The following is a 62,713-nucleotide window of genomic DNA, read 5'->3' as shown; positions in this document are numbered from 1 at the left end:
CACGGTCAATCGCATCTACCAGAATCTCATCGATTACGATGAGGAACAGTAACGGTGATAGAATACATCCTTGCCTCACACCAGCTACGACCCGCATAGGGTCGGACAGAACCCATTGTGCAGAACTCTACATGAAAAGGCCTCGTACTGTGCTTCGATGAGGCCGATGATTTTCTCAGGAACCCCCTTGCGTCTCGGGGCGCCCCACATATTCTCGTGATTGAGACGGTCGAAAGCTTTTTCGTAGTCAATGAATACTAAGTAAAGGGACTCTTGGAATTCGTTGACCTGCTCCAGAATTACAGCTTTGAGCATCTCGGCTGATATGCGGTCGACCCCTGGGGCTTTATTCGATTTCATGCTTTGGATGGCTGTTTGAATCTCTAGCAGTGATGGAGCTTTGGTATTGACGCGTGTTATACGTCGGATCCTAGGCAGATCATGCCGAAGTGGTGATGGCCTGGCTGGCACTTGAAAGAGTTGTTCGAAGTGCTCGAACCAGCGTTTCAGTTGGTCAGTTGGGTCGGTCAATAACTGATCATTCGCGTCTTTCACAGGCATCGTTGCATTCATCTTCGCCCCGCTTAAGCGTCGTGAGGTATCGTAGAGGAGGCGAATGTCCCCGGTTGCGGCGGCTCTCTCTCCTTCGTCGGCCAGAGAGTCTGCCGACGCTCGCTTGTCCCGTCGACATGAGCGTTTTACTTCCTTCTCAAGAGCCGCATATCGTTGACGGGCTAAGACTTTGGCTCCTCTGGTTTTCGATCGCTCTATCGCGGCTTTGGCTTCTCTTCGCTCCTCTATCTTCCTCCAGGTCTCATCGGTGATCCATTGCTTTCTCTGGGTGCGCAGTTCGCCCAGATTATTCTTGCTGGTGGCGATGAAGGCATTCTTGATGGCGGTCCATTGGTCTTCCACGCTGCCACCTTCCGGAATATCTGCAGCACGCGTCTCCAGTTCTTCAACGAAGGACCGTTTCACCGTGGCATCTTCCAGTCGGCGTGTGTTGAATCGTCGTCCAACTCTTTCCTCCTGCTGACGAATCCGCGCAATGCGCAGGCGTATTTCGCCGATGAGGAGGTGATGATCAGACGCGATATCGGCACTACGTTTATTCCGTACATCAAGAAGGCTCCGTTTCCATTTTCGGCTGATGCAGATGTGGTCGATTTGATTTTCTGTAAAGCCGTCACGGGAGACCCACGTGACCTTGTGAACCGGTCGATGAGGGAAGAGCGATCCCCGATCACCATGTCGTTATTACCACAAAATTCTGCGAACAGCTCTCCGTTTTCGCTCATTTCTCCGAGACCATGGTGTCCCATAATGCGCTCATGGTTCGAGTTGTCGGATCCGATCTTCGCATTGAAGTCGCCCAAACAGATCTTGATATCACCCTTCGGAATTCTATCTACGACGGCATTGAGTTGACTGTAGAAGTTCTCTTTGTCTTGCAGATCGGCAGCATCGGTTGGCGCATAACATTGGATTATAGTAAGGTTTCGGACCCGTGTTCTAAATCTGGCAACGATTATCCTTTCACTTATAGGTTCCCACTTCATAAGCGCAGAGTGTGCCTGAGCGCTTAGTAGGAAGCCAACTCCGCGATGCCGGGGAGCGTGTTCACCTCGTAAACCAGAGTATAGCAGAACTTGTCCCGACGGCGTTCTGTGTTCTCCAAAGTTTGACCAACGGACTTCACTCAGTCCCAGGATCTCAAGCTTCATGCGGCGTGCCTCATTGGCAAGTTGTGCCAATTTACCCTGCTGGGCTAGGGTTAAAACGTTCCATGTTCCTATTCGTGTCCGTTGTTTCGCGCTAAGAGTCGTCGCCGTAAAATCAGTCCGTATTCTTTCATTATCTGATTCTCGAACTAATTGATGTTTCGGGAACAGTAGGTTGTTGGCCCAAGGTTCCCTATCCACCGGAATGGGGCTGCCATCTTAGGTATAGCTTCCGGGGAATAGCATTTTATACTCAGCCGCTGGATGCCAGAACAGACGCTGTTGGAGCCGCACCTCCTTGGTGGACAGACGCTCGATCAGTCGGGTCAAATTTGTTTAAAGTCCCACCCAACACCAGGACTAGGCTAGTGCGCTTTGAGCGGCACACGGTCGCTTTGATAGGGCCTGCTTGGGGACACATGCAGCTTTTTATAGAAGTTCAACAGAGCCCACTGTCGAACCCCACCACATCCTAGGCAGACCCCACAGTACGCACCCTCTCACTCTAGCTGATGTCAGAAGGACAACAGTGCCCAGGCTGCACTACCAGCTAAGTACGCAACCCTTAGCTGGCGGTCAATTGTCATCGGAAGACCCGTGGAAGGTTGAGTATTGGAACTTGTGAGGACCAGAGCTATGTTAGGCGCCCCTTCCCGGATGTCAACTCACCATTTAGCAGCCCTGATCAATTAGATCAATTAGCAGCCAAATGATTAATTAGATTAATTTGAATTATGTTGGAAGCAGGGGCGTCGCGTAACGTAATTGAGTACCTGTTCAACTTTTTTTTTATCTAATCTTTATTTCAACGTTGATAAGGGGCCCTCCTTAGCCGTGAGGTAAGATGCGCGGCTACAAAGCAAGACCATGCTGAGGGTGGCTGCCGGATGGGTTCGATTCCCGGTGCCGGTCTAGACAATTTTCGGATTGGAAATTGTCTCGACTTCTCTGGGCATAAAAGTATCATCGTGTTAGCCTCATGATATACGAATGCAAAAATGGTAACCTGGCTTAGAAACCTCGCAGTTAACAACTGTGGAAGTGCTTAATGAACACTAAGCTGCGAGGCGGCTCTGTCCCAGTGTGGGGATGTAATGCCAATAAGAAGAAGAAGAAGAAGAAGAAGAATTTCAACGTTGATGTTCGAGATCTTTTAAATCTTTTGAAAGCCGCCCGTTTAGTAGACTTTATGGATTTGAGTTCCCTCGTCATCCACGGTGCGCTAGGGGCAGCACGAGCAGTCTTCTTCGGTACATGTATGTCGATTACGTAAGATAACATGTGTAAAAACGTTTGCGCCGCAGCGTTGACGTCAACGGGGTCTAGAACTCGCTCCCAATCCAAATTAAAAAGTACGTCTGCAGTTCCACGATGATCAGCTTTCCGATAATTATATGAAACTACAGTGGGAATAATAACAAAATCGTGATCCGCATTGCTCTCAATCTGCGACGATCACCGGAGAATGGTGTAGCGCCAGTTTCACCAATGGTATAAGAGCAGCAGCGATGTATGGAGTCAAATCACGGTCGCTGACGAAGCCGATTGACCAAAGACCGATTGTTCTCGTTCCTGGTACCGTTAATCTGTTGCAGTGTAGCAATGCTGTAGCCATCGAGAAGCTTAATGGCTCCGACATGAAGAGAAGTGATCGCATAGTCAGAGTGAAAGAAGCCACTATGCGTTGGAATCCAAGCAATACCCGCTGGGTTAAAATCACCAAAGATCATAACATCGTCTTATGGGGCAGCCGATTCGGATACGGCTGTAACCGAACGACAGTGTGACTCGATTAGTTGAATGTCTCGAGTCCGATCCGGTGGAATGTAAACTGCGCAAAGTTTCAATTGTCGGTCTCCAAGCTCTATAGCTACCCAAATGCTATGAGGGTAGGCAACATTTTCCCAGAACATGAAAATAATCACTACTTATTTAAACGGTTTTCAGTCTTTCATCAAACGACAACTTAATTTTTTCAGTTGGACAAATTAGTTTTTTTCATCATTGGTAACATGGAACAATTATGCGCAGAACGACAGCGCACTATGCCCGATTTCCACAAATGATGCGCTTTCTTATTTCAAGAATAACATTTTTATCAGCCATCAGCAAGAATCCAAACGTCGACCACTTTGAAGCATCCCCCAATTCTCCTATCTCATTTTTCATATGAATAAAAAGGAGGGAAGTTTCTTTTTCATTTGATCAGGATCCAGGATCCGACCAGCTAATATTAAATAGGTACTTAATGGATTTCAAGGGCCGTCATACTAGTAAATCTCTTTGCAATAATTAGGTAATAACGTTCATAACCATTATTGTTCAAATGTACTTACATTTATTTTCCAATCTTACGTTTGATACTTTTCACCAGCAAACTGGTGGAGACATCTTTTTTAATTTTCTTTGCTTCACTCTCCATAACGTTATCCTCATTCTCCCCCTTTTCCACCGGAAGATCATTATGCTTCAAAGGTCTTTTCTTCAGCTTCTCCTGTATCAGTTTCTCCATGCCCTTGGTCTTCTTGAACGACGGATACGTTGGATCGATGTTAAACTCCGGTTTCTCGTACACGGCCTTGAACCGATCGTCGTCCACGTTCACTTCGAAGTCATCGACGGCCGCACTCTGCTGACGCTGTTCCTCAATTTGCTTCTTACTTTTCTTCAGAATACGCTTTCGTTTGGATTTCGACACAGACTTCAAATCAATTTCGTTGTCCTGAATCGTCTTCAGGTTGAAGTGGCTTCTGTCGTCCTCTGCATCGTCCAGCATCAGTTCCAATTCTGCGCGTTTCCGAGCTGATTCGGCTTCATCGTCCTCTTCCTGTTCTGCGGTTATTTTCGTTTTACTCTTTTTGCTGGGTTTCTTCAAATCAAATTCCTTCTCATCAAACGCACTAGCAAAGAAAGGATCATTCAAATCGACTCCGTACGGAGTATCATCTTCCGATTCGTCCTCATCTTCACTGTTCAACTCGCCGCGCTTCTTCTTCTTTTTCAACTCTTTCCGACGCTTTTTCTTCTCCTTGGCCTTTTCCAAAATTTTCTCGAATGGATTGACATTCTCTCTTTTAGTTTCTTCCTCATCGGAGTCCCCCTTCTCTTCTTCGCTTCCCTCACCATTCACCTTCCAACTAAACTCCATTCCAACCTTCTCATCCTTCTCCTTCATCTCCTGCTCTTTGATATCTCCCAACAGTGCTTTGTATTTGGCAATCATGTCTTGCTTCCTGGACTTTTTATTGTCGCCATTGTGCTGGTGTTCGTCGTCCTCTTCAGAGTCGCTTCCTGATTTTTCTTCTTCGCTTCCTTCGGACTCATCATCCTCGCTACTGCTGCAAGCGACATACTTCTTCAGATCGGTATCCTTCACATCGGCAAGTTTTCCCGCTCGAATCTTCTCGTTGAACTCTTTCCGCTCAACGTCGTTTTCGTCCCAGGTCAACTCCACCTTGGACTGATTCAGTGCCGATGTGGTGAATACGCGTGGTTCGTATTTTCCCACCTCCGGCAGTTCGGTGCACTTCTCTTTCGGTTCGTCATCGAATTCCATGTCGTCCGGAATGAATCGTAGATCCAACTTGTTGGCGGTGCTTTCGTACTCAACCCCATCGCATTCCTTGTACAATTTGTCTGCCGTTTCGACGCTATCGCACTCCACAACGGCGTAGTAGTACTTTAGACGATTCAGTTGGTACTCTCGGAGGCGTTCCAGTTGTTTCTCCTTTACCGCCTCTTCATCGAGGTCTTCTTCGTCCGATTCATCCGACCGCTGCGCCGTCAGTTCTTGGGGACCTTGTGCTTCTTCTTCGTGCAATCGCTCCTTGCCGAACTCGGATGGATATATCTGAAAATTATAATTGGACGTATTATTCAGCCAATGGAGAGGTGTCTCCTCTCATTAAATCCTTCGAACCATTACAAGCCATGAAAACAAGTTTATCGCACTTGTAGATAATTAAGTGCGAAAAAACAAAATTGGATAGGCAGTTCCTACCGAGAAGCTATGATAAAACGCCTAGTTCTTGCTCATTTTCCTTTGAGGATCATATTTCGATATGTGCAGATACACAGCATGTAAAATATTTAATTAGTAAAATTTTATGTTTTCTCTTTATTCACAATTCAAACAAATATCTTCAATATATTGATCTAGAGATTCACATTGTCCTACTATTGTCACACCAATTATCAAATAGTTAGCTTCAAGAATTGAGCTTTCAAAGCGTCCAGATTTAATTAATTTTACTTCTAATTAAAATATTTAAACTATATAAAAACTCATTAAACTTTAAAATTTGCATTTTTTTTTAAATGAGATAGGAAACTACTACCTATAAAAGAGCCATTCAAAACAATAAAAATACTCACAGTAATGCTCAAAATGGTCGATCCCCGTGGAAGAAAAGAACTCAGCATGACCATGATGTCCACCGCCCTCACGCGATCCCAATCGATGTTGCACAGCGCCAACCTGCGGGTCGATTCGTCAGTCCTTTCCGCATCGGCGTCCAGCTCACCCCACACGTGCTCGATGAATACCTCCTCTCCGTCGTCCTCTTCACCAGAATCATCATCCGAGGAACTATCCGATGCAATTGCTCCTTCTCCTCTGGCATAATCAACCTCCAGATCCTCCAATCTAGATTTCACCTTATCCGACATAGCTATTGCCTTCTCCTCATCGTCCAGTTCCAGCCCGTCCGAATCGGAATCAACCGCCTTCGGATCATCATGACCTTCCTGTTCTTCGCCCTCCGAGGACTCGGATCCCATTTCGTAGTACTTTCGGAGTTCATCGCTTTCGGTTTGCTTCACCTTCCGACCGTACTTGTCGACCGTGTGCTTCACGTTGAATTTTTCATCCTTAAACATCGACTGGAACCGCTTGTCGATCTTCACCTTTTTCTCCGACTTGGGAATTCCTTTGAAGCGTGGATCGTTAACCAAGTGAGCGAACCGGACATCGGTCCAAATTTTCGATGGTGCAGCATCCGAGGTGGCTGGTGTTTTTTTCGGCACATTGCTGGATACTTGTTTGTCCTTTTTGGGTTTTGCCATTTAGAGATATCGCGTGTTAAATTTTCTACACAAAATAAAAGTTTTGCACTACAAACACCTCTGCTAAACTAGCAGGAAAAATCGAGCAGGAAAAAAGCTCTTTCAGTGCGCCACCTGTGCCTGAACGCATGAACTATAAGCAGGAAAAAATATTTTTCCTGCTAACTTCACAATATTGAGCTTTTTGCCGGCTGATTTCACAGGTCGAGCTTTTTTCCTGCTGAGTTCGAATCCATACAGTTTCGCGTAGTGATGTTTTTAATTTTTATATATTTTTTTATATTTTTAATCAAAATGAATATTATGTACCTTAATAAGTGAAATAATGTCTGGAATGGTGAGTAGAGATAATTATTTATTATTAGCATTTCGAACCAAGTTTTCGGGTGGATAAAAGATAATAATTATAGTTCAATAAATAGCAGCAAATTTCGTCGGTTGGCAAATTCTGGTGTGTTCAAGATTAAACCACTGAGAAATTAAACAGTAATTATAGAAAATCCAAAATTAACATCATCGCACAGATAAAACGTATTAATTATTACTTACTACGATAGCCTTTCAATTGATGGTCTAAAATTGGCTAAATACCAAATACCTTATCGCTAGTCAAGTTGAAAACCGAAATGAGGGACTGTCGAAGTTGGATTTTAATTAGGAAGTTAGGTTTAACGTACGGATTGCGAGATAAATCCAACTTCGCTAGTCCCGTATTCCGGTTTTCAACTTAATCGAGTTTGTGCGATTTACGTCAAAGGTTACTACTTCTTTCCATTATGCTAACAAATAGGAAATCAAATTTCATCGAAGTTTTTTGGTAACGATTTATGAATTAATAGTTTAAATAGATTATTGAATAGATCATGCAAACCTTTCACAATATTTGTTTCAGTGAGGTCAAGGAAGTAAATTAGGTATTCAAAATTTATAAAAGTTTATATTACTTTTGATAATGCAATAATAAAATTAGATAGCACAGACTGTCTGTGGAGTATATAGCACTATGAGCTTAGATATTAAATATTCCTGTGGTAGGTAGTTAGTGTGATGCAATTACTGAAATTTTTAAGCAATTCCTTATGAGTACCTAGTTGCATAATATTAATGCAAATAAATAATTTATTTGGGAAACTGCATAAGCTTAATATTTTACAAGATTAGGAATTAACGCATGATGAAAAGGTAGTTGTTGATTTGATGCAGCTTTTCTTTTCATAATCGCGCAAACGATTTTTGCTTTGCTGAATGCTGTTTTCAGTGAAGGATAATGAAAAATTAAAACTTGATGAATGGTTGATTTAAGTTTTGTTTACCACAGATCTGATAGAGCATTTGTTAATCAAGCCAACGATTTTATCTTGCTCATTGATTTTTTGAGTAATTTTGAAGAATGCTGTTAAGAGGTGAGCCAGCCTAGGGCTGCAAACCTCTATAATAAAAATATAAAAAAAAAGAATGCTGTTTTCAATGAAGATTAATGAAGAATTAAAACTTGATGAATGGCTGCTGATCTGATGAAGCATTTGTTAACCAAGCCAACGATATTTTAAATAAATATATTTAAGCTAACGTTTTTTTCTTGCTCATTGATTTTTGAGTAATTTGAAGAACATTGTTTTTAGTGAAGATTAATGAAGAACTAAGACATGACGAGTGTTTATCATGCCTACGATATTTTCTTGCTCATTGATTTTTAAGTAATTTTGAAGAATACTGTTTTCAGTGAAGATTAATGAAAAAATAAAACTTGATGAATGGTTGTTGATCTGATGGAGCATTTGTTAATCAAGCCAACGATTTTCCTTGCTCATTGATTGTTTGAGAAATTTTGAAGAATGCTGTTTTCAGTGAAGATTAATGAAGAATTGAATCTTGATGAATGGTTGCTGATCAGATGAAACATTTGTTAACCAAGCCAACGATATTTCCTTGCTTATTGATTTTTTATGAAATGCTGTTTTCAGTGAAGATTAATGAAGAATTAAATGTTGATGAATGGTTGCTGATCTGATGGAGCATTTCTTAGTCAAGCCAACGTTTTTTTTATTTCTTGAGTAATTTCGAAGAACGCTGTTTTTTGTCAAGACGATTGAAGAACCACGGGGAACTAAAACTTGATGAGTGATTGCTGCAGCAGATCATAATCTAATGAAGCATTTGTTAATCATGCCAATATTTTTTTTCTTGCTACACTCAACCTTCTTTTACGGAACTTCTTTAGACGTCACTAAGTTTTACGGCTTGCTTTTTACGGCAGGTGACGTAAAAATAATTTTAAACACTATTGTCATCTAAAAGTGAACCTATAAGTAGTCACTCTTAGAAAGCCAATGAACTTAGTAGATGTTGTGCATCTTTAACCTATGCCTTGGAACAATTGTTCCATTCCAGATCATCCAAGAATTCCTTGATTTCTACACGCGTAACCAAGGCCTCAACCTTTTCCCACCCACGACTTTTTTCAAAGATTTCAATAGGAATGAATCATCTTTGAAAAAATAACTAGAACAAAAGTTATTTAGCATAGCTAAAATTAGTGGAAAACGAAAAAAAAGTTTCGAATTGTAATTTAATAGTTAATTGATTGTTTTCAATAGTTTAACAATTCATACTCAAAGTTGATTATATTTGCAGTCTAATGGAACCATAAAAATATACCAAATATCGCTTTTTGTTGTTGAAACAATTCGATGAAGGGTGGTTAGAGGGTGTAAAATTTGATGGTGCTCCGCAAACACCATGGGCGGGAGAGGGTTAAGTTCTACACGCGTAACTAAGGGTATGTTATCTCTTTCTTTAAATAGTTCACGTTTTAAAGGTCTACACGGTAGGTAGAGGTCTACACGCGTTGACAACGGGCTGATATCACTTTTAAAAATGGTTCATTTTCTTTCTAATCCTTATAATCAAAATATATACGCCTCTAGTAACCGTAGGTAATCCGTGTCAGGTAATCCAAGAACTCCCTGCAGTATAGGCCTTAAGATCTACATGTGTAACCAAACGGGTGATATTTCTTTTGCAAAAATGTCCATACCCAATTTGATATATTAAACCAAGTTGGATACGCCGTCAATAGCTCTTCCTTCCCAAGTAAGCCAATAATTTCCTAGAGTATAGGCCCTGCTGAGGTTTACACACTTATCCGATGGGCAAATAATCTTATATATAAAAATGAAATGGTCTGTGTTCGTATCCGCATAACTCGAAAACGGCTGGATGGATTTTCTTCATTTCTTCAGCAGAAACATTCGTTATAGTTTCCGACGGGTTTATATGATATTTCCTAATGCAAGTAAAGTTGTAAAGTTGAGTAAATCGTAAAAATTTAAGTAAAGTAAAGTTGAGCAAATCGTAAAAATTTAAAATTGTGATTCCTATGCGAACTTTGCATGGGCAGTTCGGAACGCACATTCTCGCCTACTAAGCAGGACAACGTCTGCCGGGTCAACTAGTTCTTAATAAAAATGATTCATAACCTTTTGATCCATATAATCGAATAGGATACGCCATCGACAACTATTGCATTCCAGATCAACCAAGAATTCCCTGGAATATAGGCCTTAAGATCAACACGTGTAATCAAAGTCCAGTTTTCTCTTTAACGTATGGTTTATGTCCTTTTTGACTTATTATGTTTAAATGATGTTTCGCTTGAAAATGGCGTATTCCGTGTTGATTTGTTGACGACAATATCTGAATTTGCCTAAAGGTAATTTTTACGATTAAAACCATATCCGTTGTTTTTTTTTTTTTTTTTTTTTACCAGTTCATTTATTTGGTAGGCTCAGTCGTGTGTGACACTTTGCGGAGCCGCAATTCTCAAGTATGATATTTTTACATGGTATATCATCTTATCTTAACAGTTAGTTGGGAGGGGACATAGACCATAATACTCGTGGCGACTCAAGGTTAAAAAACTTAATACAGGACGGACGGGGTAGGGATTTGGGTTTAGGTTATTTCAGCTGCTCATCCGGGCGTTTGACGTTGAACGTTGAAAACGATTTTGCGTGGCGTCGTGCTCGATTTTGGTTCGTCAGGGAGCATCTTCCGGATGGCCAGAGCTTCGGGGTACATGGTACAGAGAAACAGAATCGGACAAGAAAAAAACTGAGAAAGAGAAGAATATAGGCATTAAACTTTGATGTCAGCCAAGCAAAGGAAGGCATAGATGGCCTGCATATATATCACATCGCGATCTCCCAAAACACCTCTTATATCCCGGAAGGGTTGTTTACCTCGGGCCACAAGGGTATCCAATAGTTGCTCTCTGGAGGCGTCATTTTCCGAGCAATACCAAACTACGTGATCGATGTCATCGTAACCGGCTCCGCACCTACATAGGTTGCTATCGACCAGGTTTATTCTGTAGAGATGTGTGTTTAGTGAATAGTGATTGGACATAAGCCTCGACATCGTGCGGATGAAGCCTCGACTTAAGTCCTCACCTCTGAACCACGCTCGCGCAGAAACTTTAGGAACTATGGAAAATAGCCACCGTCCAAGTTCATTGTGTGACCAAATCATTTGCCAATTTTGAAGAGTACTCTGACGGACTAATGGGAAAAACTCGTTATTCGAGATTTGTCTATCATAAACTTCACCTTCCTGTGCGCCCACCTTTGCTAGCGAGTCCGCCTTCTCATTGCCATAGATTAGGCAATGGGATGGGACCCATACAAAGGTAATCTTGAATGATCTTTCGACCAAATCACGCATCTGCTCTCTTATAGTTGTAAGAAAGTAAGATGCGTGCTTAACAGGTTTCATCGACCGGAGTGCCTCGATAGAACTAAGACTATCCGAGAAGATGAAATAATGGTCTACGGGCTGATCGGAAATTATCCCCAAAGCGAAATTAATTGCTGCCAGCTCAGCAACATAAACCGAACACGGTTCTTGAAGTTTTCGGAAGGTGGTTGAATTTACGTTGAAAACACCGAAGCCAGTGGATCCGTTAATGCGAGAACCATCAGTGAAATATCTGTTATTGCAATTGACATGTTCATATTTTTCAGAAAAAATGGAAGGGATAGATATTTGTCGAAGATGATCTGGTATTCCTTGAATAGCATGTTTCATGGACAGATCGTATTCAATTGAGGAACTGTCGTTGACGAAGAGAACTCGAGGTGGATTATAACATGGAAGACAGAGATCTGTCGATATGTAGTTGAGATAGACTCGCAGGTATCTTGAACGATGAGCCAGTTCAAGCATATTATCGAAGTTTTCTAATACAAGTGTGTTACTTGTTCCACATTTGATCAGTATTCTAAGTGAGAGCTCCCAGTAACGGTGCTTTAAAGGAGTGACTCCAGCAAGCACCTCCAGGCTCATGTTATGCGTTGAATGCATACAGCCAAGAGCAATACGCAAACAGCAATATTGAATTCGTTCCAATTTGATCAGGTGGCAATCAGCTGCTGAGAGGAAGCAGAAAGAGCCATACTCTAAAACAGAGAGAATAGTCGTTTTATATAGTTTGATGAGGTCTTCCGGGTGAGCGCCCCACCAAGTTCCAGAGATAGAACGGAGAAAATTGATCCTTTTCGGCATTTCTCTAACAAATAATCAATATGGGTTTTCCAGGTACACTTGGAATCAAACCAGACCCCAAGGTATTTAGAAGATAAAGATTGGTTTATGTCATCTTTCAACAGCTTTAGTTTCAGTTGAGCTGGGTACCGCTTCTTAGTAAACACTACCAATTGAGTTTTTTGCGGAGAGAACTCGATCCCTAAATGTCTGGCCCAAACAGTCAGGTTATTTAGGGAATTTTGCAATGGTCTTTGCAGGACATTTGCACATGAACCTCTTAGGGAGATCACAGCATCATCTGCAAGTTGTCTAAGCGTGCATTGTCCTTCCAAACAATTGTCAATATCTTTAACATAGAAATTGTAAAGCAAGGGACTTAAACATGAACCTTGGGGAAGGCCCATGTAGCTATTTCTGGAAGTTGTCAGAGTGCCGAGAGTAAAGTTCATATGTTTTACTGACAACAAATTGTACAAGAAATTATTCAAAATAACGGGTAATCCACTACTGTGCAAATTTTCCGACAGTACTTTTATGGAAACAGAATCAAAAGCGCCCTTAATATCCAAGAAAACTGAAGCCAGTTGCTCCTTGTGCGCATAGGCCAGCTGTATATCTGAAGAGAGCAACGCTAGACAGTCATTTGTTCCTTTACCTTTTCGAAAACCGAATTGAGTATTTGACAGTAATGCATTTTGCTCGACCCAATGGTCAATTCTTGAAAGGATCATTTTCTCCAATAATTTCCTCATGCACGATAGCATGGCGATCGGTCGGTATGAATTGTGATTAGACGCTGGTTTCCCAGGCTTTTGAATAGCTATTACTTTGACCTGGCGCCATTCTGGGGCACAATGTTGTACTCCATGAAACAGTTGTACAGGTCAAGTAATCGTCTTTAGCGATATCTGGGAGGTTTTTAAGAAGATTGAATTTGATATTATCGCATCCCGGAGAAGAGTTGTTTGATGAAAGAAGAGACATAGAAAGTTCCAGCATTGAGAATGGTCCACCCAAAGAACCGGGATCAGTGACTGATTCTCGAAATAGCGGTTCTGCTGGTACGGAATCTGGGCAGACCTTTTTGCGAAGTTGAATATCCATCGATTGGAGTATTCTTCACTCTCATTGGTGGAAATGCGGTTCCGCATGTTGCGGGCCGTTTTCCAAAGTGTTGTCATTGAGGTTTCTCGTGATAGTCCCTCAACAAAACGTCGCCAGTAGCTACGTTTTTTAGCCTTGAGAAGATTTTTGAGCTTTCTTTCAAGCCTCAAATACTCTTCGAAAAGCTCAGACCTTCCGTGTTTACGGAAAGCCTTGAAGGCATCAGATTTCTCGGAATACAACTTAGTACATTCATCATCCCATCCAGGAGTGGCTGGTCTTCTTATGACAGATGTACTTGGAACGCGTCGTTTCTGAGCTTCTAGTGCGCTTTTATGAATCAATTCGGTAAGGAATCGATACTCATCCAGTGGAGGAAGAATATCAGTTGATTCAATACCAATTTTACCGCCGATGCAAATTTTGCCAGTCAATGTTTTTCGTGAGGTCGAAAGGAACATTAACTGGCACTGATCGTTGATAGCCGCTTTTGATTGTGGTGACTATCGGCATGTGGTCACTACCATGGGGATCTTGGATTACCTTCCACGTGCAATCTAATGATAGTGAATTAGAGCATAAAGACAGATCTATTCGACTTTCCTGACCTTGAGGTCCTATTCGAGTTACTTCGCCTGTGTTCAAAATATTCAAGTTGAAATCGTCGCACAAATCATAGAAAATAGGCGCTCTGTTATCGTCTCTAGTTTCGCCCCATGCAATACCATGTGCATTCATATCACCCAGTATTAAAACTGGGGATGATAAAAGAGAGACTGCGCTCCAAAGATGCCGACGATTAAGTGAGGCATTTGGGGAATATACACTGAAGCTATGCAAAGGTCTTTATTCTTTACATTTACTTGGCAAGCGACGATCTCTAAACCATTAACAGTCGGAATGGGAATTCTGTAGAAAGTGTGATATTTTTTGATTCCCAAAAGAACGCCTTCATAATGATCATTCCGATCTTGGCGAATAATGTTAAAATCGTGGAAATTGATTTCATCTTCAGAAGAAAGCCATATTTCACAGATAGCAAATATATCGCAATCGCGAATTAAAAACTTAAACACGTCCAATTTATATTTCAGACTGTGACAGTTCCACTGCAGCACAGTGATTGTATCTTGTATGGCCGTATTATCCATCGAAAGATACAAGTCCTGCAAGAAGGGGCCATGAAACAGTCAATTGCTTCAGATAACTTTCAACTGTTGGAATAAAGATGTCAATGATTGGCCTCAATGAATTCGGAATATTGAATAAGTTCAAAATACGATCCACAAGGTCCTTAAAGGATATCAATCCTCGCTTGGACGAGATTCTTTTCTTGGAAGTGCGAGTAGCAGTTTTCTGCTCAGAGATATTCCTTGACTGATGTTTCTTTGTAACATCAGTTTTAGGCAATGGCGGGAATGTCTTACTGCAATTTGGGTCAAAAGGAGCAGTATAGACAGGTTGCTTCGGAATTTTAAATAATCCCCCATTACCATCAGATTTAGGCAAGCTTCTAGGGATGATTTTTGTTTTCTTACGGCGCAATCCCGGGGAAGACAGTTTCTTCCTCTTTTCGGGTACGTGTACCTCCGCAGAATCATCCATATCGGCTACGTCAGAGTCCGATTCGTCTATGGAAATGACATCATAAAAATCACTTACTTGAACGGCAGCTGAAATAGCAGCCGTTGCGTTGGCAGTTGCGGATGTGTCTTGCGACTTCACCATTTCTGCATACGACTGCTTAGAGCGCTGTACTAACGAACGCTTAACTTTTGGGTGCGCTTTTTGTACACCGGGCATTCTTGCAAACCATGGGAGGGTCCATGCCACAATAAGCGCACTTTGTAACTTGTTGTTGGCAGGACTCCTCCCTATGCTTTTCAAAACATTTGCCACAACGGGGCTTGTTGTCGCAAAACTCGGCAGTGTGCCCCAACTGTTTGCAGTTGGTACAATTGAAAACTCTGGGTACAAAAAGACGCACCGGAAACAACATATTTTCGATATCTACATATTTTGGGAGTATCGAACCGGCAAACGTTACTCGTAGCGAACCTGACTTCGAATATACTTTTTACCATCTACCATGGCTGCTGAATGCAATTCCTTGCAGTCCAGAATATCCACGGTAGATTGCAGGGCATTCTTTAAACGGCCTTTTCCTGCAAGTACATCCTTGCAAGTCAGGCTCGCTGCGTTAATTACGCCTTCAATCTCAACCTCCCGCGAGGGGACATAAACCAAATATTCCACATTATAGTTCTGGTCTTTTGCGATAGCATTTGCATCCTGGAATGTAGCTGCGGTTACACGTAGTTTGTTCCGATTGATCTGATGAAAATCAGTTTTCGGAAAACGACGCGTCAAGTCACGTTTGATTCCTAAAAAATCAATACTTTTCACTTTCTGCCGAAAGTAAACAACCCAGGGACCAGGTGATGTGGCCTGGTAAAATCGCGTGCGAATGACATTGTCTTTGGGAGGCGTTTCGCCTCCACTCACTTCGTCCATGTATCAAAGATAAAAAAAAAACTTAAATAAATTTATTTAAGAAAAAAATATTTTTTTGGACCAGGCTAATGCCCACTCTTTCTGCACTGTCCGATTCTTTCTATCGAAAAAAAAGTGTACCCAACTCCACCGCATGCAAACAATACAAAGCGAATAGGTACTTAGCCGTTTTGTTTCTGCCTTTGTAGGTGCCTACGAACGTCGTCGTACGGGGATGGATGATGCTCTGTCCGAATGCTGATATTCACGGCGCTGTAATGATTACCGGTTGGTAATTTACCAATTACAGCCCGCTTCCTTCTGGTCGCCAGGAATTCACCTTGCGAAACTTCGGTGCCGTTTATTTGGCAACGTAAAAAAGCACTTGATCGAGTTCGCGTGAGAGATCCAAACTAAATGCGTCTGACTCGGTCCGATGCGACACAGGGAATGGTATCCGTTGTTTAAATCATCTCTGATTCAGGCGGAACATATTTTCATGATTTTTTAAATGCATTCAAGGGTTAGGTGACTCTTAATCCTGGAGATGACCTTGTTCCTAATTGGCAATACCGCCCCAAGTCGACGTATATCCAAAGATTTATATCCTATCGATCATAATTACTGTGAATCTTTATAAATTATTAATGTAGATAAGCTATAGTTATACGAAAGCCTTGGTTAATATCAGTTTGTGCTGAAAAATGTGTAATTTTGGCTTCAAACCTTAAATTATGTAACTACACAATTATAAGAAAATTCGAATTTCAACTAAACCATCTTAAATCCAATATTTAAAGAGCAAGTAAGGTTGTCTGTCTGCCCCTTACGCTGGGATATGGATACTCTGAAGTAGTGCGTAACGGTGTAAAACCGATCATATCGACAGGCTCGGTACAACACTGAAGTTGACAATATGACGTCCCTAACATCGAATCCCAAGGTGTCAGGCGACCCGTGCTGAGGGGATGAATGGCCTGGGGGGTGGAACAATTAGCCAGGCAGTTAACCTTTCCGTCCCCAACGTCTGTTTTTAAGGGCTTTCAAAAATCTAAACTGCTGTAAAAACCGCATTTCTTGACCGATTCTTTCGCAACATCATTCCATCCAGATGGATCATAATTTTCCATTTATACTAAAATCGAGATCAGTACATTCAAAGTTAATTGCCTATATGCCGGGTATTAAGCCACCCGGAGTGGAAATTAATTACTATGTCTGAAACTTGATTATGCATATGTACAACATGTGATAGATTTAGTTCGGAAAAGGTATTGGAGGGTAACCGCCCCTTCGGTGGGGTTTGATCCCACGACCCCAGTTCGCATGACAGGTGCTTTCCCTACTAAGCTACGAAGGACCTCCGTCGTCCACCGCAGCTTAGCGGGTACTGATGAAACCAAATTCCTAGCACCAGGTACCAGCCGATCTCTCGCAATACATTTTCAGAACTAACTCTCTGCGGTGGACGACGGAGGTCCTTCGTAGCTTAGTAGGGAAAGCACCTGTCATGCGAACTGGGGTCGTGGGATCAAACCCCACCGAGGGGGCGGTTACCCTCCAATACCTTTTCCGAACTAAATCTATCACATGTTGTACATATGCATAATCAAGTTTCAGACATAGTAACTAAAATCGAGGCTATCTACAGTACGGTTCCAGAATTATTCCAGATTCCGTTGGGGTTAGTTGTCCCCGGAATAAGTGGCCATTTACAATTTTAAGTCAAAATAGGTCGTGCGACACCTCAAACTTCCTGATTTTACAAAGCAATGATGGGAATGATATTTTTAGGGTTCCTAGCCTACTCGGATCCATTCCGGCCACAATCCGTAGTATCTACGGAACGACCATTTTCTTAATTGATTCGAAATAGGTCGTGCGACACCTCAAACTTCATGATTTTACAAAGCAATAATGGGAATGATATTTTTAGGGTTCCTGGCCCACTCGGATTTAATCCGGCCACATCGGTCACAATGCGGGGACCTACGGAATGGTCATTTTCTAAATTGATTCAAAATAGGTCGTGCGACACCTCAAACTTCGTGATTTTACAAAGCAATGATGGGAATGATATTTTTAGGGTTCCTGGCCCATTCGGACTCAATCTGGCCACATCGGTCACAATCCGGGGACCGGACGGAATGGCCATTTTCTAAATTGATTCAAAATAGGTCGTTGGACACCTCAGACCTCCTGATTTTACAAAGCAATGATGAGAATGATATTTTTAGGGTTGCTGGCCCACTCGGATTCAATCCAGCCACATCGGTCACATTCCAGGGACCCGGGAATTCCACCGAAAATTTATACAGAAATTATACCGTGAATAAAATCAACAATGGTATTTTCGGAAGCATTCCCAGATTAATTCCCAAAGAAATCCTGAAAGAATTCCGGTGGAAACTTCAAGATTTATACTGGGAGATCCTCCAGGAGTTTTTCCGAAAATTCCTCCTGGAGTTCCTCCTGGAGTTCCTCCAGGAGTTCCACCGGCAGTCCTCAAAGAGTTCCTGCAGGATTTTCTCCGAGAATTATTCCGGTAGTTTTATCGGCAGATCCTACGATCCTGAAAATTCTTCCGGAAATTTCTCCAGAATTTCCTCCGGGAATTCATTCAAGCTTTCTTTCTGGAATTCATTTAGACTTCTTCAGGAATTTATATACAGTCAAACCTCCATGAGTCGATATTGAAGGGACCATCGACTCATAGAAATATCGAGATGTAGAATAGAAAAACCTTGAAAAGCTCTTTGGAGGGACCATCACAGTAACCCAGAAAATATTTTTTAGTATGGAATAATTTGCTTCCATGAGTCGATATCGAGTCATAGAACATCGACGCATGGAGGTTTTACTGTAGAAATTCTTCCAGAAGCTCCACCGAGAATTTCTCTGGGAGCTCCTCAAGGAATTCTCCCGGAGGTCCTCTGATGATGATGATGATCCAGCTACATACCCCTAGAAAGGTTTCAGCTAGACGAGATTTGTCTATAAGATGAATTATCCAAGATTTTTTCCGAGAATTCTTCTGGTAGTTTCACTGGCAGTCCCTTCGGGGGTTCATTTGAAAATTCTCCCGGGAGTTTTTTTTTTCAGAAATTCCTACGTAAGTTATTTCAGGAATTCATCCGAGAGTTTTTCCGGGAATTCCACAGGCAATTGATCCAGGTGTTCATCCGGGAATTCTTCCGGGAGTTCCACCACTAGGTTCTTCTTCTTCTTATTGACATTACATCCCCACACTGGGACAGAGCCGCCTCGCAGCTTAGTGTTCATTAAGCACTTCCACAGTTATTAACTGCGAGGTTTCTAAGCCAAGTAGCCATTTTTGCATTCGTATATCATGAGGCTAACACGATGATACTTTTATGCCCAAGGAAGTCGAGACAATTTCCAATCTGAAAATTGTCTAGACTGGCACCGGGAATCGAACCCAGCCACCCTCAGCATGGTCTTGCTTTGTAGCCGCGCGTCTTACCGCACGGATAAGGAGGGCCCTAGTAGCTCTTCCAGGAAATCATGCAGGCTTTTTTCAGGAACTCATTTAGGCATTTCAGACATTTAGCTGGAAATTCTTCCCAAAGTTCTTCCAATAATTTCTCTGGGAGTTCCTCTAGCAATTCTTCTAGGAGTTCCTTCTGAAATTCCTCCGGGAGTTCTTACGGGAGCCCTTCCGGCAGTTCCTACGGGAATTCTTCCAGGAGATCCACCGGCAGTTTCTATGAGCATTCCTCCGGAAGTTTCTACGGCAGATCCTCCGAGTGTTTCTCTAAGAAGGAACTCCTAGAGTAATTTCCGGACGAGCTCCCGGAGGAATTTCCGGAGAAATTATCAGAAGAATTTTTGGAGGAACTTCCAGTGGATCTTCTGGAGGAATTTCTTAAAGAACTACAGGAAGAATTTTTAGAGTAACTCTCGTAAGAGCTCCTGGATGAACTTCCGTAAGAATTCCAGGAGGAACTCCTGGAAGAATTCTCAAAGGATCTCCCGGAGGAACTCCCAGGGAAATTCTCCGAGGAACTTCTGGCGGATTTTGTTATAAAAAAAAGCCTGAATGAATTCCCGGAGGAACTACTGCTGGAACTCCCGCAGGAATTTTCAGAGGAACAGCCGTTGGAATACCCAGAGTTGAATTTCTAGAGGAACTTCCGAAATTCCATTTCCCGTGAAATTCCTGCCATATATCCTCCAGGAATTCCCTATGAAGTTCTTGAAGGTAGGAACTTTTGTAAGGAACACTTGTAAAAACTCCTGGAGGACCTCCCAAAGGAACTCTCACAAGCGCTTCCGGAAGAATTCTCACAAGGAAGTCCTGAACTAATTCTTGGAGAAGTTCATGAAGGAATTTCTGGATGAATATCTATAGGAATTCCCGACAAAATACTAGGAGGAAGAAATTACCGGATGAATTAACGGAGGTTACTTCTGAAGAAATTCCTGGAAGAACTCTTGGAAGATATCTTGGAGGAACTGTCAATTTAATATCAGAATGAAATTCTGGAGTAAATTTCTAGTGAAGTGCGGAAAGCATTCTAGTACAATTCCGCGGAAAAATTTCGGGAGAAATTCCTGGAGAAGTACCTGAAGCAATTGCCGCGAAAATACCTGGAAGAATTTCCGAGGAAATACATGGACGAATTCCTGGAGAAATTTTTAAAGAAATTTTTAGTTGAATTCTGATATTCTGAAGTAATAGCGGAAAGAATTCCAGAATGAAATCCTAGAGGATTTCGCTATTAAACTTATGGAGGTATTCCCGGAAAAAACTCCTGAAAGTTATCTTGGAGGAATTAAGAGAAAAATTCCTGGAGGAATGCTCGGAGAAGTTCTTAGAAGAATTTCCGAAGGAATTTCTTATAGATTTACAAGTGAAATTATGGATTAAGAAACTTCTAGAGGAATTTTGGGAGGAAATTCCGTTTGTATTCTTGAAGGAACTCTCGAATGTATTCCTGAAGGAAATGCCGGAGATCTTTCTGGAAGAATAGCCAAAGAAATGTCTAGAAGGTAAAATTGGAGAAGAAAAGAAATCTTCAAGGAATTTCTTCGTGAATTTCCTAAAAACAAATTTAGTGAGGGGTTTCTAGATAAGGAGAAATTACAATTACATGAGAAAAATTTTCGAACGATTTTCAGAGGAATTTGTGGATAACTTTCCGGAGGAATTTAGAAGTTCCCAGGGAAGCTGCTAGAAGGGTTTCAAGGAGAATTCTTGAGCCCGATGTTTTTCGAATTATTTGCCCCAACCTGCCCCCTCTGGCAACGCCCTGGTATCATTCCCATCATTGCTTTGTGAAATCATAAAGTTTGAGGTGTCGCACGACCTATTTTGAATAAATTTAGAAAATGGCCATTCCGTCCGTAGGTCCTCCGGATTGGGGCCGGAATAAATCCGAGTGGGCCAGGAACCCTAAAAATATCATTCTCATCATTGCTTTGTAAAATCATGAAGTTTGAGGTGTCGCACAACCTATTTTGAATCAATTTAGAAAATGGTCATTCCGTTGGTCCCCGGATTATGACCGATGTGGCCGGATTGAATCTGAGTGGGCCAGGAACCCCAAAAATATCATTCCCATCATTGCTTTGTAAAATCACGAAGTTTGAGGTGTCGCACGACCTGTTTTGACCTAAAATTGTAAAGGGCCACTTATTCCGGGGCAACATACCCAACGAAATCTGGAATATATCTGGAACCGTACTGTGGATAGCCTCGAAACAAGTCTAAATCGAAAATTGGGATCCATCCGGATGAAATGCAACTTGTTGCGAAAGAATCGGTCAAGAAATGCGATTTTTACAGAAGTATAGATTTTTGAAAGACCTTAAAAACAGACGTTGGGGACGGAAAGGTTAAGAAGCAAAAACTCATTGAAATTTGGAACTGCATTCAACTTCACTAAACCAAGAGTTCGCGACATCAACCAAAAAACTACCAGCAGGAAAAATATATTCTTTGGCGCAATCATCAAGTTTCACTTAAGAAGCAAAAACTCATTGAAATTTGGAACTGCATTCAACTTCACTAAACCCTGAGTTCTCGACATCAACCAAAAAACTACCAGCAGGAAAAATATATTCTTTGGCGCAATCATCAAGTTTCACTTAAGAAGCAAAAACTCATTGAAATTTGGAACTGCATTCAACTTCACTAAACCCTGAGTTCTCGACATCAACCAAAAAACTACCAGCAGGAAAAATATATTCTTTGGCGCAATCATCAAGTTTCACTTAAGAAGCAAAAACTCATTGAAATTTGGAACTGCATTCAACTTCACTAAACCAAGAGTTCGCGACATCAACTAAAAAACTACCAGCAGGAAAAATATATTCTTTGGCGCAATCATCAAGTTTCACTTAAGAAACAAAAACTCATTGAAATTTGGAACTGCATTCAACTTCACTAAACCCTGAGTTCTCGACATCAACCAAAAAACTACCAGCAGGAAAAATATATTCTTTGGCGCAATCATCAAGTTTCACTTAAGAAGCAAAAACTCATTGAAATTTGGAACTGCATTCAACTTCCTGAGTTCTCGAAATCAACCAAAAAACTACCAGCAGGAAAAATATATTCTTTGGCGCAATCATCAAGTTTCACTTAAGAAGCAAAAACTCATTGAAATTTGGAACTGCATTCAACTTCACTAAACCAAGAGTTCGCGACATCAACTAAAAAACTACCAGCAGGAAAAATATATTCTTTGGCGCAATCATCAAGTTTCACTTAAGAAGCAAAAACTCATTGAAATTTGGAACTGCATTCAACTTCACTAAACCAAGAGTTCGCGACATCAACTAAAAACTACCAACAGGAAAAATATATTCTTTGGCGCAATCATCAAGTTTCACTTAAGAAGCAAAAACTCATTGAAATTTGGAACTGCATTCAACTTCACTAAACCAAGAGTTCGCGACATCAACTAAAAAACTACCAGCAGGAAAAATATATTCTTTGGCGCAATCATCAAGTTTCACTTAAGAAACAAAAACTCATTGAAATTTGGAACTGCATTCAACTTCACTAAACCAAGAGTTCGCGACATCAACTAAAAAACTACCAGCAGGAAAAATATATTCTTTGGCGCAATCATCAAGTTTCACTTAAGAAGCAAAAACTCATTGAAATTTGGAACTGCATTCAACTTCACTAAACCAAGAGTTCGCGACATCAACTAAAAAACTACCAGCAGGAAAAATATATTCTTTGGCGCAATCATCAAGTTTCACTTAAGAAGCAAAAACTCATTGAAATTTGGAACTGCATTCAACTTCACTAAACCCTGAGTTCTCGACATCAACCAAAAAACTACCAGCAGGAAAAATATATTCTTTGGCGCAATCATCAAGTTTCACTTAAGAAGCAAAAACTCATTGAAATTTGGAACTGCATTCAACTTCACTAAACCAAGAGTTCGCGACATCAACTAAAAAACTACCAGCAGGAAAAATATATTCTTTGGCGCAATCATCAAGTTTCACTTAAGAAGCAAAAACTCATTGAAATTTGGAACTGCATTCAACTTCACTAAACCAAGAGTTCGCGACATCAACTAAAAAACTACCAGCAGGAAAAATATATTCTTTGGCGCAATCATCAAGTTTCACTTAAGAAGCAAAAACTCATTGAAATTTGGAATTGCATTCAACTTCACTAAACCCTGAGTTCTCGACATCAACCAAAAAACTACCAGCAGGAAAAATATATTCTTTGGCGCAATCATCAAGTTTCACTTAAGAAGCAAAAACTCATTGAAATTTGGAACTGCATTCAACTTCACTAAACCCTGAGTTCTCGACATCAACCAAAAAACTACCAGCAGGAAAAATATATTCTTTGGCGCAATCATCAAGTTTCACTTAAGAAGCAAAAACTCATTGAAATTTGGAACTGCATTCAACTTCACTAAACCCTTAGTTCTCGACATCAACCAAAAATCTATTCTTTGGCGCAATCATCAAGTTTCATTTAAAACGCGAGAACCAAAACGCGTTGATACAGTTATCGTAAAGTTAGCTTAATGTGCTGAGTTTATTCATAAATCTGTAGGTACATTTATTACTTCTTCATACACTGCTTTGTAAACGACATAATTTGGAAAAATATCTTCTAGAAACTTAGTCTAATTGGAACGCAATGGAATAAAGGTATTAACAAATTATTGTACATATTTAATTCATCACTGTTGTCAATTTTGTTTTATGTATATAATTCTCTTAAATATTGCTTTATAGTAATTACAATATTCCAATGCATGACTGTGATCTCAGCAGGAAAAATTTGAATTTTGTGAAGCCAGCAGGAAAAAAATTAAGCTTTCGAAAGCTCTCGAGCTTCATATGTCACATGTAGATGGCGCCACCATGGAAGTCAAAAAATTTTACCCACTCGATTTTTTTTCCTGCTCGTTTAACACCAGCCTACAAACTGGTGTTTTCGAAGAAAGATTGGGATAAAAATCAAAACAAAACAGCATGGCTGGTCAGTGTTGCCAAGCATTTCACGGAACGTCAAAGGGGATGCACGGAAGAAAATAAACTACTCATATTTGAGTTTATTTTACCCCTTGCAACCATGCACCATAAGAAAACCATTTCTCAGATCGTTCATGAATATATTTTTTTTTAATTTAATTTAATCAAGGATAGGGTAAAATGCCCAATAGTGGACCCCTTAGTAGCGTAAATTTGCTCTTCCTGTCGAAAGGAGTAGATATTTTCAACATATTTATTCTGCTTGCTATCTTATAACAAGTTCTGCATCTCCTCTTTACGATACATACATAAAACACTCAAATACACGACGTTATTCGTTAAAATTAACTTTTTAAAGTCTGACTGAATTCGCCTTCCCTATAGTCGACACTTCATCTGATTTTCAAAAAGATATTTTAGTTACTAGATAAAGATTGTTGCTGTCGTCGCTGTACGAAACATCTTTTGCTGGCTAGGGGATAGGGGATCTAAATGTCAATGAAGGAAAAATACATACGATACCACACATGTTTTGGACAGCAGAACAAAGGGAACCGAAGCGACAATCTTTATCTAGTAACTAAAATATCTTTTGATTTTCATGTTCCGTTTCGGAATGTTCTGCTTCCCTATTATGGACCCCCTAAAATTTTCCTATAATGGACACTCTCGTGTTTATTTGTTATAGAATTATAAAAAATCATCTAGTTTTACTTTGCATAGCATTTCCAATGCATGTAATCAAATCATAGAACTGTAAGGTAGGTTCTCCCGATAGAGTTTCTTAGCAAAATGTTTACATTGTGCTGTAATAATGCAAAAATGGCTGGAGGGTCCACTATTGGTTGGGGGCCACTATTGGGCACTTTACCCTATTTTTTTCCAAAACGACGCAATGTAACAATTATTGTATCCAGTTTTCCGCGAGCGGTAATGGCCGCCAGCTTGCCTGCGGGTTAGTCTCTGATTTGACATTTCTGGAGGTCAACTGCACCCACCGCTCTGAGCATTCTGACCAATGTGGCATATAAGAAGGTGCTGATTAAGTGAATTCAAGCCTTCTTATGTACCACATTGATCAAAATGCTGGAACGGTTGGTACAGTTGATCTCCACAAGCGTCAAATCATAGACTAACCCACAGACAAGTTGGCTGCCATTACCGCTCATGGAAAACTGAATATGATCCAGTGGCACGGCAAATCCTGGGTAAAGCGTACCATTGGTACTTCGCGTACCTGAAGAAATAAAATAGACCCCATTTCGCGGTCCTTAGCCTATATTACCCAGCAACTCCTATCCCTACCTCCTCGTGGCGCTGGCCGGGATACGAGCAACTTTAGGGAAGATCTGGTAACCAACCTTGGTGGGAACTATGGTCGTATGCTAACAGGGAAGGGGGGATTTGCTCCTCTCCGGAGGTGCAAATTTGATCGAGCGTATGTCCTCCATGTTAAGAGCGGCTCACAACAGCGTCTGTTCCTCATGTTAGGGGCGGCTTCTCATCGTCCGAGTGCAAAAGAGGAACTCTAAACTAAACTGTGCACATCGTGCTGCATCATGTCAGCATCGAGAAGGCAGCCCCTTCAACGCGATGTAGGTAGTGCAACCCTGGTAAGGTAGCCTACCGAAGATTCTACAGCTACCAAGAAAGGCAAAAGTAGAGCAAACGGATTGATTCAACGGCAACAGACCCGGCAACGAATAAAGAACAACAATTGGAAAGTCGGATCTTGGAACGTGAGAACTTTGAATGAACCCGCAAGTGTTAGGCTCCTGGCTCGTGAGCTGCAGAAGGTCGGCGTGAGTCTGGCAGTCATCTAAGAAATATGGTGGCCCAGAACTGGAGAACGTGAATTCCGGGCGGTGGATCCCATAGCGAACACATTCAAGTACCACATCTACTATAGTGGTGATGACAGAGCAGAACGAGGAGTTGGCTGCATGGTGATCGGAAAGCAGATGAAGCGTGTTATCCGGTGGAAGCCGATAAGCGACCGCATTTGCGTGTTGAGAATGAAGGGCAAATTCTTCAACTATAGCCTGATCAGCATCTATGCCCCACGAACGAAAAGCCTGATGACGTGAATGATGAGTTCTATGAGAGCCTTGATAAGGCCTACGGAGAGTGCCCATCACACGATGTAAAGATTGTCATCGGGGATGCAAATGCGCAGATCGGAAGAGAAAGTTTCTTTCGCCCTGGTACCCCGCATAATTACAAACTGTACATGGATATTTTCCCGTACGGTCGATAACAGTATCCTTTACTGTTGACAACTGTAAATGAACAATCTCATATAAAGTTTTAACAGTTTGTGGTACGGTTATTTGACAAATAAAAATATGTTGAATGGGTTGTTAAGTTATGTCACCATAAAAAATCGTCTGTTTTCGCGTGCAAAACTTTCGCTCAACAGTATGATAAAATGTTGACATATAATGCAGGAAATAAAGAACATTTTAGAGACAGCATGTTATATGTTGACATTTAGTGATGATGTCGAGCAGTTATGGTTGAATCGATCGAAAAGTATTCGATAACCGCAACGTAAACCGTGAAGCTATATCTTACATCGTAATAATGATTCTGACCATATAACATGTTGTTTTTTATTATGCGGTACGGAAAGCCTTCATTCCGCTACCAACGATAATGGTCTGCGACTTGTAACCTTTGCTGCTGCTAGAGGGATGGCAATCAGCAGTACCTACTTCGCACGTAAGAATATCCGCAAACACATCTGGCAACATCCGAGTGGAGACACTTGCTCACAGATAGACCACGTGCTGGTCGACGGACGACATTTCTCGGATGTTATAGATGTATGGTCCTTCAGAGGTCCGAACATCGACTCGGATCACTATCTTGTAGTTGTAAAAATTAGGGCGCAACTTTCCACCGTCACGAATTCACGAAACAACAGAACGATGCGTTGCAATATCCAACGCCTGTCAGTTGAAGGAGTTGTTGAACAGTACCACCAAAAGCTGAACAAGCGGATAGGAGATGCCACCGGATCTGGCGACAGTCAACAGATTGTGGGAAAATATCCACGAAGCTGTGACTACAACAGCGCAGAAAGTATTAGGCACCGCACAGCGACGCCAACGAAAAGGTTGGTTTGATGGGGAGTGCCAGCGAGTGACTTACGAATAAAATATTGCCAGGAGTCGATTGCTAGTGGCTCGTACCAGTTCCAACAGAGAGCGGTAAAGTTCATCAAGGACAGAAGAGAAACGAATCCACCGCATAAAAAAGGCAACACGAAGAGAGTGTGCTAGCTGAAGCGCAGGAGAACATGGATAGAAACGATATGCGGAGGTTTTAGGCAACTGAGAGGGGAATTTTCTGATAAGCAAGACTATGATGGCATCCAGGTGGAAGGAGCACTTCGAAGATTATTGTTGAACGGTGAAAATGAAGGTGTATTAAGGAGCAGGATGGACATAGTCGGCGACGGTCAAGCTGTGGAACCACCAACACTGGACGAGGTTAAGAAGGCTCTAAACGAGCTAAAAAACATTAAAGCTGCTGGGAAGGACGAGATCCCGGTTGAGCTTCTCACGGAAGTGAGCCGCTGCATCAATCAATCCACCACATTATCCAGAAAATATGGGAGGACAAAGAACTGCCTACCGGCTGGTTGGATGGCCTCATATGCCCAATCTATAAGAAAGGGCACAGACTAGAGTGTGCCAATAACAGAGTGATCACCCTTCTGAACGCCGTACAAAATCCTGTCGCGTATTCTGTTTAACAGACTGAGACCGCTTGAAGAGTCCTTCGTCGGCGAATATCAGGCAGGTTTTCGTGAGGCCCGATCAACGACGGATCAGATGTTTAGCCTGTGGATGATCCTTGATAAATTCCGGGAGTACAACTTGCAGACTCACCATCTGTTCATTGATTTCAAAGCAGCGTACGATTCAGTGAAAAGAAATGAGCTGCGACCAAAACAACCCGTACACGCAAAACTGAAAGTATGCTCTTTTGCGGGAGAATGGGACTATACCCACAAAAAGAGTAAAATGTGATGCATAAAAGGCGTAAGTTTTAAATACACATTTTTCCTATTTTTATGCATGAAAGTTAATCATTTGTGAATAAAACATAGTCATAATTGTGCATAATATTTATTCCTTTTTGTGTTTAGTCACATTCTCCCACGAAAGAGCGTACAGTATGCCCTCGCTGATCCGGCAAATGTATGGCCGGACTATCGAGGTTTCTCTCAAGTCCATACAAATGAATTAAAACAAAATCCCAGAACAAATTTGGAAACTGACAGCATAATGTGTTTAAATGGGTGTTGATACCTTTTAATCCGGAAAATTCCGAATTAACGAGATCCGGAAATACGAGTCGTCGGATTAGCAAGATCCGGATAAGCGGGGGGATACTGTGCTTTGAAGTCATATTTGAATACTTTATACAGTAGACGTTCGATAACTGCAAGTCATTTAACTGCAATGCTTTTTAGCTGCAATTCGATAGTTGCAACAGTTTTGCAGTTATCGGACCGCTAAACTTCAAACTGATGTCAAACTCAATGACAGTTGCATTGCGCTGCACATTTAGATGCACTTTTATTGCATCTGACGTCGATTGACAACCGTTTGACGTCTAGTTGCGTTGCAGTTATCGAACGGCATTCGTTAACTGAAAAGTAAACATTTTGCAGTTATTATACGGCTACTGTATTCAAAAGAGCATACCAGGGAGCATACTTTAAAGTCTTTTATGTGTAAACTTTTTAGCAGTGTATATTTTATCGTGAAAACTTCATTTATGGGCCAAACACAATTAATACGTTACGCACGCAAACGTATTAATTGTGTTTGGCCCATTACAACTGGGTGCTGCGGATAGAGCCGCTTTTCTGCTCTCAAGCAAGTAGAGAAATATTTTGAAATCATTTCCAATAGCAAAATTATTTTGCAGTTACTTGGCTGTCAAACATTTCCCGCTCTTCGAATTTCTCTTTCCATGCTGTACGAGGGCGCACAAATGAGCAAGACTCTGTAATAATACTACTATTGTGTAAAATATATTTATTCAGAACTGTCATAACCCTATGTCAAATAGATAGTATAGTCCGCCAGTCTTTGTGTAGAGTTGTCACTAGTTGAAATAAATGTAAATGGCTACCGCATGTTGCAGTAATTTTATTGTCGTAAAATAAAGAACTTTTACATGGTGTCGGAAGTGGAATTAATTTTCCAAGTCGTCGGAATTCGAAGTTATCGTTTCCGTTAAAGCGTGTCGTCGTCGAAGATAGTGAACAAGATCTGTTTCGACGGAGTAAAAGTGAAAAAAAAACAAACTCAGAGAAACGCAACAATATGGCGTCAATGGAACTGCGTTTGCCCAATCCATTGGACTGTTCCAATTTGGCGGCCGAGTGGCCGAAGTGGAAGCAAACGTTTTTGATCTACATGATCGCGAACAAAAAGGATGGTGACCCGGAACAAAGCAAAATTGCCACATTCCTGTGGTTGATTGGACAGCGAGGAGTTGAAATATTCAACACGCTATTTCCGAACGATGGAACCCTAAACGGAATGTTTGGTGCTGGTGGAGGACAAGTTGCTGCTGGAGCTGTGGCTGGTGCTGCTGTTGGTGGAGCTGTGGCTGGTGCTGCTGTTGGTGGAGCTGGTGGTGGCGTAGGTGGAGGAATACCTGCAGGTGGTGGGCGAACATTGAATGACGTTATCGACGCTTTTGATGATTATTGTTACATCCGATCAATTGACTGGCGTGACTCAGGTAAATTGTTGAATGTAGAACAGGATGACAGTGCTGAATTGACAGGGTTATCGCACATTTATCATTACAGAAGTCTGAATGACAGAGTTGTAGCGCGTGTGAGATGGATGAAAACTTTCCTCATTCAGGATTATCCTGTTACCTTTAAACTTGATACTGGATCTGATATAAACTGTATGCCGTTGAATCTAATTACAAAATTAAAAATTGGAATTTCTAAATTTAAGCAATATCGTGTATTGGACTACAGCTCTAACGAAATCAAAGTTCACGGTCAGGTGTCACTAATTTGCATAGACAAAGACAGTGAAGAAAGACATTCTCTCACTTTTCTAGTTGTGGATAATGATTTTGAGCCACTCCTGGGTTTGGAATCTTGTGTTGCGCTTGGTCTTCTTAAACGTACTTACTCCGTATGCGTGGAGGGTAATTTGCCACCTGACGTAAATACATTTCTCTCTATGTTTAGAAATCTTTTCGATGGTCTTGGCAAGTGTCCTGGAACCTGTTCAATTGTTTTAAAAGAAGGTTCGACCCCCGCATTGCATTACAAGAAAAGAATTCCTTTAAGCTTGCAAGATAGGCTCAAAGATCAGTTGAATGAGATGGTTGTTGAAGGTATTATTTCGCCGGTGGATTATCCTACTGATTGGGTTAATAACATTCAAATAGTAGAAAAGCCCAATGGTTCACTGAGGATTTGCTTGGATCCTAAGCCACTCAACGCTTGCATAAAAAGGGAACATTTCTTGATTCCTAAAATTGAGGACATTATGTGTACGTTGTCTAATAAGAAAGTGTTCTCTGTTCTTGATCTAAGAAATGGATTCTGGCACATGGAACTCGACTCTCAAAGCTCAGACTTAACAACCTTTATGACCCCCTTCGGCCGGTATAAATGGAACAGGGTACCGTTTGGTATTAACAGTGCGCCAGAAATGTTCCAGAAGAAAATGGTGCAAATCTTTGGAGATATCCCTGGGGTTGAAGTCTACTTCGATGATCTTACCATTGCTGGCAGAGATAATGAGGAACATGATAGGACCTTACGAATAGTTTTGGAAAGAGCTTCGAAGCATAATATTCGTTTCAATGACAGTAAGATTCAATATCGATGCTCAGAGATCAAGTTAATGGGGCATGTTATTTCAAATGGTACTATTCGTCCCGACGACAAATACATTCGCGCAATTACAGAAATAAAAACACCCACTAATAAAACTGAGGTACTGAGACTTTTAGGAATGTTCAAATACTTGTCACGGTTCATTCCCAATCTTTCAAAAAAGACGGCTCTTATGCGAGAGGTGTCAAGAAAGGATGTAGTATGGCAGTGGACTTCCGCTCATGATGAAGAACTGAATAGTTTATTACAGGTGATTTCTACGAGTCCGGTACTGACTATCTATGACCCTAAGGAACCAGTGGTCATACAAACAGACAGTTCCAAAGACGGGATTGGGAGTGTGTTACTGCAAAATGGACAACCTGTAGCATATGCATCTCGTTGTCTGACCAAAAGTGAAGCGAAGTGGGCTCAGATAGAGAAGGAGCTTTTGGCGATTGTGTTTGCTTGTGAACGGTTCCACTATTTTCTCTACGGACGGGACTTTGAGGTTCAATCTGACCATAAACCGCTAGCTACATTAATAAATCGTGATATAGACAGTGTGACGGCGCGCTTGCAACGCATGTTTATGTTTTTGCTCAAATATCCGGGTTTGTCGATTGTCTACACCCCTGGAAAAAACATGTTGGTTGCGGATTGTCTTTCTAGAGCTCCATTAGATGATCCTGTCGAAGATGATTTGAACTTGGCTGGGTTGATCCACACTGTTACAAAACGTATTTGCATGTCCGAGGAGAATTACAAGGCTTGTGTAGAAGCAACTCGAAATGACGAAAGATATAGCCGAATTTGCAAATACGTCCAAGACGGCTGGCCATCATACCATAAACTAGACGATTTGTCTCAGCAATTTTATAAGGTAAAGGGTGAGCTTCACTTTGAACAGGGTCTTCTTTTCAAAAACCATCGTTTAGTTATACCATCAGAGTTACTTTTGGAGGAACCAGGCAGACTCGAAACGAACGGATACGGAATGGATTCTTGGAACCAGGAAATAAAAGCCGACTACAACGCGGAGCTTGTATCGAACACGTCTCTTTATTAGAACTGTACTTATTGAGAGAAAGTTACAGAGTAGGGTTGGGGGATATGAAAAATCAAAAAATACACTGTTAAGTAATTTTAACAACAAAAGAGTTTAATTATGTTTCTAATGTGATGTGGCCGTGTTGCCAGTACATCTACACTCCTCCTCAACATCGGCATTTTAGTCCTCCAATCCACTTAGTCGTCGAAGTTGACCAATACGAATACGAGCCACCGGCTTGGTGAGCAGATCGGCTACCATTATCTCCGTTGGGCAGTACAAATACTTGATCGCTTTAGATTGACATAAATCCTTAATAAAATTGTATCTCGTATCGATGTGTTTGGTTCTGTTGCTAAACTTTTCAGACTGCAACATTTTCAAACAAGACTGGTTGTCTTCGAACAGCTGAACAGTTTGGATATCTTCACCTAAATCGCGTAGAAGTCGCTGAAGCCAGATCGCTTCTTGAGATGCCTCTGACAAGGCGACGAACTCGGCCTCCGCAGTTGATAAGGACACACAGCTCTGTTTGCGACATGTCCATGATATGGTGCCGCCACAGAATTTGAACAGGAATCCACTGTTAGATTTACGATCCGTCCGACATTCCGCCCAATCTGCATCAGCGTGACCCACTAAACCAGATTCATCACCACGACAGCTTAATCTTAGCTTAAGGTTTATTGAACCCTTCAAGTAGCGCACAATTCTTCGTAATTCGTTCCAGTCACGTTGCGTCGGATTCGAAAGTTTTCGGCTCAGAATCGAAATAGGTGCTGCAATATCAGGCCGACTATTAACAGCAACGAATAACAATTTTCCGATCAGCTTTTGATACTCCGACTTATCTTGCAAAAGTTCATCCTCGGTATCCAACTTGTAGTAACCAACATCAATGGGAATCGCAGATGATTTGGCATCCTGTAGTCCTGTTGATTTCACAATATCCGCGATGTAATTGCGTTGCGAGATGTGAAAATCACCGTCACTATCACGATCTACTTCGATGCCAACATAATTACGAACTTCCCCCAAACTGACGATCTCAAAGTTACGAGCTAGTGTGCTTTCAACCGATGTGATGATTGCTTCTTCTTCGCTAGCGATGATCAAATCATCAACGTACACAAGAATATAGCAGCGTTTTCCGTTCACTACCTTGCTATACAGACACGGATCTGCTTCGCTCCTCTTAAAACCATCACCTTCCAGTACATGATGAAGCTTGATGTTCCATGAACGAGCGCTTTGTTTCAAACCATAAAGACTACGCTTTAAACGGCAGACCTTGCCTTCGGCACCCTTGACAGCGCACCCTGGAGGCTGGCGCATGAACAACTCCTCCTCAAGGTCGCCATTCAAAATGCCGTCGTAATGTCATACTGACGTACAACCATCCTTCTTTTTGCCGCAACAGACATGAGAGTCCTGAAGGTGGTCTGACGAACAACGGGGGCAAAGACCTCGTCATATTCGCTCCCATACTGCTGGTTGTAGCCTTGCGCTACGAGTCGGGCCTTGAAACGAACGATCTTCTCATCAGCGGTGCGTTTGAGTTTGAAAATCCACTTGCATCCTAGTACACGCTTGTTAGGTGGGACATCTACCAACTCCCAGGCATCATTGCTCTTGATCGATTCCAGTTCATCCAGCATCGCTTTCTTCCAGTTATTGCTATCTGGTCCTGACAGCGCCTCCTTCACGGATCTGGGCTCCTCCTGAATCACAGCTTCCGCAGAGCAAGCATATCGGGCCGGCAGTTGACCCTTTGTAGACCTGGTTGACCTTCTCAGCATATCGTCTTCGGCAGCCAGCGTAGCATCCTCCCAGATTTCATCCTCCTCTGGATCCACTGGAGCAGCATCGCATGGCTCTAAAGCCACCGGATTGTTGGCCATCCTTTCATTTGTTATGGAAACTGTCACTTCGCTACACGTTGATTGATTTATTGCGCTAGGCACAGCATCGAAACTTCGCAAAAATTTTACGTCTCGACTAATTGTAACCCTGCCAGTCTTAACATCAATCAAACGATATGCCTTTGATACTTCGCTATAACCCATAAACTTAAGTTTTCTGGCCTTCTCATCTAGCTTGCCCCGCTTTACTCCTGGTATATGACAGTACACATCAACGCCAAATGGGTGAACATGACCGAGGTTTGGTTTTACTCCATGCCAACGTTCATAAGGCGTCACTGGGATTGCTCGGGAAGAGAGGCGATTTTGAAGATAATTCGCCGTTACAATGGCTTCACCCCAGAACCGGTCATCAAGCTTCGCCTGGATCAACATACAGCGAGCCATTTCAACTAAATACCGATTCTTACGCTCCGCAGTGCCGTTTTGTTGCGGCGAATACGGCGCGGTGAACTGACCAACAATACCATTTTGTTTCAAAAAACGCTTAAAATCTTTCCCCGTGTACTCACCGCCGTTATCCGATCGTAGTATCTTTGGCTTCTTTCCAAACTTGGTTGTTACCATTTCCACATACTCACGTAGCTTGTCAAGCGTCTCCGACTTCTGCTTCAGGATATAGACAACTGTATATTTGCTGAAGTCATCTATGAAAGTTAGGAAGTAACGCCGCCCGCTCAACGTTGCTGTCCGCATCGGACCGCAAATATCCGTGTGGATTAGGTCCATGACGCACAACGACTTGCTGATCGACGCCTTCGGGAACGGTACACGATGCATTTTTCCACGAATACACACTTCACATTCATTAGAACAACTACACTCGTTAATCTTCATCCCAGATACCACTAACGGAAGCTTCTTCACTGCATCAGTGTCCCTGTGCCCCAGTTTATTATGCCATTCATGAACGCACTCAGTGGTCTGAGCCACCAACGACACACTTTCATTCAGCAGTTTCAGTACAAACAAATTGTTCGACAGCTCAGCCATAACACCAACAGTCCCGTTTCGACTGATAGTCGCACCTTTCGCATCAAAGTTCACTTCGTACCCCTTGCTAACCAATCGCTTTACTGATGGCAAGTTTGCTTTCATTTCTGGCACCAGCAAAACATCATCAACTGTGATCACACGACGGTTATTCGCATTGTCAACGGTTATCAACTTTCCAGATCCTTTTCCGACGGATCTCACTTTCGTCCCGTTCGCGACACTCACATCTTCGCGGACACTGTCATCAAATGATTCGAAAAAATCACGACTGTTCGCAATGTGGCACGTCGCACCGGAATCCAAAATCCATAAGCCCGAAACTAGTTCACAGGCCGCGAACGCCCAATCATTCGATTCGATTTCGTTTTGCACCACACTGTTCGCCTTATTGCCAGATTTGACTTCCTTTGCCATATTCTTCTTCTTATTCTCCTTCCATTTTTTCCACTTTTCACAGCTTGCTTTCTTGTGGCCCGGCTTTTTACAAAAGTAACACATAACCTCTTCTCTGCCGGCCGAAGCATGCAAAGCTGACTCAATACCTCTGTCACTGTCCGCGCGATTAGATTTCTTCAACCACTCGTCAATTAATTTGCCTTTCACAAGGTCGAAGGTCAAATCCGCATCTGGCCTTGCTTCCAAAGCCGTCACTAACACTTCATAATCTTCAGGCAAACTACTAAACAAGATTGCCACCAGCCACTGATCATCCAAAACAGCATCCTTTTGCAACGCATTCAATTTTTCCACCAAATCTGACAACGTCGCAATGTGTGCCTCCATATCACCGTTATGCTCCAGCCGGAGACGGCAAATCTTCCGCATAAGAGACACTTTCGTGCTGAGAGACTTTTTCACATGAACTTTTTCCAAGTTCTCCCACGCTTCCTTGGCGGTTTTGGCCTTCCGGATGTGAATAAGCTGACTATCCTCAACCGCTAATCCGACATTTGCCATGGCCAGTTGATTTTTCGCTGTCCACGCCGAAGTAACGGGTTCCGGCTCCGCTTTGTCGATGGCCTCCCAACAATTATCCTTGATCATCAGCAGCTTCATTTTGAAGCTCCAATTCTCATAGTTGGAAGCATTCAACTTTGCGAACGACACCACTTTTTCACTCATTTTTAAGCTTGGCAAAAAAAAATCAGCCGCGGAAAAAAAACAAACACCGACCGAAAAACTAAACACTTTCCAAACAAACACACGCGATTCCGCCGCGCTGGGACCATAACCTTTTGGAGGAACCAGGCAGACTCGAAACGAACGGATACGGAATGGATTCTTGGAACCAGGAAATAAAAGCCGACTACAACGCGGAGCTTGTATCGAACACGTCTCTTTATTAGAACTGTACTTATTGAGAGAAAGTTACAGAGTAGGGTTGGGGGATATGAAAAATCAAAAAATACACTGTTAAGTAATTTTAACTTCAAAAGAGTTTAATTATGTTTCTAATGTGATGTGGCCGTGTTGCCAGTACATCTACAGTTACAACATAATATGTGTCGGTGGTTACATGCTCCACATATGGGAATAGAAAAAACACTCGCACGTGCTCGCATCCACGTCTATTGGCCAGGTATGACTAACGATATCATTGAAACTGTCAAAGACTGCAAAACATGTGAGAGTTTCAAACGAAACAATCAAAAAGAGCCTTTGCTTCAAGACAGTCGGCCTGATTACCCATTCCACAAAGTCTCGGTAGATATTTTTGAGTATGGGGGTGATAATTATCTTTCTTTGATTGATGCTTACTCTGGATTACTTTGCACCGAAATGTTGAAGGATAAATCTGCTGCTCAGGTTATTAGGGCGCTCGAAAATATCTTCTGTCGCTATGGTTACCCCACGGAGATCAGATGTGACAATGTTCCATTCAATTCCGAGCAATGTGATAGGTATGCAGATGAATGTAATATTCGCTTTGTGTTTTCAAGTCCGAGACATCCCCAAAGTAATGGGTTGGCTGAAAAAGGCGTGGCCATATCGAAGAACTTGCTAAAGCGTTGCCTTGAAGTAGGAGAGTTGTCCATGTTTCAGTATCGGCTGTTAGAGTATAATAATACTCCTGTTGCCAGCATGAAAATGTCTCCTTCCCAAATATTTTTTGGTCGTTTGTTGAAGACCAAACTGCCAATAAATCCCACTTTGTTACAATATAGAGATATCGACACAACATTGGTGAAGAATCTCATTGATAAGAAACGAAGCACCCAGAAGAAATACTTTGACCATCACGTTTTTGAAGGGATGTGTTGTTGTTGATCATAGTTAAGTGGTCCGCATCTTTCGGTTTGCTATCTAAGTGCTATGCAATAGCTTAAAACTATCGGCCAAGTGAAGTCGCGAAACAATAAATTGTTATACCCGTGGCACCCGAAGTTACGCGTATATAAGCTGTGTATGATCTACAAGCCAAACATCAGTTTTTTCGAAATCTGATTGCCATCACCGCTTTGCGCCCTTCAGTAGTTTCATCAAACGGACTTACACGTTGGTAGCTGTTGATGTCTAGTACAGTGTACACATATATGCATGGTTCTGCTAACTTCAAGATGGAAAAGAATACCTTCAACCCGAATAATGTGTGTGAAGCAATGCATCAGATGTTTGATCAAATTCATGTAGTCATTTCATCCAAAATCGACAAATACATGAAGGATTTGGATAAGCGCATTAGCTGTATTGAAACACGAATATCTTTACTTCGGAGCGACTGTATCTGCAAAGTGAATTCACTAATACAAAGCGTGGATGAAATACGTTCGGATGCTGCTGTGCTCGATGATAAACGACGAAGTGTAAACAAAGCCAAAGAGTTAATTATAACTGGTATCCCTCACTACGTGGATGAAGATTTGACTGCAATCTTTCTAAACATCGCCAATCATCTGGGATATGGAAACAAGGATGTTCCAATTGTTGAGCTGCAACGTCCTCGTAAGCTGAATTCCATACCTATGACATCTTCAATCGTCTGCCGTTTCGCGCTCAGTAGCAGCAGGAAACACTTCTTCCGTCGCTATCTATCAAAGCTATCTCTTAGCCTGGCTGACATTGGATACACCAAGGACAATCGTCATGATAGTGGTAGTCGGATTTTCATCAATGAGGTGTTATCCAATAGACAATGGAACATAAGAAAGTTTGCAAAAAAGTTGGAAAAAGCTGGCCGCATACAAAAAGTATTCCTGAGGGATGGCGTAATATTCGTGAAAATTGGAGAACATAATTCTGCTGTTCCATGTTACTCCAAGCAATCACTTCTGGAAAAGCTAAACCCTTCCGCTTAAGCTTCTCTTTCCTTCCTACTTTTCCCATCACGCCTTTCCTATTTTCCCATGAAAGTTGTATTATGTATTATTTTCCTCTCCTTGATAATTTCTATACATCCTGACCAACATCTCCTGTGCAACCCATCCTCATGCTTCCCTTGATTGTTCCTTCCTGAAAGTCTACCATATCAATGGTTACCCATTATCGTTGATGCTGTTGCTGTACCACTGCTGAACCTCTTGTTCGACCATTTGGGTTGCTGTTGCTGCTGTTGGACTGATGCTGTTGCTGATTTTGACGTTTGGGTTGCCGTTGCTGTTATTGGATTCGCGTTCTCTACATTTTTCTGTGAATTGCCGCAAGTTCGTCTGTCACCATCGATTTTCTGTTGGACCCTCTGGATTGCTTGCTGCCGTTTGTCTGGTGTTTTCAGCATCTTGCTGTCAATGGACTTCAGTGTTTCTCAATTGTATGATATGGCATTGGGCCATGCTATTGTTGCTGTAAGTGTTGTTTCGACAACCCATTTGACATCCTCCCGTTAGAGGATGACCACCAAACCAGATGTTAATGCCATACGTGTTGTTTTTCATAGTATTTAGATTTAACTGTTGCTGTGCCATAGTATTAAGTGCGTCTTCATTCGACTCTCGGTTTGGTTCTCGTTTATTTTTCGATGGTGTAGTACTATCTGATTATGGATAACAGGCCGAATAGCAATACCCCTTCGAATAGTATCATATCTAGAGCGGTGTTGAATTCTATTTTTAGGACAGATCATTTGAACATATGTCATATCAATGTTCAAAGTTTGTGTGCTCGAGGGTTCTCTAAATTTGAAGAATTGAAGTCGGTATTTGTCGATAGTAAAGCAGACATCGTGTGTATGTCTGAAACATGGCTTAACGAAACGATAAATGATGCAATGATTCGTATTGATGGTTACAACATAATTCGTAATGACCGGAACCGCCATGGCGGAGGATTATGCGTCTACTTCAGAACAAACTTATGCTTAAAACTTTTAAAACAATCAGAATATGAAGGTTCTGTTACCACTGAATATCTTCTTCTGGAGGTAAACTCTGGTCGTGACAAATTCCTTCTCGGAGTTTACTACAATCCACCGAATAGCGACTGTAAAGAGTTGGTATTTAATCATCTTGAAGAATATAAAGTCAAATATAATACAAGTCATATTATAGGTGACTTTAATACTGATTTGAATAAACGTACATCTAAAAGTGCCAGATTTTTAGATGTTCTAAGTAGCCTATCCTTTTCATGTGCCAACTACGAGCCTACTTACTTCCACACATCCGGTTGCTCATTACTAGATCTCTTTTTCACCCATTCTCCTGAGATTGTCACTAGGGTTAATCGAATTTCAATGCCTGGTATTTCTAAACACGATATGTTACTTGCGGTTTTGGACATTTTGCCAAACGAAAACCAAGCTGGGTTTTACCAACGTGATTACAAAACTTTTGATAGTCAAAGATTAGCAGCTGCTTTTAATGATTTGTACTGGAATCACTATTTCTCAATTAATGATACTGATTTGCTGATGGACACTTTGAATATTTTCAAGTTTTAAAAGAATCCGTGATTCACTGAAGACATAGAGAAGGCTATAATTGAACGTAATTTAGCATATAGAAATTGGAAATCCAGTCATCTGGAAGCAGACAACCGACTTTTTAAAACTCTTAGAAATAGAGTAACCTGTTTAATCAGAAACGCCAAGAACATTTACAACAATCAACGAATTAATACAAATGTATCGAGTAAACAGCTGTGGAAAAATGTGAAAAATCTCGGAATATCTAATGCAAAGCAATACACTGTTAGTTGTGAATCAACTGCCGACGAAATTAATAATTATTTCTCGGAGAACTTTTCTGCTGCCGAAAGCAATACGAATGACATTTCTTTTTATGGTGACTTTAGTTTCAGATGCGTTGAAGATTTTGAAATTGTTAATGCACTGTATTCCGTTAAATCGAATGCCTGTGGTTTTGATAATCTTCCAATTGAATTTTTCAAAATTATGCTTCCACTAGCACTTCCTTTGTACAGTCATCTTTTCAACACGATAATAACTACCTCTAAATTTCCTCAGGCATGGAAACATGTAAAAGTTATACCAATTAAAAAAAAATCTCGATCTAACAATATCTCAAATCTAAGGCCAATTAGCCTTCTAAATGCTCTTTCAAAAGCATTCGAAAAGCTTATTTCTACTCAAATATCGGATCATGTAAACAGAAATAATCTCTTAAACCCTTACCAATCAGGGTTTCGTAAAAGTCATAGTACTGAGACAGCACTAATGAAGGTCCATGATGATATTGCTTCGAAGATTGACAAAAAAGGAATTGCTGTACTTTTATTAATTGATTTTGCTAAAGCATTCGATCGTGTGTCACACAGAAAACTTTTAAATAAGCTTGGAACTGTTTTCGGTTTCTCACAGACCGCTGTTTCCTTAATTAAGACATATCTTAAAGGCCGATATCAAGCAGTTTTTCATAATGATGTTTTTTCTACTTTCCGTTCTATTGACTCTGGTGTTCCTCAAGGGTCAATAATTGGGCCCCTGCTCTTCTCATTATTTATTAATGATCTTCCTTTAGCACTTCAGTTTTGCTCAGTGCATATGTTCGCAGACGACGTACAAATTTACTTTTGTGCAGAACCGAATACTTCCATTGAAGTAATTGCTAGGTTAATAAACCATGATCTGCAACAGATAGCTCAGTGGTCACAGAATAACTCTCTCCCTATCAACACATCCAAAACCAAAGCGATTCTAATCAACCGCCAACGATCTACCATTGATATCCCCGAGTTATTTTTGAATAACGAAGCAATCCAATTTACAAATCAGGTTAATAATCTTGGTGTTATATTCAATTCGAAATTAGACTGGGAGCCGCAAATAAACTCTCAAGTAGGAAAAATTTACGGTATCATTAAACAGCTATCTCTTACTGCCAAGCGTCTCAACTGTACAACCAAATTGAAGTTATTTAAATCACTAATTTATCCACATTTTATTTTCAATGATTTCATTTATTTGAACGCTTCCGCGAGCTCACTTAACAAATTGCGCATAGCACTAAATGCGTGCATTAGATTTGTTTTTAATATTCCTAGATACGGAAGTGTCTCTCACCTTCAAAGAGCACTAATAAATTGTCCGTTCGAACAATTCTATAAGTTCAGATCTTGCTGTCACATTTTTCGTATATATTCATCCGGTACACCTAATTATCTGTCCTCAAAACTAAAACCATGCAGAAATATAAGAACTAAAAATTGTTTAGTTCCTCCGCATCAACCGAGTTATTATAGTCGATCGTTATTCGTAAAGGTAACTGTCTGGAATAATCTCCCACTCATCTTAAAATTCTCTATAAACATATCGAACTTTAAACGAGATCTGCTGTTAGAGTTGAATGACGCGCACTAAACATGAATACACAATATTGTTTGAATTAGACCTACATTGCACAGTTAAGTTGTAAGATCAGGTGAAAAATTTGAATTGCACAGTTGTAAGATCAGGTGAAAAATTTGAATTACGCATCCTTCTGTATACATTCACATTGTAACATTTAAAAAGATTGTCAATCTTACGTTACATAAATATAACGAATAAAATAAAATAAAATAAAATAAAACATGCTAAACCATTGCCAGTTCTAAATGAAGGACAACGAGTGATGTTCAAGAAAAGCGGAAAAGATTGGCGGGAAAATTGTTAGAAAATTGAATGAGAGATCCTATATTATCGTAGATAATTTTAACAATCATTTCCGAAGGAACCGTCGGTTCATTGCACAAACCACTAATAATGACATTAACACAAGTGATTTACTATTTGAAGATGGTGTGATGAGTGCCAATAATGATAACCCTCCCAATACTACACCAACAGTTCCTCTACAGTACACGACACATATGAATAATAATTTGCAAAGTGGTAACAATAATCCTGAGTTGAGAGAAATCCAAGAACTTGATTCAAGTTCCTCGTTTTATGATACGGCTTCAGATGGATCAAATACTGATGAGGAGAATGAGCGAGTTATTGTTAATGACTTCCATCAACCAGTAGAAACTCGTACGCGTAGCGGTCGGGTCGTCAAACCACCGCAAATGTATGGTGATTGGACAACGTAAGCTTTACCAACTCTCCTTTCCTTTCTCCTGCTCCTAAATACACCACTGACCCCGAGTCAGTCGCGAGTGTTCTTCTTCTTCTTCTTCTTCTTATTGGCATTACATCCCAACACTGGGACAGAGCCGCCTCGCAGCTTAGTGTTCATTAAGCACTTCCACAGTTATTAACTGCGAGGTTTCAAAGCCAAGTTACCATTTTTGCATTCGTATATCATGAGGCTAACACGATGATACTTTTATGCCCAGGGAAGTCGAGACAATTTCCAATCCGAAAATTGCCTAGACCGGCACCGGGAATCGAACCCAGCCACCCTCAGCATGGTCTTGCTTTGTAGCCGTGCGTCTTACCGCACGGCTAAGGAGGGCCCCGCGAGTGTGTCGCGAGTGTACGACTTCTGAATCCAACATTAGTTTTAAGTAAAATAAAAAAAATCAAGATAAAACAGAAAGCGTGTAATAATACTACTATTGTGTAAAATATATTTATTCAGAACTGTCATAACCCTATGTCAAATAGATAGTATAGTCCGCCAGTCTTTGTGTAGAGTTGTCACTAGTTGAAATAAATGTAAATGGCTACCGCATGTTGCAGTAATTTTATTGTCGTAAAATAAAGAACTTTTACAGACTCTACATGACTATACGATAGTTTACATACATTCCTGCTCCAATCAGCTGCTGAATCTCGTGAAATTTCAGAACGAGTGCTTTTTAGTTGCATTCCATAATAATTTACCCTCGAAATATAATGTGAAAATATTTGTTACAAAAAATACAAAATTAAAACTAAGTTTATAATAATAACAATACTTCTCAATATGAGATCTAAAATGAACATAACCACAATCTTCAATGTTTGGCTCCGATACAATAGAAAAGTTTGGTTGCAGTTTGAAACCCAAATCGATTCTATTCGCACCACCCAGATTTACAATCGAGTTTACAATCCAGTAAATAGTTTGTTACAATACATTCTAATGTATTGCTATGATTGATTCTGTAGCAAATTTATTGTTCTGAAGGTAGTGTTACAATACAATGTATTGTTTTTTTATAAAATTGTTTTATTCGGGAGGCTGATAAAGATTTAAATAAAAAATATTGTCGGCGTAGCACCAAGTTAGAATTCGGAAGTCGGGACTTCCGAACCGAACTTTCTTCCGAAGTTTTATTTGTCAAACTAATTGATGCGTTGTTTAGCGCATCTTTAGGCGAATCCAGCGCACTACTTCCGAAGTTGGGAAAGTTGCCCGTATCTGGAGAAAAATCCAACTTCGGTATAAAAGGCGGTATAAATTTATTCCGGATAGACAATAAATAAAGAATTAAGTTGAACTATCAATTTAACATCTTAATGGGTATTTCTTTACCCATTAAAAAGTACTTTGGTGGCACAGTGTGCACTGAAAACCAAAACTACCCAAAAATGGGTTGTTTGCACTCAAAACCGTGGTTTGGGCCAATAACCCAAATTTGAGTAAAATGGCTTTTCTGACAATAGGTAGTTTGCCTTTAATCCCATGTAAACAACTTACCCAAAGCTGAGTTTAATTTATCCAAAGCGGACCTTTATCAACCCAAAATAGAGAATATTGAATTTACTCAAATTTGGGTTATTGGGCTGAGCAACCTCGGTGAGGTGTTTGCATCTTGCTCTAGTTTTGATAGCAATCATGGGAAAAAAAGGGAAAACTACCCAAATTTGGGTAAATTTTTTCTGCCATATTCTCAATAGTGCGTATATTGAACTCAAAGTTTGGGTTGATTTATCTGTCCGTGTGGCCTGATGGCGATCGTATCGCAACTTCTGTCATATTTATAACTTTGTGTAAAATTATAGAAGCAAAAGTTTAGCCGCGATTAATATTTTCAAACTGAATGCCAAATAATTGAACTTGAATTAAATTGTAGCGACATTGTTAGCATATAAACTTGCTGGGTAAGTAATAGAAAATGTAGAAAACAATAATGCGGTCGTTTATTTATGAATTTTTCAACGCGAATAATTTTAATCGAAAGCATAACAAACATGACAATACTCTTTCACCACCCACTGGGGGGAATCACAGACAAACGAACCTTTAGCAGATATAATATTTCTATTATAAAGTAGGCAATGTTAAAAACCTGGGAGCTAAAAGTGCTTAAAAACGTGGAATATCTTTTAGCTTGTTTTGAATTAAGATAGCTACTGTGTATAAAGTGCCATTAAGGCATTTTTAGTAGAAACTTTATGAAAGTTATAGATATATAGTTTTATTTTCGGAGGCGAGCCAGCCTGGGGCTGCAAGTCTCCTTAATAAAGCTATAAAAAAAAAAAGTTTTATTTTGCCTCAAATTCCATTTAAATCGACATCAAAGTAATTTGATATTCGAATATAGGCCTTAAAAGGATTTTTCATTTGATCAAGTACAAAAAGCATGTGCCATTTATAACTGATGATACTTTACGCTTTATATATGCAATGTGTTGTAGCTCTTGGAAGAAATATAACTAAAATTATAAAACATTATACCAAAGATGCTCTTGTTATACCAAATTACGTGCCAGAGTCATGAAAAATTTCTTGCTTGACTCGATACCGAGCATTATTAGACTTATATTTTAAGACAGTTTCTTCATTGACCCGATAAAAAGTATCTTTTTTTTTTTTTTTTTTTTTTTTTTTTTTTAACTTTATTAATGTGTTTTTTTAATTCTAGGATTAAGTTCAACACAGGGATGAAAAATAAAAAGTATCGTTAAATTGGTTATCGTTAAAAATAAATAAATAATTACAATTACAATTGATAAACACTGTTCAATTTATAATAAAAGTAATAGCCTACCCAGATTATGGGTAGATTCAAATTTGAATTCCGAGAGGCTTGTCCTTAAACTTTCAAATAAAAAAAATCATGTGTGGGACTCGTACCAATATCCTCTTATTCTTTGAATTGCCATGATAGCCCCTACTGCAAGGCGATTCAGGTTTTATATCGTAATTCAAAGAAATAGTTTGAAAATTAAAATCTTAAGAATCGTTGAGTATTATTTACAAAATTTGTTCTTAGATTTCAGCACGCGCAATGAATGAATCCGAAGAAAATGATCATATATACGGAATGAAGGTGGAAAAACTGATCCCCGAAACCATATTTAGTGACACTCCCCTTCCTGACGAAGTACCTAATGAAGCTCCACCGGAGCCGATCGAAGTTGAGCCCCGTAGTTTCACGATAGAATTTGCTATTTGCAAACTGTTGTTCCACGGTCAAAAGCGCGAGAGCCCTTCGGAGCATGTCATTATTCATTCGACTTCCGTCGAGGAGTTTACTGACGAGGTTTTCAAAGTCGTGCAGCCGTTTATGAAGCGAGGTATTCACTTTCCAGAGCCAGACAATCCGTGCTGGTTTGAGAATGAAGTGCCCATCAAGGAACATCTGTCTGTATATATTCAATTTAAGGACACCATCCAGAAGCGGACCTGGCGCTTAGAACAAGTTGACGAATATATCCTGATGAGGTGGGCCACGCGAGTTATCTACCTGCAAGTGTATGCCCACACTACTAATATTCATTCCCGAGCCATGTGGGAAAACGTCCTACAGGAGCTTTTTGGTTTATCGTCGGATGCAAAGAAACCTGCCGTCCCTAAGGAAGTCCAGGAGGAACAGCGGTTACAATACATCATAAAAAAGCTCCAGAAACTCCACCAAGCGTACCTGGTTCCTAGGACGGACGATGCATTCAAGTTGTGGGCTCGACTGATTTTGCAGCAACCGTCTAAAAAGGAGCGTGATTATTGGTACGATAAACCACCAAAACAGCTGCTGGAGAACTTCGTAGTAATTGAGAAGGAAACTACTCGAAAGCGGACCAATCCATCGGTATCTGCCCAACGGGCTCAGACGGCGGATGGATTCGGCTTCGAGGATGAAGTTTTAGCACTTAGACACACGGTGACGCAGATCAGGGATTTGGTCGAAATGTTAGATAAGAGGGTGGCATTGTTGGAAGAGAAATGTCGTGGCTTCAAACAGACAGCAGAGGGAGAGCCAGTCAAGAAGGGCAGATACGACACGGACGATGAGAACATTGAGGACGAGGATAGGGATGGTTCCATAATAGGAGAGGAGATTGACGAGTTTCCGATTGATATATCCCCGGTGGTCAAAGTCGAAGGCAACCGGGGGAATCCAGATCCGTTAATATTCAACGATATGATCGAATTTGTGAAAGAGGAGAACGATGAAATTGAGTCTGACGGTTAGGTTTAAACGACAATAAAAAAATGCCATGAAAAAACTTATGATTGCTTGATATAGGAATATCACCGTTCCTAAGTTGCTCAGATACATTTTGTGTCATACATGGGATGAAAAAAACTAAAGTCACTGACATAAATCTTTACACAAAACCTGAGACACAAAACTTACTTCTTAGATTAGCAAATGTGTAAGGGTTTCATTTTGAGTTTGTGTGCATTGGGTTTCATTTTGATTTGATCGTAAGTGAGTCGACTTCCGACAGAAAATTGGTATACATATTTAGGTTTCAAGAACTTAATATCAGGTTCATTATTCATACAACTAAAATTATCCTCACAAGTCTTAGTTTTTAATTGTTTTTTAAAACTACGCTTTAAATTGACCAAATCCAACATCGTTTTCGGTGTTAAATTTAGCAACTTTTCATAAGAAAACTGCGTCTGCTAAACAGGTGCTTTGATAACTGTGCAAAAAAAGGAAATTTGATCTGTTGGTGTTATGCAACGATGAACCCTTCATTCGTCAGTTAGCTGAGCCCCCTTGATTCAGTTTGTTGGTTTAACACTAGAGGCCTCTAGTCAACACACATAGCTAATATTGCCTGATTTTCTCAAAATTGCTCGCGGCGTACCCTTCAGGAAAGGTACCGCCGCACTTTTTGCACCCCGTTTACTTGATTCTTATGGGTGAATAGCATTGCGGTGTATCGTTTGGCGCGGCCGTACCTTTCGACAGTCATTCGCCGCGTGAAGTTTTGTGCAAGTACCCATTTGGGAATATTACAAACGCCGCGCAGTGTATCATATCCAGAAAATCTGACAATAGTAGAGCCTGTTTAAACACAAACATTGACTTTGACAATAACTTTATGTACATAACTCTTCTATGTAAACCAATGATCCCCAAATGGTGGCCTGCGGGCTTCCTGGCTGTGCGGTTAGCGACGTCAATCGTCTAGACGCACTGCTGTGGAGTGTGGGTTCGATTCCTGCCCCGGTAAGATGAAAACTTTTTGTAAAGCGAAAAGCTCTCCACTGGTCCACTGGGTGTAGTGTAAATGTCCTGTCCGTTGTTTCATGCTAGATGTTAAGTTTTCAGTCTGTGCGACCTCTAGTCGAAGACGGTGATTCTGTCTGTCTTTTTCGTCTTTTTACTTTAAGCCAGTGGTCCCCAGCATGTTTAGTATCAAGGGCCCAGTGTTGCCATATATTTTTCAAAAACCATCTGTGTTTTTGGGCCAAAAAATTTTAAAAATCTGTGATCTGCATAAAAAATCTTAGATTAAATCTGTGAATCCTTTCGAAGTGCAAATATACAATGACATCAATAACTTTTAGAAATAATATGAAAATCAAGCATAAGTATTAAGTTGCAATGTTGTTGTATGTTTGCTGTGCAAGCAAGCATGACGTACTTATGCCCTGTTGGTGAAGTAATCTTCCCTCCCTAAACTTTTCTTAATTGGACAGAGCTCCAAACCAAATCAATTTGCTTGAAAATCACGCATGTCATATCTAAAGTACGAAACACGAAAGGCCCTCTTTAGTATTCACTATTCAGAATGCAAATACAGTCGACTCTCCACATCTCGATGTTCTATATCTCGATATCTCTCCCTATGTCGATGGTTTCCTCGGTCCCTTCAATCTACATACATTTGGGCTTTCTACATCTCGATAACCTCCCTATCTCGATGTTCTGATTATATTTTGTTCAGGATTCACTCTTATGACTCCTTATGTCGATATGGTCAGATTTTGAGGCTACTAAACCATCTTAGGACAATAACAAATACATCAACAACAGGAAACGACATTTGTTGTGTTGTCGTTTTTCATAGCAACGAGCTTTTTTGGATCTAGTACCCATTTCAATTTTCGTTCCATTCCTCGATATCTCCCTATCTCGATGGTCCCTTCAATATCGAGATGTGGAGAGGCGACTGTAAAACCAACTGACGTGTGCTTTTTTATTGCGATGCATAGATTTATGAATAATACCTTGAATAATTCGTATCGATAAAAAAAAGGATTTTTGATTCCATGAAATGTGTTCTCTGGTCATGACTAAGCCCCGACCCATTCCACCGTTGATCCCGTTAGACAGCAATGGTTCTAAGGATCGCTTGATAACGTCTGTTGAGAAGGCTAATGAGACAGGTTGTCTTGTCACTTCGTAAGCTCGCACAGTCTCGGGAAAAGTATTGTCAGTCTGCATGATGCTGTGGTTAACCAGCATGCAAACAGCCTTCATGAGATTCCCAACGACTTTTCGGAGGATTTGATGATCACTTCTGCCGAACTATTGACTTACATTAAAACCTCCAAAAACATGAAGGCTCCAGGTTTTGACAACATTCTTAACTTGGAACTCAAACACATGAGCGAATTATTTTTTATCATTTTTCCCTGATCTTCAATCAGTGCTTGCGGTTTAGTTTCTTCCCATCTTCGTGGAAATCAGCCAAAATATTCCCCATTCGGAAGCCCGGGAAGGACCCAACCTCTCCTAAAAGTCTCCTAAAAGTTTTTGAAAAGGCAATCTACCGCCGCACTAAGGAGTATTTCAGCCCAAATCCTGGCCAAAAGTCAAAAACAAATTTTTTAGATATCTCCACATTATTTTTCGTTTTTGTACTCTCAAATAGTAATACTAACTTGCCCTGGGTTTTTTGGATCAATATTGATTACTTGTGAGCAATGCTGGCTGTAAAAACTTCACCATAATTTACATTCTAGTTTTATCGCAATTGTTTATGAAAAAATGTTCATGTTTTATCGTGTTTTTCTGGGTTTTTAGTGATTTTTAAGATGAAAATCAATATAGGTACCAATAATGAGGGTATGTAAAATTGTTTCCAAGCATGATTCGATCTGAAATTGTTTTTAGGTGATCCATAATGATGACATTAATTGCTAGCTTTTTTATCTTTTGCCTTTCTCGTATACTAAGTATATGTTAAGGCTATATGATCGCTCCAAAAACAAACTTTTTATAGAAGGCCCGGAGACCCATAGTGTTATATACCGAAATATTAAATATTTCAGAAATTTTCTGAATTTGAGCGACTAAACTCATAAAATGGTTCGGTTTCAAAGAAGAGCTGGACTTTGATGAAAAGCATAAGCATTTTTCGGATGTAAAACCTCGGGTCCTTGCTATTCAATCTGTTTATAGTAAATTGATTTACAGGCAGCAGGTTGATAAGACAATTACTGAATGCAATATTTTGTTAAAATCGTTGTACCCACTCATCAACCGAAGATCAAAATTGACCATAAAAAAACTTGCGGTGTATAAGCAAATAGTGCTTCCCGTTTTTGAATACGCCATGCCAGTCTGGGAGAGTTGTGCTCACTACAAAAGGTTCAGAATAAGTTTTTGCGAATGATTCTGAATACCCCACCAAGAACACGAACATCAGAGGTTCACCGTCTGGCCGAAATTAAGACCCTCAAAGATCGCTTCGGTGAGTCTATCAATCGGTAGAGGGCTCGTTGCCAGATTTCAGATCACCAGATCATTCGTGATCTTGTCGCTTAGGTTATCAAATTTATCGCATAGTTGTTGTTAGGTAGGTTATCAAATTAACAAATTTCTCTAAAACTACCAGTGCCACTAGCGGGCCAATATGTTAAATTAGATATAATGAAGAAAAATAGAATAAGAAGAAACAAATAATTAAATTAAATAAGAATGTAGAGCCTGAATGGTCAGCGAATTTTTCGAATTTATTTTTAGTTCATTTGGTATTTTGGAAATTTGTATGTTTAAACAACTCATCTGAAGATTTCATGTAAGTATTCAGTGTAAACTAACTTAAGTTTCTAAATCTCATTTCCAAATGATCATCAAATGATCAAATCTCGGGTACTTATTCAAAAGGACGTATGTGATTTTGTAAACAAATATTCAAACGTCGATTTGTCCGATCTGAGAGCCCTTCCACGCAAATCATCACCGTAGACAGATAGGGGGAGGCTTCGGCTACCTGTTGGTGGTGTTGGTTTGCGTGGGAGTGCCATCAGATTGGACAAATCGACGTTTGAATCTTTGTTTACAAAATCACATACGTCCTTTTGAATAAGTACCCGAGAAATCTGTGAATGTGGTAACACTGCAAGGGCCGCACAACAATTTTGAGCTATTGAAGCGGGCCGCAATATTACATATGGCAACATTTGTTTGCATATTACAGAATTGCATCTTTTTTGAAAGAATATTTTATTATATAGGTTTCGCCGCCGTTGCTGAGTGCTTAAAAGTGCTTGTCATAAGATGAGTTTGTACCTTTCCATTTAATTGCACCACTTCTATGAAAGCGTTTTTATAGTAGCGGACTTGACATGAGAAATTCCTTTTTCGTCACTGTATTAGGCTCAGTTACCAAACAGTATTCTAAACTTGATCATATGTCAACCGATTTTGTAATTTAGATCTTATGTTTTTCTGTGGTCAAGGTTATAACTATAACTTGTAGCGAATAACGAAAGAAGCACCCACTCAGGATGCTGAGCAGAACTCGTTCGAGATTCTATTTTGAATCCGTTTGAAATTCTTCACAAAATCCGCTTGGGATTCTCAACAGAAAAAAATACGTTCGGGACTATGAACAAAATCTATTCGGAATTTAAAAAGTATTTTTGTTAAGTAATAAGTATGAATTCGTTTAGAATTCTGAATAGAGTCTTTTTAGAATTCTTAATCGAATCTACTTGAGATTCTGAACATAATCCGTTTGGATCTTAATCTATTACGGATTCTGAACAGACTCCGTTCGAAGGTTCCGGACAGAATCTATTTGCAATCAAGGATGTTATCGATCATTTAGTAATCTGCCTTCGATCATTTAGTAGTTTGTCAATAACTCATTTCAGAGGCCTAATTTCAAAATGTATTGTATGGTGGACTCCTAGTGCAAAGGTTTTTCTACAACTCTCTTTCACCTCTATTCTTGTTTACGGACGAACTAAACTTTCCGAACCAATGCAGTTCGTTCGAATCGTTTCACCATTTTTATGGCGTAAACGAGAATGCGCATCAGCTTTCGTTCGAAAGCGCGTTCGTGCGTAAACACGAATAAGGGATTTTAACAGGTCGATGTTCGAATTCCACTATTAAAGGAGTTACGGTGCAAGTTGCTATACTTATACTAAATGATAATAAAATATGCAATTTTTTTTTTTTTTTTTTTTTTTTTTTTTTTTTAACTAATTTTATTTGCTAATTATCTAATACATGCATTCATCTCTTAGACTAGGTGTTCCGTGTTTTCTTAACACTATCATCCTTATTTGCTATGTTACGCTTTTAGTTATTATTAATACATTTCAATTGCCTCTGGCAGTTAGAATTTTTTCCTCTGGTTGAATTGAACCATGTAGGAATTACAATGTTTTCAACTTAAACTAAACTTAACCTATTTAAAACTAAGGATAAAATATGCAATCATTTAGTCTAAGTTACTGCTACTAGCGTTATAGATCCGTTATTAGTGAAATTCAAACAACGAACTGTTAGGCAGAGTTGTAGATAAACCTTTGCACTAGAAGTACACCGTACAACACATTTTAAAATTTAGCCTCTGGAATGAGTTATTGACAAACTACTAAATGATCGAAGGCAGATTACTAAAGGCTGTGAACCATTCCACCGATTCGTTTAACTTTTAGTTAAAATTTGGCAGTTCGATGGTTATTTCGCCGTGGTTAAAAATAACCCTGCTCCGGAGCATGGTTAGATTTGACAGTTAAATAGTTAAACTTTGTTCGCGAGAAAATTGGCGCCAAATCCATTTCGTTCCGAATAACTATCAATCTGTCAAAACTCAAATGGGTCGGCTTCGGAGTAAAATTTTAACCACGATGGGAAAATAACCATCGAAGTGTCAAATTTTAACTAAAAGTTAAACGAATCGGTGGAATGGTTCACAGCCTAAATGATCGATAACATCCTTGACCACCGGTCGTGTTTGATCTGCCCGACTTTTTAGAGACTATTTCGCTCAGGGAAACTCTCGAACGGTTCGAGGAATACTAGTAACCCACTTCGTAACGCATGCACTGCCTCGACTCGTTGTCCGTATGGAAACTTAGGAAATACAGGAGGAATGTTCGCTCATTCGAGTATTTTACCGCTCATAAAAAATCTACTCCTCCGCTTATTTTTAGTTGCAACGAAAAATAAACGCCTGGCAGTTTCCTAAGAAAAATATACCTCTAGAAAAAAAAGCTACTTTGATATTTTTGAAAATTTGGCCGCCACGTGCTGCATTCTGGCGATGAGTGCTTTGATAGCACATGCTATTTGTACTGCGGAGAAATCTTCTTCTTATATATAAAAATGAAATGGTCTGTGTTCGTATCCGCATAACTCGAAAACGACTGGATGGATTTTTTTCATTTCTTCAGCAGAAACATTCGTTATAGTTTCCGACGGGTTTATATGATATTTCCTAATGCGAAAATTACGAGTAAAATTGAGCAAATCGTAAAAAACTAAAATTAGGAATCGTAAGGAAATTTCGCATGGGCAGCTAAAAACGCGCATATTCGCCTACTATGCAGGACAACGTCTGCCGGGTCGACTAGTTTGATATATCTATGAGCGCCTTGGGAAATGATCACGAAAGTTGTCATTTTGTTGCAAGGCTCAATAATAAAAGGGAAATAAACGTAATTGGCTTTAGTAAGTGTGTTTATTTTTTAAACAACGTTAAACGTCAGTTTTGCCGTAACGCAGATACTAAGGGGCCAAACACAATTGATACGTTTGCGTGCGTTTTGACAATTTTCCCATGGAAAAACTGTCAAACCGCACGCAAACGTATATATTGTGTTTGGCCCATAACCCATGGGGGGATGCACACAGGGTCACTATGGCAAATATCAGAGGTCCATCGATACCGCCAGAGAGCTGCCCAGAAAAGCTTAGGACAATTATCGAAGGTCTGTTTGTGGTCTGGCCACCAACACCGTATGGCGAGAATAAACACCAGTACGAATGAAGCCCTGCTTACGAATCAGGAACTCATCACTGCTGCGAAAAGCCTAAAAGCAAATAAAGCTCCTGGACTAGTATCCCCAAGCTGGTCTTGAAAACAGCGATCCAGGCGAACCCGGATATGTTCCGTACCACGTTGCAGAAGTGCATCGATTAAGGAAACTTTCCCGATTGTTGGTATTGCTAAAAATGAAATGGTCTGTGTTCGTATCCGCATAACTCGAAAACGGCTGGATGGATTTTTTTCATTTCTTCTGCAGAAACATTCGTTATAGTTTCCGACGGATTTATATGATATTTCCTAATGCGAAAATTACGAGTAAAATTGAGCAAATCGTGAAAAACTAAAATTGTGATTTCTATGCGAACTTTGCATGGGCAGTTCGGAACGCATATTCCAGCCTACTATGCAGGACAACGTCTGCCGGGTCAACTAGTATTGCTGCCTAAGCCGGGTAAGCTACCCGGAGGAGAGGTAATCGCTACTGCGCTGTAATTACCTCATATGTGAAAAATGCGTTCAACAGTGCGAGTTGGGAAGCAATAGCTTAATCTCTACACAGGATGAGCGTTCTGGGATATCTCTGAAGAATTTTAAAGAGCTTTTTCGAGAATCGGACACAAGTGCATAAGAATAGGAATAACAGCTGGTGTTCCACAAGGTTCCATCCTGGGACTGACGTTGTGGAATGCGATATACGACGGGTTATTGCAGCTTATACTACCAAGAGGCGTGTAGATAGTTGAGTTTGCGGACGACATGGTGCTCTTGGTAATCGGAGAAATAGATAAGGAGGGAGTACGTGCTACGGAGGACATAGAAATAGTGGAGAACTGGATGTGCGGAAAAAGCTGGCATTAGCCCACCATAAAATCGAAGTGATGATAAGCATAGCTAGCATAGTTACGGTGTACTTCGTAGATTGGATACTAGTGATACTCATGTTTTGACGTAAACTACGTCTAAGGGGAAGACTCAGATACAGGGTGTAAAACGGAAATTTCCAAATTCGAGACCGTCACGAAATTGGGATAGATTTCAAACGCTAATAGCGTCTTTATCTTTCGATGAATTTTCGACATTTACTTATCAATCGATTCGGAAACTCTCCAGCAATTTGCCAATTCTATTGATACTATTGATTATCAACGTTAAACTATTGAAAATGTTACTTCTTTCCAAACCGGGTGAAAAATTCAGAAATAATCAATCCCGTTCATAAATCCCCAACACGGACATCAGATTGCAGTAAGGTACGGGCCTTTTGATCCACTGCTTCGTTTTCCCTGTGTATAAAAGCCCCGTGTTTCGCGTGCACGCGTCATTTCCTTTCTGGATGTCACGGAGAGCGGACCAGGGCGTCCCGAAGCGGTCCCAGCCAACGGCTGTCTTAGCGGTGGTGGTGCGGATGAATTTTTCTCGCTCGGTGGTGGTGGCGGTCGCACATCATTTGCATCCGTGTTCCACCTTCGGCGGATCTGGCAATCGACGGCGTCCGTTGAGCCGAATCATCGGATGGCGGTCGCGCAGCCCAGTGGTTGCTGCTAATAAGGCACATAAGTGGAAATTAATCGGTTCTTTTCAGGACCATCATTATATTTGGGAGGAAGGTTAAGTTGAAATATTTTTCTAAAGTGCAACCGCTAGGAACAGGAGAGTTCTTCGGTGAAATTTTCTAGCGTAATTCGGAGTTAAATGATTTTAGTGATTAAGAAAGTTGATATTAGACGAACTTTCTTCATAGAGCAAAGCATAATTTTGGCATCGGTAGCGGAATCATAGCATTAGTGCCGGTCCGAGCATAGGCTGTCAGCAGAAGATTGCTACAGCAATTTATTCACTAATGTGGCGTTTGCAACGATTTGGATGTTGTCGGCACAACATGAAATTTTCCCGCGAGACTCTAACTTTGTATTTTTCCTGTTGATGATTCAAAAACAAATCGGTTCCGAGATAAACTTTATTCAAAGCGCAACGCTAACGCCGGTAGTTGAATCTCAAGCAAGTGTCGGAAGGAGACGATGCAAACAATTGATTCGCATTATTACTGAAGAAAATTGTATGGCGTCAGTGTTGATGTTTGCTACAGATTTTTTTCACTATGCCGATTTACCTGTCGTCGGTAGAAAGTTTAGTTTTCACGCAACATTTCGACTTTGGTTCTGTCGCTATGAGTGATTATTATTAAACAATATTAAAGATAAATCGGTTCTTTGGAAACCCATCATTTGTTCTAGGGGAAGTTGATCCGAAATTTATTCTCTTCACAATCGCTGGGCAACGGCAGACAGTTCAGTCGTAGAGAATCAGCGGAATCATAAGCACCCTTCGGAGGAAGACCCTGCAATGAACTTTTGATTGGCATGGATGGAAGGCGTTTCAGCAGTAAATTATCGCTTCGGCTGTCGTCCGCGAAAAGTGGAATTTTCACGCAAAATTCTTACTTGTTGACGTTGCAGCAATTCACCGACGACCGCCGCCGATGTCGACGCTGGGATCGTTCTCCGCGACAGCTTGAACAAAATGGCCCACGCACGCGGGAAGCACCTTTCTTGTAATAAATAAAGTAAGCCCATTAGTCCCACCTCTTTGTTATCGATATGAATGCAAATATTATTTGCAACCATAACACTCTTCAAAGGGGCGTGGCTACATGTTATACTTTATTGCTTACATGAAAGCTGCTTTCCCACGTGCGTGAGCCATTTCGTTCGATATATCGCGGAGAGGGTAGAGCGGTCCCAGCATCAACATAGGTGCGCTTCATTTGGTCGAAATTTCGTGAGAAGCGGCCCCAACGGTTATCTATCAGCATCGGTGGTGGTCGTCGGCGTTCTTGCTGCAGAAAATTCGTTCAAATCGATTGCGTGGGTTGAGACAAATAACAATATAAAATTGACTCAAGACAAACTTCGATTAGTTACGCAGAACTTATGTTAGTTAGAAGATTTATTTGCATGGATGACATCAGTAGCAGTCAACTAAACTTTTCATTTTTGCTGTTGGGGATTGGAATTGCGCATCATCGAAGGTTAATCGGATCTTTTTAGAAACAAAATTTTATAAGATAGTATTTATCCAAAACTAGTAATAGTAAAATTCTTCTTTATTGTTTCATTTTCTGTTCTACAATTATTTTTTTTTTAACATGTACAGTGCTCGGCCGGTTTGGCCCTCCAACTTCAATTTGATTTTTTTTTTGTTTATATTGTTATTCAAGTTTTCAGATATGATATATCATGACGGCCTTTAGGAGGCGCTAGTGTGTTTTTATAATTTGATAAATTTATTTATCCAAAACTAATTTTATTCAAAGTACAAATGGCGATGGCGACAGTTCAATCAAAACTATGGCGTCAGTAGCGAAATCACGAGTTCGCTTTGTTCACCGAGATGTGCCTTCAGCGATTTGACGGTAATTATCTTTGATTACTGACATTTTAATGGTTAAATACAGTAAAGATTGCAATTTGACCTTACAAGTTATTATTTGCAATAGAAATACCCAAATTTAGTTAAGCTCATTTAGAAGATTTTTCGAAAAAAAAAACATCAATGAAATTTGAAAAAATGAAATTGAATTGAAAAGTGAAAACCCTAACAAATTGAACAAACAAAACTAAACTTCTCATAGTATACATATTTCGAGAATTTAACAAATTTGGCTGAATTACATAAATATATCAGTTACTTTCAAAAAGTAAATTTTAAATTGTCATATCCAACAAATTTTATGTTTTGAATATTGCTCGAAACCAGTGTTGTCTCATAAGTAATCAAAAGAGCAATTTTGTAATATTCATGAATGATGGGACTTGCTAGATTCTTCATTTCACCAAACTGTTTTACGTAGTTTACGTCGGGCGGTCGTGCCTTGTACACAACCCTTACGATTTTTCTTTTGAAAACCTTATTCAGATTGCTATCAGAAATCAAGGTGGGTGTGGTACTTAATTTCAATCTAGGATAAAATCACAAAAGCATGAGGATTACTACTCCTGGCCACGCCCATCTTCACCGTAACTTGGGAGGGGAAGGAAGTGTTGATGTAGCCCCCGACTCAGCGACACCCTCATAAGTACCACGGGGTTTGTATATTGAGAAAAGTATTCATTGGGTCAGGATTTGCTTGTAGCTGGCAATGTGACCGCGGTAGATCTTACACCGTAACACACCACGCAAAGGTGTCTATTCAGCGTTACGGGGGATAAAACCGAAGTGATGATAAGCAACCGGAAAGCAGTTCAACAGACTACAATCACGGTCGGGGAGGTCACCATCGAGTCGAAGCGAGAAGTAAAGCTTGCCTGGAGACTTCTAAATCTATAGACAATGCGCGTTTTGTGGATGGCTTCTAAGTGATTGCACTAATAATTCCAAGGCATGAAATGTCATCGAAAATAATTTTTAACACAGTCGTCATATTATTCGATATTCTTTATTCCTGTGATTTTTTGACTGTTTTATCTTTCTTATTATTTGACTTGTTTTTTTTCTTCTCAGAATACCAATCATTGCATGTATATGTTCTTATTTTTGTCTAGCTGCGCTCTATTGCGTAGCTGTTCTCATGTGCAAATAGAAAGACATTCGTCGGTAAAATATCCAATGCAATGATGAGGCTCATCTGATTCCACCTAACTCGATGGTTGGCATTTTGTGTGCTACGTTTCTCTGTGCATGTTTGATGAGTGAATGATGGGAGAGGTGGTTGCAAAATGGAAGAAGTTGAACTATTGTTCTATTGTTTGTAGTTAAGCAACATCCATCTAACGGCAGAATCGACTAATCTCATTTCGGTGTGATTATTATATTTGATAAATGTGTGCGGAAGGTAATCGCTAAGACCTTGCTTAAATTTGTTTATCTGTATTATGAGAGTGAAAGAGGATTGAGCACAGCGGAAGGGGAGGAAATTATCTTATTTAAAACCATTTCACTTATCTGAGTATAACTTCTGCATTTTTGTATAAATTCGCTAAGCTACTCGGTCGTTTCTGATTTGTTTTTAAATATTTCTTGTTAAAACAGAGGGAAACATAACACAGCTCTGAACATTTCAAAGGGCTGCCTTATTATACAAGTAACACCTTACAGCTGTTGCGATTCTCCTGTTAAGTTTCTTATCGATTATCGATTACGAATTTCTAGCGTATATACAGAAAATCCCAAACTCAGAAAAGCCTAACAGATTGCTTGAAGAATTTTAGCGTGATTTTCAACTGCTTATGAAGGAGAAAACCAGGGAAGATATGCATATAACGTCACTAGAAAGAATACTTCTATAGGGTAACAAGAAAGCTTTGAAATAAATACTTTTTAGTACAGGAAATGCTCTAATTTTTTTATGAGCGTTGTCACCAAAATAGAGATTTAGAGAAGAACATACATTTATACAGTTGAATAGATTAAAATTAAATGATTGTGCCTGAGGATCACCTTGCGTGGTTGAGCTTGATGTTCCTCGGGTGTGCAAAAAAAGCAATAATACTATGAGATACGGAAGCATTATGGTTGCGTGGGTTTCGAGCAAAAGGGAAACTGGTAACTAAAACGATTATAATAAGCTTGTTTCTAAAACCTTTCCTAAAAGACCAGGTGCATTGAGTCAACGAATTCTTCGCCTCTTCTTGAAAAATGACATCCAGGATAATGATCTGAACAGTGATGAAACATTTCCATGTGATTTAATAACATTCTGTAAAGTAAACCGTCTTCTTTTATTTATTTAGTTACTTTAAAAATCGATCGGCGTCAACCGCCTGGGTGTGTATATTTTCGTTTATCTTATTTTTGTTGTTTTTATCAATCGATAAAGTTGCTTGTAAAACATTCTCAAAAATCGTTTATTTTAACATTTACCTATCATACTTCTTTTTGCCCATTTTATTCCAAATCGTTTGAAACAGTCTCTATTTTCATTATGGAATAACCAGAACGTTTTTGATACTACTAAGCTGACTGTTTTTCTATTTAAATATACATCTATTACATATTTATCATCTGACGATTTTTCAAATTTTCTTTGAGCTTTACTCGCAAATTTTTGGTCTCTTTCTTCGTTTACAATTATACACGATATAACAAACAAAAATATCCGCGAAATGAAAAAAATATAAACTGCTTTCTAAAAGTACGTCCACAATTTGTTAACACCTTCGTAAGGTGACAGCTCCCCCCTTACCGAAACATTTACGTCCCTTCTTACTGCCGCCGATTGGTGACGACTGGTCGTTCCCGGCTGTCCTCCCGCCCGATGCTGTTCCGGCTGCGCGGTGGGGAGGTGTTGTTTCCTCCGTTGGTGGCCGGTCCCAGTCGGGTTTTACGCGACCGCTTGAACTTGGCCATGTCCTCGCCGAACACGTCTCCCGTCCGGAGGGCTGAAATCAAATCATCGAACTCACCTTTGTTGTTGGGATCGCCGCCGGCTACCGGGCTGCCACCGTTGGCCGAACCGTTCGAACTCTTGGACGATTTTAGGCCCAAGTTTTTGGCCACCGAGTTCAGTAGGCCCTCCTTCGATTTGCGCTCGATGGTGCGCTTTTTTAGCTGTTTGAGAAGATAAAAATAAATTGTGCAACTTAGTAGTATGTCAACATATTAGACTGTTGGAATGAAATAAGTTATGTTCAAACATGTTTCTTTTCCTTAAGGATTCGGAAACCAGCCACATTCAGCTTAGTTTTGATTTATAGCCGCGTATCTTACCGCTATGCTTAGAGAGGTCACTAAAATACCATTCAAAAGAGCCGCATCTGGCATTGACGCACTGATTTTAAGCATGTGCATGTGATCCAACGGACATAGTGTCTTGGAGACTTGAGTGGTAGGTCAGACAGGAGCCTTTTTCATCAGTGATAATGATGTGAGATCTCTTCTTTTCGGCAAAACTTTTCTTTTCTGATTTCCCCGTGACAATGAGTCGTAGCTACGCTTTAAACTAGCTAGATAGATCGATTAAAAATGTGTTGAAGTTTATCGACATTCAAAGGGAATGGTCTGTTGGGTTCACTGAGTAAGGTACCCAGGGGCAAGTGGGACCTAAAAAACGCTAGATCAGCAAATTTGTAACGCATACTTGGAAAACAGGATATTTCAGGCCATTATCCACGGATATGCCTCCGTTGTTGAAGTGTAGACGTGTTATAAACCATTTATTCAATTACACAAAATATTGATAATGACAGAAATAAATTTACCTATAGGATTCACATACCCCTTCAAACGGGGCAATTGGGATCTATTCTGCTTTTCCACTGTAGAACGAAACTCATTTGATGAATGTAGGGGAAGTGGGGGTAGCACGCCCATAGGGGTTAAAACGCGCCACCCCTGAATAAGGTTAAATATCCCCATTTTGATTATTTTCAATAGTCTATACGATAAAGCAATGAAAAATATTGCCATTGGATACATATATTTCATGATTTTTCTCTAGTTATACATGAAAATCTCGAAAAAACGATTTTTGCGTGTTTTGATGCAATTCTAGCTCGGTGGAATTTAGTCTTTCTGTCGCTGTTATACATTGATAAATTAATAATTGAGCCATGAGCCATGCTGCTTACTCGTGTTCTTTATGTTCCACACGAAATCGTCGTCAAAAATGGTTTTAAAACGATTTTATGGGCCTTCAAACTTCTGAGGTCGGTGTGGGGCATTACGCCCATGCTCATTTCGTATGACCGAAACAGCTGAAACATTCGGTTAATTGCCTTAATGTAGGCAATTAAAATGAAAATCAGTACGATAAGCACATGCGCGTTTTAACCCATCCACTGGCGCATCTCACCCCGCATGGTTTCAAAATCATTTTTTTCGGGTGCTTTTTAAAAATCAAATTTCTGTGCAATAAAATGGACAATTAGATATCTGTTATCGGTAGTCAGTCGCAGATATGCTGTTCTTCAGTATGCGCTGATGAAAACTGGCTGAAATGGTGGTTTTCATTGATAAAAATGGCATTTTCCTTAACGTGGGCGTCCTACCCCCAGTTCCCCTAGATACAATGTTCATATTTTGGATCATGGATGGTTGGTTGCTTGTCGGACTTTTGTTTTTTTGCAACAAGAAAGGGATTATAATGTTAGCAGATATGAAAACAAGACAACAGCCGATTTACTGTTCAATTGTCTTGCTTTCTATCAGCTTACTTTTGTACCAAATGTTTTAGGTGGAAAGGATAAGCAAATCTTTATTCACTTTACGAATGAATATTTCTCTGTTTAGAAAACAAATTATTACATAAATCAGTACTTTAAAAGGAACGTTTTTATTAAGGCGATGTGCATTGTTGTAAATTTGTAATAGAATGGAATTGCCAATTTATGTGTCAAGCACTTTATTTAGGAAAAAATATTTTAAGCTCTTTTTAGTGGAATGTATTCAACCGTCTAAGACGAGTTTAGTACTCTTCATTTAATTCCACCAATTATTTTGATATCTTTGCAGATACGTATTTTGACCACAACTGTGTGGTCGTCTTCAGTGTCTCGTATAGTCGTACTTGACTCGACTTTATTTAATTGAAAATCTGTAAATCAGACCGCATCGTGCTTTCGTGCTGTGCGGTTCTTTTCTCTCTTTGCGGAAGGAAGTTTTTAATACTACCGGAAGCTATTTTAATTTCAACAGTGATTCTCAGCGCTATTTGTACCCTGGGTGGTGCGGATAGAATCGATTTGGTTGTCAAACTGAAGCCAAAATTTTCTATTGTGCCTGTGTGGGGCGAGACAGCCCTGT

At 40.3% G+C, this 62,713-nt stretch overlaps 4 protein-coding genes across 6 annotated transcripts in view; 2 read left to right on the top strand and 2 right to left on the bottom strand.

Annotated features, from left to right (window-relative positions):
* Positions 1-4,036: 4,036 nt before the first annotated feature.
* LOC134227855 (ESF1 homolog) lies at positions 4,037-24,437 on the bottom strand. The gene is made up of 3 exons (XM_062709539.1): positions 24,362-24,437; positions 6,096-6,843; positions 4,037-5,571 (listed from the first exon to the last, which is right to left on the bottom strand). Exons 2-3 carry the CDS (start codon positions 6,783-6,785, stop codon positions 4,060-4,062), a joined length of 2,202 nt encoding a protein of 733 aa, XP_062565523.1. The 5' UTR covers positions 6,786-6,843; positions 24,362-24,437; the 3' UTR covers positions 4,037-4,059.
* A 5,075-nt stretch (positions 24,438-29,512) lies between these two features.
* Positions 29,513-30,548, top strand: LOC134224654 (uncharacterized). Its single transcript, XM_062704136.1, has 2 exons — positions 29,513-30,176; positions 30,247-30,548. The coding sequence occupies exons 1-2, from the start codon at positions 29,753-29,755 to the stop codon at positions 30,252-30,254; spliced, it is 432 nt and encodes a 143-aa protein (XP_062560120.1). The 5' UTR covers positions 29,513-29,752; the 3' UTR covers positions 30,255-30,548.
* Positions 30,549-44,508: 13,960 nt separating this feature from the next.
* LOC134227321 (uncharacterized) lies at positions 44,509-47,005 on the top strand. The gene is made up of 2 exons (XM_062708709.1): positions 44,509-44,656; positions 45,772-47,005. Exon 2 carries the CDS (start codon positions 45,787-45,789, stop codon positions 46,969-46,971), a length of 1,185 nt encoding a protein of 394 aa, XP_062564693.1. The 5' UTR covers positions 44,509-44,656; positions 45,772-45,786; the 3' UTR covers positions 46,972-47,005.
* An 11,385-nt stretch (positions 47,006-58,390) lies between these two features.
* The window catches only part of LOC134221190 (disheveled-associated activator of morphogenesis 1), a 470,343-nt gene continuing 466,020 nt past the window's right edge, over positions 58,391-62,713 (bottom strand). For all 3 annotated transcript variants that reach the window (XM_062700384.1, XM_062700383.1, XM_062700385.1), the window contains one exon: positions 58,391-60,520. In XM_062700384.1, the coding sequence (XP_062556368.1) occupies positions 60,176-60,520 (345 nt within the window). In that variant the 3' untranslated portion in view covers positions 58,391-60,175. The remainder of the gene's footprint in view (positions 60,521-62,713) is intronic.

This window comes from Armigeres subalbatus, chromosome 3 (assembly GCF_024139115.2).
Source record: "Armigeres subalbatus isolate Guangzhou_Male chromosome 3, GZ_Asu_2, whole genome shotgun sequence".
Lineage (NCBI taxonomy): Eukaryota > Metazoa > Arthropoda > Insecta > Diptera > Culicidae > Armigeres > Armigeres subalbatus.
Note: the sequence above shows the minus strand (reverse complement) of the source record. Positions and strands in the feature narration are given on the sequence as shown.

What these genes read in the sequence shown, in the direction of transcription:
- LOC134227321 (XM_062708709.1), top strand. Translation starts at nt 45,787, where the DNA reads ATGAATGAATCCGAAGAAAATGATCATATATACGGAATGAAGGTGGAA.
- LOC134224654 (XM_062704136.1), top strand. Translation starts at nt 29,753, where the DNA reads ATGGCGTCAATGGAACTGCGTTTGCCCAATCCATTGGACTGTTCCAAT.
- LOC134227855 (XM_062709539.1), bottom strand. Translation starts at nt 6,785, where the DNA reads ATGGCAAAACCCAAAAAGGACAAACAAGTATCCAGCAATGTGCCGAAA. An exon ending in CGACCATTTTGAGCATTACT is followed by an intron (nt 5,572 to 6,095) that starts GTGAGTATTTTT and finishes TATAATTTTCAG; the next exon opens with ATATATCCATCCGAGTTCGG.